Below are 72,089 nucleotides of genomic sequence, written 5' to 3'. Positions count from 1 at the left end.
TAAAATACAGTGTGACGAACACAAGGATAGATGGTTATGAGCTTGCAGACAGGACATAGATAGAACCACCTGCTAGGAGGATGGTCAGGGAAGGCTTCCTGGAAAAGGTGACATGGGAGCTGGGCCTTAAAGAATGAGTAGGAGTTAGCCAAGTAAAGGAGACAAAGAGGATTGGGAAGAAGGAGAAAAGAACAATCCAGGGACTTCCCTGGTGGTCCAGTGGCTAAGACTCCTCGGTCCCAATGCAGGGGTCCCAGGTTTGATCTCTGGTTAAAGAACTAGATCCCGCATGCTGCAACTAAGAGCTTGCATGCTGCAACTTAAAAAAAAAAAAAAATCCCATGTGCCACAACTAACAGCTGGCACAGCCAAATGAACAAATAAATATTTTTTAAAAAGAGAGAGAACAATCCAGACAGAGGAAGCGGCAGAAGCAAGACCCCAGAGATGTGAATCAGCAGGGTGGGGCGGGTGGGGGCTGGACAGAGGTACAAACAGCCTGGTGGTGTTGACTTGGAAAGCCTGAGTGTAAACGGGATGCCACAGGGATTAAGTGGGATGACGGGTGAAGGCATGACGTGAGCATAAGGCTGCATTATGGGTCTGTGTGTCCCCCAGACCAGTGCTGGGTCAGGAGATGGTCTGTAACATACAATTCCCTTGACCTGGCTTGAAATGATCCCTTCTGCTTGTCTCATCCTCACATTTCCCCCAGACGGGTGCCAAAGGCCTGGCAGCTTCCCCAGTCTGCTGGGGGGGAGGGGTGGGATGGTGCCGTGCAAAATTACAGCCACTGCGGAGAGGCCGGTGTGACCTTAGGAGCTGGGTTTCATCACTCTGAAATCATGCTCCTGGCCTTAGCCAGAGCCAGAGAGGAGGGGAAGGGAGGGTGGGAAAGCAGAGTGGGTGGCAGCAGGTTTGGGCAAGGTGCCGGGGCTGGAGGAGAAAGCAGCTGGGACCAGCGGGGGTGAGACTCCCACTTGGGTGCCATCCATCATGCTGTGTGACCTCAGGCCACATCCTTGCCCATTCTGGGTCTCTCTGGGTAGTACAGGTCCTGAGTACCTTCCCAAGGCCCCTGCCCCCTGGAGCCTCCTTGCAAAGGGCAAGAGGCTTGGACTCTCCTGGTCATTTCTGTAGAAGTGGCTCTTTGTGGGTGAGCAGGAGCCCAAGCTGGGCCCATTAGGCTGCAGGGCAGGGCTGTCCTGAAGCTTCCACACGTGCAGGAGAGCCATGCCTCTGTGAACCTGTGGGAAGTTAATTGGCTCCTGTCGGGGTCAGACCTGGGGCGATATCTCTAAGCTTTAGGTTACCTAATGCACACTGCCCAGTCGTCCTCCCTGCTTGCATTCTGCGTCTTTGGTTAGTTCTTTTAAGTGCTAGTTCCTGGAAGAGCTTGGGTGTATTAGTTTGCTATGGCCGTCATTACTAAGTACCACATTATTAAGTACAACTCAAACAACAGAAATTCATTTCTGGAGGCTAGAATTCCAAGATCAAAGTGCGAGCAGGGTTGGTTCCTTCTCCTTGGCCTCTCTCCTCAGATTGTGGATGGCCATCTTCTCCCTGTGTCCACATATAGTCTTTTTGCTGTGTCTACCTATGTTCTATTCTCCTCCTCTTATTAGGACACCCATCATAATAGATTAAGTCCCACCCCCAATGACCTCTTTTAAGTTAATTACTTCTTTAAAGGGCTGTCTCCAAATATAGTCACATTCTGAGGTGCTAGACTACAACATATGAATTTAGGGGGGAGGCACATTTTAGCCCATGACACTGGGCTTTTCCAGTATTTTCTGACCACCAGTGGAGCCTTTTTTTTTTTTTAATTGGAGAATGATTGCTTTACAATATTGTTTTGGTCTCTGCCATATTATCAGGTCTTCCCAGGTGGCGCTAATGGTAAAGAACCTGCCTGCCAATTCAGGAGATGTAAGAGATGCTGGTTCAATCCCTGGGTTTGAAAGATCCCCTGGAGGAGGGTACAGCAACTCCAGTATTGCCTGAAGAATCCCATGGACAGAGGAACCTGGTGGGCTACAGCCTGGTGACCATAGGGTCACCAAGACTCAGACAAGACTAAGCGACTGAGCCCGCCCTCCCATATGTCAACATGAATCAGCCATAGGTATAAGTATGGTTGAACCTCCCTCCCACCTCCCACCCCCAGTGGAGCCCTTGTGAACACAGATGTCTGGGTCCCTATCCAGAAAGTCTGAGTGTAAGCCCCTTGTGGGCAGGGACTTAGCTCGTGTCTGCATTCCTACTGCCTAGAACTGTGTCCAGTATGTGGAAAGTGCTCAGTAAATATTTGGGGAATGAAGGAATGATTAGTAAGTTTGGGATGAGGCCCACATATTTGCCAGTAGAAAGTTCCATGGTTGATTTTGATTCATCTCAGGGTGAAATCCCCTGAAATGTGATTGGGTTTCATCCTTCCTGTTGCTGGATAGGAAGCCTAAGGCTCAGTAAGGAACAGAAATGCCAGGCCTGGCATCCCAGGAAGAATATGGGCTCACTGTATCTGCTCAGTACCTCTCCAGAAGGCCTTGGTGTCTGAGGAAAGGAAAAGGGTTGGACTTGATAATTCTAGGCTCACCAGCCCCAGTCACCTTGAGTCTGGCCTTTACCCCATAATCCAGAAGGGTGTTTCTAGAATGCATGTTTGATCATTTCCCTTCCCTACTCCAAACCTTTTCTTTGGCTTCCTAGTCATTAACAGGATCAAGTTCAAACATTTACCTGCTGTGATGCTGTCATTTATCATAAGAAATATATATTTGATCTTTATCCCTATTTCTCTCACTAAAATCCATGGAATTTTCTAAGTTAAGAGAGCTGCAAGTGTGTCTTTTGTTATTTATAACAAGCACCTTTCCAGCACACCTGAGCTGTTGCCAGAGGAGCCCACCCTAGATTTCAGGGTTTGGAACTTTCAATCTTACTACCCCCCGTATCTGACCTCTGGGGAGGGGAGAGGGGTTGGGGTTTGAATCAATCACTGATGACCAATGAGTCAATTAACTGTGCCTCCATAATAAAGCCTATATACAAAGCTCTAAACTACAGGGTTTAGTGAGTTCCTGGGCTAGTGAACATGTCCACATGCTGGGAGGTGGGGATGGGACACCCCAGTTCCATGGGAACAGGAGTTCTTGTACTTGGGGCCTTTCCAGATCCTGATCTTTGTACCTCTTTATCTGGCTGTTCATTTTTTTTTTTTTTTTTTTGGCTGTTCATTTTTATCCTTTATAATACCCTGTCTAATAAACTGGCGCTGTGCTGTGCTGAGTTGCTTTCAGTCATGTTGACCCTTTGTGACCTCATGAACTGTAGCCCACCAGGCTCCTCTGTCCAAGGGATTCTCAGCTAAGAATACTGGAGTGGGTGATAAACTGGTAAACATTAGTGAATGTTTCTCTGGGTTCTGTGAGCCACTCCAGAAAATTAAGTGAACCTGAGGAGGAGGTTATACGGACCACCCACTCTCAGCTAATCCGCCAGCAGCACAGGTGGGGGTGTTCTTGTGGATTGGAGCCCTTCACCTGTGGGATCTGACGGTAGAGGATGTCAAAATTGCGTTAATTGTTTGGTGATGTTGGAAAACACACTGTGGACCTGCCAACAGCTGTCTTCTTCTCCCGTGGCCTCAGCCTCACCCCTGCTCAGCCTGTGGATCAAGGCACATGAACCCCGCACCACCCCCCTGAGCCTGTCGTCCTTCTCGCCTCATTGTGCCCTGGGGATTGTCTCCTCAAGCTCCCATTGAACTTGAGGCCTGCTCTGATGGGCTGGGCTGGGGGTGGAGGGGGCATCCCCAGGCCTCTCCCCTGTCCTTCCCTCCTTCATATACTGCTCATGCTGGCAGCAGGGCATTCTAGCATCTCCTCAACTGGATGGACTGTGCTGGTAAGTTGTGTCTGTGTCTTGGCGCATGCAGGGGGCATGGTGCTGGGTCTAAGTCCTCAGCCGGGCTTCGAGGAAGGAGGATGAACTTTGGAGGGAAGAACAGACGCTCTGGGAGGTAGCATCAGGAAGGGCAGAAGAAATTCCAGCACAGGGCCTCAATGGGAGAGTCATTCTGCAGAAGGTGGCATTCTATCTGTGCCTGTTCCTCCCCAATATTGGCAGAAGTGGAGCTGGTGACAGGGTTCCTGACCTCCACCCCTTCCCCTGTATCGCCTGCCCAGGGAGGCCTGTGCGCCGGTCAGGTAGGGAAGCTGAGGCTTAGCCTCAGCTGGTAGGACTGGTCAGGCAGCTCAGGGAGGTGAAAGAGCAATGGTCTTGAGGGGAAAAGACTGGAAAACAATAGTAATGGGGAGAGGTAGATGGCCAGGGGTGCTGGAGTCCTAATTTCTGCTCTCTGCACCATGGTGCAGCCTCAGAGAAGCTCCCCTGATCTGACCTTCCAGTAGGTTCTTGTCTCTCCAGGCCTCAGGTTTTTCAGCTGAAAAAGGGGGCAAGTAGGCTGGACTAGGTAGAGGCTGAGGTTCTCTCTCGTGCTGGCCTTAAAGCTTTGCAGAGTGTGGCTGCCTCAGAGGTGCTGTTTGCGGGGACTGTCTCCAGGCTGGCACATAAATTGCTGGGGCTCACATCTAGCCAGGCACTGGGGAGACGTGTCTCTGGGCCTGGAAAGAACTGGAAGCAGCTTCCTCAAGCCTCCTGCACTGGACTTTGTCCCGCAGTGCTGGCAGGCCCAGGGCAGCCCTGGGCTCTAATGAGGCTGGCCACCTGGAGAGTCATAGGAGCCCAGCTTGGCCTATTTCGTGGTGAAGCCATGGTCATCTCTCTACCTAACCCTGAAGTGGTGCTCCTGAATGTGGCCTCGGGGATGGTGGCTTCACAGGCCACCTGGGACTCTAAGGAGGACATCTGGCTGGGCAGGGCCTGCAGGAAGCTCCAAGCCACAGGGTCCCAGGGTCCAGGTCTCTGGCCATGTGGACAACCTCCATTGGCCCCACACTCCCTGGGTCCTGCCTGGCCAGGAGAGGGCCTGCTGTCCTGGGCCCGTGCCTGCAGCCATTCCTTGGGCCATGATTTCAGATTCAATTGGTGAAGACAGGCCTCCTGGGATGAGCCAGTTGGCCCCTGTCTCTTATTTGCTTCTCAAAGTTGGAAAAACTACGCTTTGCACCTGGCAGTACTTGCTGCTGCTGGTTTTTCTTTCTTCCCTTCTTTTTTTTAAGAAACAGAAAGTAACCCCTGTGCTTACTGCAACCAAATCCATTTTATTGGCCTTCTGCATCTCCCACTGCAATAATAATAATCCCTTACATTTGGTGAGTCTTTTACAGTTTACAAAGCACTTTCTTATGCTTTCTCCCTTTTTAGTCCAGGCAACAGTTTGGGGAGGGAGGGAGAGCTGGCATTATTGTCCCTGATTACAGGTGAGGAAACTGAGCTTCAAACAATAAGATCAGCTGCCCAAGGTCATGTAGCAAGATAGGTCCTCAGACCCTAGTCCTGGATTCTGTCCCCTGCACCACACACCCCTCTTGTCACTTGAATACCCAGGGTCTCAGACAACTTCTTCCAAAAAAAAAGAAAGGGCAGAAGGCCCAGGTGCACCCCTGCCCCTGGCTCTTTTTATTTCTGAACTTTTTGCCTTGGTAAACTTAACCATCGTATAACTAAGACTATCACCTCTAAGTCAATGACTCCAATCTGTGCTTCCCTCTGAGACCCGAGATCTTCAGAACCTACCAGGTCTCTCCAGGTATCTTTCATGCTTCCACCTGCTCCTCATTCACCCAGCTTAGAAAACTCAGCATTAACTTAGTTTTTTTCTCTTTCAACTTCTAAATCCAGTTGGCCAGGTCCTGGGCATTTAACTTAATTCCTTTATTCATTCAGCAGATACTGATTATATCCTGTACCTTTTGAGTCTACTCTGCATCCCATTGTTACATAATACACAGTCCTGTGTTCCTGTCTTCTTTTGCTTAGTATAAGGTTTATAAGGTTCATTCATGGTATGGCTTGTATTAATACTTCACCCCTTTTTATGGCTGAATAATACTTTATTGTATGGATATACCACATTTTACTTATCTGTTCATCAATTGATAGACATTTAGGTTGTTTCTACTTTTTGGCTATTATGAATACACTGCTATGAACATTTGTGTACAAGTTTTTGTTTTGATATAAGCTTTATTTCTTCTGGATATATATCACTACCTAGGAGTAGAATTTCTGGGTCATATGGTAACAACTATATGTTTAACTTCTTGAGGAGCTACCAAATGGTTTTCAAAAAGGGCTGCACCATTTTACATTTCCACTGGGAAGGCATGAGGGTTCCAAGTTATCCATATCCTCAACAACACTTGTTACTGTATTTTTTATTAAAGTTATTCTGGTGGGTATAAAGTGTTTTCTTATTGTAATTCTCATTTGCATTTCTCTAATGACTAATGATGCTAAGCATTTTTTTTTTTCATGTGTTTATTTGCTGTTTGTGTATCTTCTTTGGAGAAATTCTATTCCGATTCTTTGCCCATTATTCAGGTAGGTTATTTGTTTATTGTTGAATTGTAACAGTTCTTTATATATTCTGAATGCAGTTCCCTTATTAGATAAATCATTTACAAATATTTTCTTCCATTCTGTGGGTGATCTTTTTTTATTTTTGAAAGCATCCTTTGAAGTCCAGTTTAACTATCTTTTCTTTCATCATTTATGCCTTTGGTGTTTTAAGAAGGCTTTATTTAACCTAAGTTTATAAAATTTTAAGAGTTTTATAGTTTTAACCCTCATATTTAAGTCTATAATCCACCTTGAGTTAAATATTCTTTATTAAAAACTTTTAAATTGTGGTAAAATATCCATAACATAAAATTTACTATCTTAACTATTTTAAAGTACACAGTTCAGTAGTGTTAAGTACATTCATACTGCTGTGCAATCAATCTTCAGAACTTTTCATCTTGTGAAGCAAACTCTTATTAAGGAATTCCCCATTCACCCCTACCTCCAGCCACTCACTATTCAGTTTGCTTTTACATATAATGCAAGAAAGGGACCCAAGTTTATTTCTTAGCATGTGAATATCCAGTTATTGAAAAGACTATTCTTTTCTCATGAAGTGTCTTGGCACCCATGTCAAACATCAGTCAACCATAAATATAAGCATTTAATTCTGGACTATAAATTCTGATCCATTGAGCCTTATGCCAGCATCAGGCTGTCTTGATTGCTATGTCTTTGTAGTAAGTTTTGAAATCAAGAAATTTGAGACTCCAACTTTCATCTTCCATTTTGAGATGGTTTTGACAATTTATGACCCCTTATATGTGCATATAAATTTCAGGATTGGCTTGTCAATTTTAGCACCAAAAAAAAGCCATCTTTTGCTAAAAGATTTTGATAGAGACTGCATTGAATCTGCAGATCAATGTAGAGAGCATTCCCATCTTAACAATATTAATTTTTTTTATTTATGAGAGTGGGGTATCTTTCCACTTAGTTGGGTCTTCTTTAATTTCTGTTGACAGTGTGTTGCGGTTTTCAGAATACAAATGTTATATTTCTTTGTTAAATGTATTTCTGTTCTTTTTGATACTATTCTAAATGGAACTGTTTTCTAATTTCATTTTTAGATTGTTCATCTCTAGTTTGTAGAAATACAAAAATTGACTTTTGTGTATTGATTTTGTATTCTGAAATCTTGCTGAACTAGTTTATTTGGTTTAGTTTTTTAGTGGATTCCTTAGGATTTTCTACTAGACGTTTATGTCTTCTGAATATAGAGATAGTTTTACTTCTTTCTTTCCAATATGGGTCCCTTTTATTGCTTTTTCTTGCTTAATTGCTCTGGCTAGATCTTCCAGTACAACATTAAATAGAAGTGGTAAGAGACATCCTTGTCTTGTTCTTGATCATAAGGGAAAGCTTTCAGATTTTCACCATTAAATATGATGTTAGCCATGCATTTTCATCAGTGCCTTTTATCAGGTTGAGGACGTTCCCTTTTATTTATTTATTTTTTTAGAGTTTTTTATTTTTAAATCATGAAACCATGTTAGATTTTGTCAAATACTTTATTTGACTATTGAGATAATCATGTAGTTTTTAACTTTATTGATAAGATGTTATAGTAACTGATTTTCAGATGTTTAACCAATCTTACATTCTTAGCATAAATATCACGCGGTCATGGTGTGTAATTTTTTTTATATGTTGCTGATTCAGTTTGGTAGTATTTTGTTGAGGGTTTTTGCATATTTACTCATAAGAGGTACTAGTATGTAGTTTGCTTGTGATGTCTTTGGTTTCTGGTAGTAGGGTAACAGTGATCTCATAGAATGAATTGAGAAGTGTCTTCTCTTTGAATTTTTGGAAGAGTTTGGCAAAACTGGTGTGAAGTCTTCTTTAAATGTTTGGTAGAGTTCATTCCTTTCTATTGCTGAGTTGTATTCTGTTATATGAATATAGCATAATTTGTTTATCCATTCACCTGTTGATAGATATTTGGGTTGTTTCCAGTTTTGGAATAAAGCTGCTATGAACACTAGTGTAAAAATCTTTATATGGACATATGTTTTCATTTTCTTGGGTAAATATTTACAAGTGGAATTGCTGAGTCATTTGGTAGGTACGTGTTAGCTTTATGAGAAAGTTCCAGACTAATTTTCAAAGTGATTGCATCACTACACTTTACACTCCCACCAGCAATGTATTTTGCTTACTCCACATCCTCACCACATTAGGTGTTGCCAGCCTTTTAAATTTTAGCCATTCTAGTGGGCATGTTGTGATATCTCAATGATGTTTTCATTTGTTTCATTGATAAATAATGACATTAAGCACTTATTCATGTGTTTATTGGCCATTTATCTCCTTTTGTTTAGAATCTGTTTATCTTTTGCCCACTTTTTAAAAATTGGATTTTAACTTGGTGTTCTTAATGTTGAGTTGTAGAAGTTGTTTATATATTCTGAATAAAATTCCTTTGTCAATATAGATATGGCTATAGATAAATGTATAGTGACTATTTACTCTGTCTATGGCTTTCCTAATCATTTTCTTAATGGTGTCTTTTGATAAGCAGAGTGAAGTTGCTCAGTCGTGTCCAACTCTTTGCTACCCCATGGACTGTAACCTACCAGGCTCCTCCATCCATAAGCAGAAGCTTTAAATTAAACCTTTAAATTTTGATGAATACTATTTTATTGACTTCTCTTGTATGGTTATTTCTTTCTGGGACCTGTCTAGGAAATCTGTGCCTAGCCAAAGATCATTAAAATAATCTATGTTTTCTTCTAGAAAACATTTTCATAGCCAATTGTTTCAGTACGGTTTGTTGAACAGACTTTTCTTTCTACATTGAATTGCCTTTGCTCTTTGGATGAAAATCAGTTGTGCGTGCTACGTCTCTTCAGTCATGTCTGACTCTTTGTGAGCCTCTGGATTGTAGCCTGCCAGGCTCCTCCATCCATGGGATTCTCCAGGCAAGAATACAAGAGTGGGTTGCCATGCCCTCCTCCAGGGGGTCTTCCCCACACAGGGATTGAACCTGCATCTCCTGCTTTGCAGGCAGATTCTTTACTGCTGAGCTACTGGGTAGGCCCGAAAATCAATTAACTACTCATTATTTCTGGACTAAGTATTCTGCCCCATTGATCTATTTTTTTCATCTTTATACCAGTACCACACTGTCTTGATTACTGTGGCATTACTGGTAAGATTAGAGATCAAGTAATGTAAATGCTTCAACTATGTCTTATTTCAAGATTGCCATTTGTGACAACATGATGGACCACAGATTATTCTAGATCTTTTATATTTCCATATAAAAATGTTTCCCAATTTTATTGAGAAATAATTGGCATATATCACTGTATAAATTTAAAATATATAGCATGACAGTTTGATTTACATATATTATAAAATGATTATTGGAGAAGGAAATGGCAACCCAATCCAGTATTCTTGTCTGGAGAGTCCTGTGGACAGAGGAGCCTGGTGGGCTGCTGTCCATGGGGTCGCGTGGAGTTGGACACGACTGAAGCGACTTAGCATGCATGCATGCATTGGAGAAGGAAATGACAACCCACTCCGGTATTCTTGCCTGGAGAATCCCAGGGCTGGAGGGGCCTGGTGGACTGCCATCTATGTGGTTGCACAGAGTTGGGCATGACTGAAGAGACTTAGCAGCAGCAGCAGCAGCAAAATGAGTATACCACATTTCATTAACATCTATCATCTCATATATGTACAGTAAAAAGAAAAGAAAAAAGTAATTTTTAAATTTATAAATGTTGTAAGAGTAAGACTTAATTACTCCACCTCTCCTTCCTCATCCTCTACTCCAAATTTTATCATAATTTTAATTATATTGATAATTAGCATTTGCATCATTATAACAATGTAAATATTATTTACTGCAGAACATCTTAGAAAACAGTGGCTACATGTCCTTTTTTGTTGTTGCTAATTGAAGTGTAATTGATCTACAACACTATGTGAATTCCAGGTACACATTATATGATTTGATATTTCTATAATTACAAAATAATCACAGTCTAGTTACCATCTGTCACCATATAAAGTTACTGTAATATTATTGACTATATTTCCTATGCTCTACACCTATGACTCCTTTATTTTGTAACTGGAAGTTTGTACCTTTTAATTTCTCTTGCTTATTTCATTTATCCCATTACCTCCTTTCTGGCAACCATCTTTTTGTTCTCTGTATCTGTGAGTCGGTTTCTATTTTGTTCTATAAAACATTATACATACACACACCCCACATATTTATCCATATATCCATGTATCTAATAATGGACACTTAGATTCTTTCCAAATCTTGGCTTTTATAAACAATGCTGCAATGAACAGTGCTACGCCTATATCTTTTTGAATTAATGTTTTTATTTTCTTTGGGAAAATATCCAGAAGTGAAATTGCTGGATTGTATTGTAGTTTTATTTTTAATTTTTTGAGAAACTACCATATTGTTTACCATGGTGGCTACACCAATTTGCAATAGCACCAACAGTGCACAAACATTCCTATTTTTCCACATCCTCACTGTTATTTTTTATTTGTTGTCTTTTTAAGGATAGCCATTCTGACAGTGTGAGGTGGTATCTCATTGGTGTCTCATTTCCCTGATGATTGGTGATGCTGAGCATCTTTTCATGTGTCTGTTGGCCATCCATCTGTCTTTGGGAAAATGTTTAGTCAGGTCCTCTGCTCCTTTTTTAAATTGGTTGGTTGTTTTTCTGATGCTGAGTTGTATGAGTTCTTCATGTATTCTGGATATGAATCCCTTGTCAGATATATCATTTGCAAATATATTTTTCCATTCGGTAGGCTGTCTTTTCATTTTGTTGGTAGTTTCCTTTGCTGTGCAAAAACTATTTCATTTGATTATTCTCATCTGTAATGGTAAATTCTTTACCTCTGTTCTATTTCACGATGGCTATATTCTAGATCTTCTATATTTCCCTATAAATTTTAGAACCAACTTGTCAATTTCTTAAAAGAGGATTGCTAGAAATTTGATATTGCTTTGAACCTCTTTATCAATTTGGGGGGAACTGACAAATTAACATACTGGGTTCTTCCAATCCATGAACATGATATTTCTCCATTAATTTTGAATTTAATTTCTCTTTTCAGTGTTTATGGTTTTTTATGTAGAGGTCTTGCACATATTTTGTTATATTTGTTCCTAAATATTTTGTTTCAGTGCTATTATGGATAGTATTTAAATTTTTAAAAATTTTCAGTTGCTTATTACTAATGTATGTTGATACAATTGATTCTTGTATGTTGACTTGGTATCTCATCACTTTACTAAATGTACTTAGCTCAATAGTTTTTTTTTGTTTTTCTTGTTTGTTTAGATTTCCTTAGGTTTTTCAATGTTCATGATCATGTTCTTTGAGAATATAGACAATTTTACTTCTTTGTTTTGAAACCATACTTTCCTTTTTTATGTCTCTTATTTAGTTGTCTTATTCTATTGGCCAGAACCTCCAATGATATAATATTGAATGACTTAATAATGGCCAATATCACTGCCTTGTTCCCAAACTTAATTGGAAAGTGTTCAGCATTTCACCATTAAGTATATAATTAACCACAGGTTTTACATACATTTTGCTTTACATATTTAGAATGCTTTGTTCTTTTTCTAGTTTTTGGAAAATTGCGGGGTTTTTTCCCTTTTTATCAAGAATAGGTGTTGAATTTTGTAAAAAGATGCATGGCTTATTTTCCATGCACAGTTGAAAAGAACAGATATTCTGCAGTTATTGAGTGCAGTGTTCTATAAATGTCAATCAGGTAAAATTGGTTGATAAGGTTTTCAAATCTGTGTATTGTTGTATTGACTGCTTTTCCCCCGTGAAAATGGATCACACTTTCCCATTTCTTTGCATATCTCATTTCTTGTGTTTGTTAGATAATATATTCTAGCAATTCTGAAATCTGTTCTTTCTTCGTTTAGGGGTTGTGTTGTTTTTGGTGGTTTAGTAATTTGCCTGGAATAAATCTGTGGAGCCTATAGTGTGCAGCCATTGGTATCTGACTTATTTTTGTTTTGTTTCTTGAATTCTTGACTTTATTTTTAAGCCTTGCTTCCTAGGGATTGCCTCTGTGTCAACATTGCAAAGTAGTCAACCAGTGACTGGTTAGAGGTTGTATTCCAACACCCTAAGCCCATAAGATTTTTGTTTTCTTCACTGGTTCTATGATGAATCTAATGTGTGGGTTAGAAAGTACATTCAAAATCGTAGCAGTTTACAAATCTGCCCCAGCTCTTACTTTCTGTTGAGTGCGCTCATGTCCCCTCTACCTGTTTACATGGCCTTACGTTCTACCAGGAATATGTGGATAGCCAGGGCACTCTCTGGTCTCTCCTGTGTACAGTGTACACTTTTGTACACAGATCTCTCCTGTGTACACTCTTTGGTCTTTCATGTGTTTTGCTGGAGCTGTTTGGGAGTTTATCAAGGCCCACTATATTGGCCTGGTATATCTCTATTAAAATTTCTGGTCCTTTGCTTGCCCCAACCAACACTGCAAACTCAGGCCACTTGAGTTGTTGGTTTTCCCTGTTTGTGTGTGTGTGTTCAGCCACTAGTGTCTTATTTTTTGTTTTGTTTCTTCCTCTGCATGACCTGACCTCCTTTTAAACATTTTCAGCCTTGAATCTTGCCACTCTGAGCTTTCTTGACTTTGCTTCCGCCATATTGGACTATTTTCTTAATGTATCCAGGGCTTTACACTGCCTTCTTCTCTGTATGAAACTTTATTATTATTTTTTTAATTTATTTTTTTGTTGAAGGATAATTGCTTTATAGAATTTTGTTGTTTTCTGTCAAACCTCAACATGAATCAACCACAGGGATACATATATCCCCTCCCTTTTGACCCTCCCTCCCATCTCCCTCCCCATCCCACCCCTCTAGGTTGATACAGAGCCCCTGTTTGAGTTTCCTGAGCCAGACAGCAAATTCCCACTGGCTGTCTATTTTACATATGGTAATGTAAGTTTCCATGTTACTCTTTCCACACATCTCACCCTCTCCTCCCCTCTTCCCATGTCCATAGGTCTATTCTCTATGTCTGTTTCTCCACTGCTGCCCTATAGATAAATTCTTCAGAACCAATTTTCTAGATTCCATATATGTGCGTTAGAATACGATATTTATCTTTCTCTTTCTGACTCACTTCACTCTGTATAACAGGTTCTAGGTTCATCTACCTCATCAGAACTGACTCAAATGTGTTCCTTTTTATGGCTGAGTAATATTCCATTGTGTATATGTACCACCACTTCTTTATCCATTCATCTGTCGATGGGCATCTAGGTTGCTTCCATGTTCTAGCTATTGTAAATAGTGCTGCAACGAACAATGGGATACATGTGTCTTTTTCAACTCTGGTTTCCTCAGGGTATATGCCTAGGAGTGGGATTGCTGGGTCATATGGGGTTTTATTCCTAGTTTTTTAAAGTAATCTCCAAAAAAAAAAAAAAAAAAAAAAAAAAAAAAAAAAAAAAGTAATCTCCATAATATAAAACTCTTAGAGGAAAACATAGGCAGAACACTCAATGACATAAATCAAAGCAAGATCCTCTATGACCCACCTCCTTGAGTAACAGAAATAAGAACAAAAGCAAACAAGTGGGACCTTATTAAACTTAAAAGCTGTTGCACAGCAAAGGAAACTATAAGCAAAGTGAAAAGACAACCCTTGGAATGGGAGAAAATAATAGCAAATGAAACAACTGACAATGGATTAATTTTCAAAATATACAAGCAGCTCATACAACTCAATACCAGAAAAACAAACAACCCAATCAAAAAGTGGGAAAAAGACCTAAACAGGCATTTCTCCAAAGACATTCAGATGGCTAACAAACACATGAAAAGATGCTCAACATCACTCATTATTAGAGAAAAGCAAATCAAAACCACAATGAGATATCACCTTACACCGGTCAGAATGGCCAAAAAGTCTACAAACAATAAATGCTGGATAGGGTGTGGAGAAAAAGGGATGCACTTGCACTGTTGGTGGGAATGTAAATTGATACAGCCACTATGGAACTTTATTTATATCCTCAACTTGGCTTACCGATTTAGAAATCAGCATCACTTTATTCACTCATCAAGTGTTTATGGAGCCCATCATGTAGCCCCCTTGGAGGAGGGCATGGCAACCCACTCCAGTATTTTTGCCTGGAGAATCCCATGGACAAGAGGAGCCTGGCAGGCTATCGTCCACAGGGTCACAAAGAGTCGGACACGACTGAACAACTAAGCAAAGCGCAGCATCATGTAACAGGTGCTATGATCTAGCAGTGAAAAAGGTATTTATACATAGTCCTTGTCCTCACTGAAATTTACCCTGCATCCTTACCATATCCACCAAGTCTCGACGAGGCCCCTTCTAATCAAGAAGTTTCATGGTGTCCTGTACTTCTCTCTCATAGCCCTTCTCTTAAATATTGTAATTATTATACTTCTTACCAACAGTTAACCCTCACTAGATTGTAAACTCTGTGGCAGCATGAACCACGTCATCCTGATCTTCAGTTTATTTCCCCTCCCTAGCACCACATTAAACATTTGTTCAATCAACAGTAAATTGCTGAAAAGTCAGCTTGGCTCTGAAACATACCCAGAGCATAGTCTGTGCAGGGACCTGTAGGAGACAAAAATACAGGCCTCTCCCACCAGCCAAGTGTGGGTAGTGAGCACCAAGATCTCTGACTCTTGGGCCCACTTGGGGAGCTAACAAGCCCATTATGATACTCTCTCGAGTCTGCTGGCAGTGGTCACTCATGCTGATCTCCCCACCGACTCAGCTTCTACTGGAGTTTTCTTCCTTCCCAGTACTTTCTTTCTTTACGACTGTGCTGGGTCTTCATTGTTGCCTGTGGGCTTTCTCTAGTTGTGGTGCAAGGGCTTTTCATTGCAGTGGCTTCTCTTGTTGCAGAGCATGGGCTGTAGGTATGGAGGCTTCAGTAGTTGCACCACGTGGGCTAAGTAGTTGCAGCTTACGGGCTCTAGAATGTGGATTCAGTAGTTATGGAGTACAGGCTTAGTTGCTCCATGGCATATGGGATCTTCCCTGACCAGGGATCATGTCCCCTGCATTGGCAGGAGGTTTCTTAACCACTGGACCACCAGGGAAGTCCCTTCTAAGTACTCTTTTTGCCCCCCATCCACAGGGTTTGATCAGCTTCACAGACCCTCTGCTTATATCTCCAGGAACCACACGACATTCTAAGAAGCAGCAGCCACGCACCTGAGTACCTCACTGTCAGCGAATGACCAGACCCCATGTGAGGTACCTTTCAGCTTCCTCCAAGGCCTCGGGGAGTTTCCTGTTTCCTATAGCTGTTGCTGTTTCCTGTCCCTATAGCTACAGAGAGAGGAGTAGACTGAAAGGTCAAAGATGAAGTTCTGTCACTGACATGCCCTTGTCTTGTAAGTCACCTAGCTTCCCTAGGCCTGGTTCCTTATCTAAAAAAATGGGGTGCTATCTGCACACCTATCCTAGGATGTAAGGATTTCCCTTTGACCTCCCTTTGACTGTACCAGGGTTGTCTCTGTAATGGCAGGTCTTGTCTTCCATGGTTTTCCTTTGTCTTTAGAATGACACAGTCCTTTCCACAGCCACAGGCTTCTCAACAGTCTGGCTCAGCCTACCTCTCTGGCCTCAGCTTGGGTACAATCTTCCTGTCGATCACTGCACCCCAGCCACATTCCCCCACCAGGGCCTTCTTCACATGTGCCTGAAATCCTTTACCCCCTTTGCCTGGCCAACTCCTACTTACCTGTAAAGTCTGAGCTTAAATGCCACTCTTGCTGGGATAGTGCCCTGGATGATCCCCAACATAGTTAGGCCCATTACATCTTGTCACAGTGGCCTCTACAGATCCTTTGTGGGGCTTGTCACAGCAGTCCTTAAATACCTGTGCATGCCATAACTTATTTGGTTGCCTCTCCCTTTCAAAACTCTATGAGGGCAGGTTCTGTTTCTGACTCATTCATGACTGTATATTTTCAGGGACTGGCAGAGTGCTCATCCCAGAAACACAAGGTAACTTTTAAAATACATATATATATATTTGGCTGCACCCGGTCTTAATAGCAATACATGGGATCTTCTGTCTTCATTGTGGCATGTTTGGGTTCTTTAGTTATGGCATGTAGGATCTTTAGTTGCAGCATATGCAAACTCTTAGCTTTGGCGTGTGGGATCTAGTACCCTGACCAGGGATGGAATCCAGGCCCCACGCTTTGGGAGTGTGGAGTCTTAGCCACCGAACCACCAAGGAAGTGTCAAAGTTAACTTTTTTAAATGAATGAACTCTTATCATCTTAGAGCATCAGGGATAGAGATCTAATGGCTTCATTTTACAGCTGACAGAATGAAGGCCCAAGGAAGATAAAATGGCTTTTCCCAGATCGCATGGCCAGTGAGTGGAAAAGGTAGTTTTAGAATTCATTCATTCAAGAAATCTTCTCTAAGAGCCTACTATGTTCCAGGCACTGTCCTAGGTGCTGGAGATGGAACTATGGCCAAAGTAGGCCCTGACCTCCTAGGACTGACTACATTGTGGTGGAGGAAGATAAGCAGATAAACAAATAGCACTTATCATCATTTCAGGTGTTATATATCTTTGAGGAAAGAGGTGCTCTGAAGACAAAATCCCATAAGCAGCGAGGACTCAAACCCATGTTTTCTGCTTCCAAGTGCAGGCTCTTTCCACTACACCACGCTGCCTGCCCTAAGTAAACAAACAAAACCATAATTTATGAGGCTCCTTCAGCTGCCTGTGTGTGTGCTTGGTGGGGTGAAACCCTCATGAAGTCCATGAAAAAGGGCCAACATCATCAGAAGCAGCAGCTGACTGGCTTGCCTGCTAAAGCAGGTGTCCCGGCGTTAGCCAGCCTGGCCTCTACTGCCTTGAAACTTCACATCTGGCGCCCAAAGAGAGAGGGAGTGTGTTTAAATAAGACCGTTATTGACCAAGTGGATTGAGGAGGTTGGAGTTGGCTCGTCTCTGGGAATGATGCAAACCACAAGGGGACAGTACTCAGGAGGCGGACAGAAAAACAGATGGGCTCAAACTGCAGGCGTGACTATGAGCACCCCAGCCCCCATCACTGGGGGAGGCAGGAGGAGGCCTCTTCGCTGCCGAAGATCTGTTTACTTTTCACTTATAAAAGAGCCCTCTGATGCTTGTTTTTGGAGAAATAGAATGTGCACTGAGACCCCTGGCTTTCCTCTAAACTGTTTCAAGTAGAAGTGTGGTTGAAACAAGAGCTCAGAACATATGCAGGACACGGCAGCCCACGGAGAGGGACAGGTATTGGTGGCTCAAGGATCAGACAGGTGATCAAAATCACAAGGCTGACCACTCAAACACTCCCTCCTCACTTCGGCAGAGCATCAGATGTGATAGGCCAGTGTGTTGTCTATAACAAAGGTTAGTTGAAAAACAAACAAATGAAGGATGACAACTCACTTTTCTCACATTAAGTAAGATTAAAGTCCAAAGCACTGCTTTGAAAATAATAATTATTTACTGACCAAACACTATGAACTGGACACTTCCTGGTCTCTCATCCTCATACTAATCTGCTCGTAGATACTGATATTCATCTTACAGATGAGCAAATCAAGGCTCAGGGAAGTTCAGTGACTTCTGAAAAGTCACACTGGTAGTGAATGGGCACTTAGCTCCAATCTGTCTCAACTCTAAAATCCAAGTACTTTTTATTAATACAAAACCAAGACGTGACATCCACTTGCTTGAAAGCAAAAAGTGACACTTTCTAGCTGCTCGGCTGCTTCTAATGTGTCATTGGCTAAGCAGTTATGCAACCCAAGCTATGAGTTACACACAATTCTAAGTAAGGGTGGGGGCTTCACGCAAAGGCTTCAGGATAGCTGGTCCCTTATTTTAGGGTAAACCTAGGAGTTTGCAGCCAAAACTCCTCACTGCTAAAGTAGAAGCCTGTCATTGTCCAGTCCCGAGCATAACGGCTGTTCAGTGAATGCCTGATGTGAACTCTCATTACAATATGCAGGATGGCTTACTGTGTTCCACCCCACTGGAAAAGAACACATGTCAGGAGAGGATGGTGATGGGACCCTCAGTCTGCCCCTCAAACCCCAGCTCAGCCAATGCTAGCCAGGTAGCCTCTCTTAATTTCTTAATCCACAAAATTGGGCTGGTATCTACACTTCACAAAATTATGAGCAAATGATAAAGTATATGAAAGCACCTGGTGTGTAATAGGTGTACAATAAATACAACCTTAGTCATATTTATTCATTATTCACAGGAGATGAGTTTAGTTGACCAGTCTGGGACTATGGGTCATTTTGGCCCAGAAAATTCCAGGGAGATACAGTCAGTTCCAGGTCTAAATCAGAGTGTGTGTTTGTGCGTCAGAGAATGGCCTACATGGTTCCTTAGTGGAACCGTGGAACCAATCCCATCTCCATGGTTTAACGAGGACCATGGCTCAGGCAAAAGCCAGAGGATTTCCAAGCATGAGATGACCCAGCAAAAGGCTACTCAGTCCACATTTGAAGTCACCCCAATCCTCTCCTGTCCTGAGTTTCCAAGGGGATCACAGAAATTTGCCTAAAACTGAACTAAATCCAACTTCATATTATGTTCACCTGCTTGTTCTCTCTCAAGATACAGGTGCAGTTTGGCTTTGATTTATGATCTATTTCAGATCAGTGATTCTCTCTCCAGGCTACAAAGGGTGATTTTTCTAATGTACAAATCTCAGATGTTACAATTTATCAATGGCTTTCTATTGCCTATAAAGTCTAGACTACTTAGCAAGCCTCTGTGATGTGGCCCCTGCCTACTTGTCTCAAAACCCACTATTCCGTCCCTCACTAAATCACTTGTGTGTGTGTTCTCAGTCATGTCTGACCCTTCGCGACTCCATTAACACTCTGCTTTCTCAGGTGTCTATGCCTCTTATGTAATATGTCCTATTCATTTCGCTGGGGGTGCCCTTCACGTTCCCATTTGACAAACTTTTATTCTTAGTTTAAGAACTTCATCCCGTGAACCCTTAATCCCTAAGGCAGTCACAGACAACCCTTCTCTGGGCCTTTACACACATACTTCCTTTACACAGAGGAGGGAGGACATGACACAGTGGAAAGAAAATAGGTTTCAAGTCAGAAAGCCTAGAGTTTAAACTCTGGCCCTCCTCCCGGGCCAGCTGGAGAGATGTAGCCTTTCAGCCTAATGTATAGTCCACTCGTGTGGTTCCCCTTATGTAAAGACAGATGCAGGGACTTGTAGCCAAAAGATTTAGTGACCTGAACCACCAGTAAGGTCATCTCTATCTGACAATTCTGAAGTTGCAATTTATTTTACTCCTTTTGTTCCAGCCTCCACATTGGCCCACACATCCATCTGACAGGGAGTCAGCTTCCTATACAGGTTTGCTAATCGCAGTCACTCAAGTATTCTAGTTCCTCCAATTTTTCATTATAAATTTATTATTGAAAACAAATGCATCTCACCTCTGCCACTTACTGGCCAAGTCATTTAAACTCTGAGCCTCTGTATCATTTGTAGATGAAAAGTGTTGTGAGGATTAAAGAAAATAGATCTAGCACAAATTCTGGCCCACAGTAAGCACTGTTTTATCATTACAGCACATATTAACTATTTGTCTATGTCTCTCCCTCCACTAATTCCTCAAGGGCAAGAAATTCATCTTTGTATCCCCATCATCTAGCACATAGTAAACTTTTGACAGAAGTCTGCGAGATGCACAAGACATACATGTTTGACCTTTACAATGACTTTCAGTTCTAAGAAGCAGAGAACTTGTCATGTGCTTTTATCTTTCATAGCAGCCACCATGACTGTTGGGCAAATCAGTAAGCATTCATTCAAGGCACATTCATGAGAAGACCAACATATTCTTCTTAGCAGTGGAAAAGTTACACATGATGTGAAGTCTGAAGACCTTGGTTCTAGCCCTAGTCCACCCCCTTACTGGGAGGGGGATTAAGCATACTTGATAAATGACCTGGGCTTGTTTTCTGCAAAATAGGGGAGAGAAATACCTTGAGGTTTATCACAAATAAGATTAAGTGAAGCAACACGAAAAGGTGGACTATAACTAACAGGGACAAGAGACACTCTATCAGGCTTCATGGTTTCAGGAAAATAGTTCTGCTTCCTGTACCTCCCATACCAGGAGAGGCTAAACCTGCCCCCCCCCCCCCCCAATACCAGATTATGCTGTTTATGTAATCATCACACATCTTTTAGGAAAACCTGGCTTGGGGAAGACTCCTTTGGTCTAATCCAGAGCCATCAGCCAGGCTAACAAGTGGCCTGAAGCCACTTTACTACCTGTGAACTCAACATGGCTTCAATAGGGCAAAAAAATGCCAAATTTCTTGATTTTCTTACAGAGGTTAAGTCAAAGGCAAGGCCAAGAATTGGACAATCTTTTCCAAGGAAAAACAGTGTTCTTGATTTAGACTAAAAGCAACTAAATGGATTACTTAGCAAACTATGCTCTATTCAGAAGAATTTCCTGATGATCTAAAAATTAATCATAAAATTTTATTCTAGCCTCTCTTTAAATTCTTCCTAACATTTATTAGTTTACTTATCTAACTATGTAATTTAGTAAGTATGGTATACTGAACATAATTGAATCTTTGTTTATAGATTCAAGACCACTTGGCAGGAATGCTGTAGAGAGGACTCAGGCAGAAGATGGGTGGTTGAGTTGGATAAACAGTAAGATCGCCTTCAAATCTGACAGCCTGGGATCTGAACAACCTAGCTGTATTTTCACTTGTAAAAATGAACATGAATCATAATCGGGCAGTATGAAAGTATGAGCTAATATAGAGTCAAAAGTGGTATAGCATAGGGTTAAGGCTGCAGGCCCTGAAGCCAAATTGTCATGACTGATAGCCTGCCTGTCACTTGCTGACTCTGTGATCTTGAACAAGTTGCATTATTTCTGTTTCAGTTTCCTCATGTGTAAAATGGGAATAAAAGAAAAAAAAAAGTACTTGTCTCTTAGGGTTGCTGTAAGGATTAAGAATTAATACATCCGGGAGGAAGAGGCAAGACAGGAATAGTGGACTAAGAGGTACAGACGACTAATATAAAATAAATAAGCCACAAGGATTTACAACACAGGGAATATAGCAAATATTTTATAATAACTATAAACTATAACTTTAAAAAATTGCAAATTACTATATTGTACACCTAATATTGTACATCAATTTAAATTTAAATATACCTCAATTTAAAAAAAAGCTAATACATTCAACCATTCTTGGAACAGTACCTGCCACACAGTAGGTGTCCTGTTTTGTGTTATCTAAAGTGGAAATGAAAGTTGCTCAGTCGTGTCTGACTCTTTGCGACCCCATGGATTACACAGTCCACATAATTCTCCAGAATACTGGAGTGGGAGCCATTCCCTTCTCCAGGGGATCTTCCCAACCTAGGGATCAAACCCAGGTCTTCATTGCAGTCAGATTCTTTACCAGCTGAGCCACTAGGGAAGCCCTTGTGTTAGCTAAATATATGTCACAACGGGTCTTCCCAGGTGGTGCCAGTGGTAAAGAACCCGCCTGCCAATGCAGGAAACATAAGAGATGCTTGTTCGATTCCTGGGTCAGGAAGGTCCCCTAGAGAAGGAAATGGCAACCCAATCCAGTATTCTTGCCTGGAGAATCCCATGGACAGAGGAGCCTGGCAGGCTACAGTCCATTACGTTGGAAAGAATCAAGACACAACTGAAGCGACTTAGCACAGTATGCATGTCAAAATACTAGGGACTAACTGCCCATGCATCATTTTACTAGAGCCTGAAAACAACCCTTTAGGGTAGATGGTGTAGCTCATTCTAAAGATGAAGAAACCAGTTCTTGGAAGATGAGTACCTCACTTGATGTCAGTGCCTGGCACAGGGTTTGAATCCAGAGCCCACTGCCTCCCAACTTGTGCTGCTTCCATCACAGCTCCCTGCTTCCCCAGTATGTCAAAATTGTTGTGTGTGTGCAAAACTGAGCTGAATTTACACTGATTCAATATATGTAGATCCTGCCTTTTGGAATAACCCTGGGTACATGCTTGCTATCTTGTCAATATTCTCATTTTTAAGGTAGGGCAGAAATAACCCCAGTAAGGATTCACTTTATCATGGTTTACTTACACCATGATTATGTAAACAGTCATGTTCAAACAGCTAGATAAAAATCCACTAAAATGGTGAACCTCCCTTAGCCTGTTTCTTGTCTTAAATCCTTTGTTATTCTTTACACAGGACTATAAACTTTGCCCATTGTGATTATCCCGGTTCTCTTCTGAATTAAGTCCCTCTTACCACTCACCTAAGCACCATCTCAGCTGCTATACAATGCTATTTAATGTGCTTGTGCTCCACAAAATGCTAACCTCTGAGCTCTTGCAATCCATCAAGTACCTTATCTAGGACTAAATATAACTAGTATTCAACAACTCCTTGACCCTTTGGATTTGAATGACCCAAAGTAGATGCTGAACAATGTGATTTTTTCCCATTCTTCAAGAGCAGTTCAGTAGAAGACATAAGAACCTTGAGAAAGCAAGCCTAAAGGACTGAAAAAAAAAGACTAGCCATGAAGAACTTTGAGTGTTAAAAAAAAGGGGGGTGGGGGGTGGGTAGGAGAAGCCAAAGTGAAGCCTCAAGAAACAAGAAGTCTGGCAAAAAGCAAATGAGAAAAAAGAAGGGCAGAGGTGGTGGAGGAGCCAGACGATAGTTAGGGGTTGAAATGAAGGGGAATTCTAGAGTTAAGGTGGGTTTGGATCAGAAGCCTTCCCAAGTTTCTCAGGCTCAAGAGCCTGGGTGGCAATCTGTGGGTGGCCCACACTTAAGAACACACGAAAAAAAACTGGACACAGATACAAGTGGTGAGAAGTGTCAAGCAGCAGGGAGTGGCAAGAGTCAATCCTAAATGCAGTCATTTGGGTACAATGTGCCCTTCAGAGAGGGCATGGTGACAACATGGGCTGATTTACAGAGCCGCCAGGGTAATAACTCAGAAAGCAATACTGCCTTTTCCCAACAAAACGAGGCAGCCCCAGAATGTTTCATGGTGGTAAAAAGCTGCATGACAGCATACTGAGGTCCCAGAACCAATGAAAGGAGACAAGTTTACCAAAACGAGTCTTGACACAGAGTACGTTTCTGGCAAATATGTTATTATGCACTCACTCTATTCAGGTCCTGGAGCAACTATTTCGTTTCCTTATATGGCCCTTCTCTTCAGCTCTCTCCTGTATAATAACTAATGTCTTCTTAGAGAAACAAAGAGAAGGAATAGAACTGTTCCACTCGTCCTCTGTTTTTTTCAGGGAAATGAGCAGAGGCACATATCACTGAGATGTCAGAGGAGAACTACCAGTTTTTTAAAATCACTTTTTAAAAACTTGAAATCACTTCTGCTAGAGAAAGCTGTGTTGATGCAGGAAGACAAGGGAAAATACTGCAACTGCCTATCCCGACTGCCAGAATTAGGCAGTCTTACTTTAACCAGGACATTTTTAATTCCATTAGAACTTTAAATACCACTAGAACTAAGATACAATGTGCGAGCATGGGTAGAAACATTCCCTATATGGCACACAAAATCAAAGAAAATGCCAGCTGTCATGCTTAAATAAAAATCAACTTCTAATGTTACTCTTCTTAAAATTCTTCAGTTGGCCCCCACAGTTTTCAAATAAGATCCAAATTCCTTAGCAAGACCCCGACTTCACTTCTCGGTGTACTTTCCTCCCTATTCCCAAATTCTAACAGTTCATTTCCCCCTAAAAGTCGTTCCTCTGCCTGGAAAATCCTTTCATCTTTGCCTGGCAGAATCCTACTCATCCTTCAGAGAAACTGCTTAGCTTTCTCTCCTTTGGGAAGAATTCCCCAACACCCACCCTCCCATGGGCACTCAGAAGACCCTGTGCTCATTTACGATTGCACTCACCATGGGATGCTACAATTTGATTTTACTTCCTTGTTTCTTCTACTAGTTCCTGAGGACAACTAGTAGAAGAAACTAGGATTTCTATAGAATTTCTAGGATTCTCTATTCTAGTGGTCACGACAGAAGCCTGACATGATGCACAATGTTTTCATGAATAGTCAAGATAGTCATTTGTGAATCTTACTTTCTCTCATTAGGAAAATATCCTCTCTAAAACCTTGCATAAAATAGGGTAACGATCTTCCTTCCCTCTTTGACTACATTTATAGCCAGAATGATGATTTTGAAAGAGTATAACATCTGGGTCATATCCTCGATAACATTTCAGGAAGCTGGTGGCTAATTGCATCATTTATGACATCAAGAAGGAAGCATCATTTGCAAAGCACCTACGTGTTCTGAATTTATTCTGTATATAAATTACTTCACCCTTGACAATCCCTGGTAACTTGTCTGAGCTCTAGTTTGATAAAGAACCTGAGGTTTAGAAATCTGCCCATGGTCATACAGCCAGCCAGTGGTGAAGCCAGACTAATACAATGTGCAGGATCAGGACAAGATTTTCTTCTGAAGGAACTAAAAAATGAGGTTGGCTGAAACTAAGATTTCCCACAGGGCTGAAAAGTGATGAAGACAGCAAATAACTTGTCCATCTCAGACTATGGGTATGCTATTTTAACATATAAACTAAAAACCAGCCTTCTTCCTGTTCAGAGTTTGAATAATTGCATACACTGTTGCTGTCCTGTCAAATAACAGACTCATCAGACATTCAGTTTGAAGCACTGTTTTAAAACAACTTCTCAAATTTATTTAACTCATGTGAATAACATGTTTTTTTTTTTTTTTTACAAAAAGAAAAAAAACAGCCAGTGCTTACTACTTACCAAGCCTCACAGATGGCTCAGAGTGTAGGCAGCATACTGGGCACAGTGATCACAGGATTTGCGTTATCCTTGCAAAGACAGAACTCCACCAGCACCAGAGTTTTCCAATTCGAAATGTGATTTTATTTGAGATCCCAATGTAATTTTTTTAAAAACGACTGGATTGTTGCTTTTTTTAATTTTCCATTACTAGTTAGAAAAATGACTAGAGGCAATGACAAAAATAACCATTTAAAAGGGATTCCTCTCCAGAAATTTTTTTGTAAAGGTTTAAGTTCAGCCTTTCCAGCCTTCTCTGTCCTTTTACGTTTTAAAAAGAAAGGGGTTTGGAATATGTCAACCTTTACTCAGCCTGCTCACAAAGCCTCTGTCTTCTCAAGTTGTAGACATATTGCCGGGACTCATCTCCCAAACCTCTGGTTTTAATCAAGAACATGGGTTGCCTGGCTGGAGGGGCCTGAGTGACAGTTGCTTAAAGAAGCTCCTATTAATTCAAGGTCAGTCACAAACCTAACCTTAAACAGTAGATGGCTGACTGCATCACTTACGACATACACCAGGCGAAGGTGGAAGGCGCAAGAGGCAAGTCAGTCATCCCTCCTCTGTTAGTCATGAGTCAGGCCAGCAGCTGAGCCTGTGTTCCTTTCCTTTCCTCGGAGCTCACAGTGCAAGGTCACTGCCATACCACCTCCATCCCCCCAGCTCACTGTCCAGCCATAGAGGAAGTTGCTTGAACGTTTTCACTGGAATAAATGATTTTCCACGAATAAAAAATGAAAATGTTTAGATGTACCAATGACTTGGCTCTCTCCATCTCTTCTTGGGGAACCTCTACTTTTAAGCACGTGGGGAGTTAAAATTACAGAGGCGCGAGACTGACAGACAAGGTGCTTTACCTCTTCCTCATCACCTTTCTGGAAAACTGCTGTTTCTAACATTCAGGTTCCTTGAAAAGGAGAAATTTTACTTAACTGTTGTACACTGTGTGTAAGAAGGGACTTCTTTTTTTAGCCTTCATTTCACTGTGTGGGTTTCCCTCTCTAGGTCTTGAGAGTGAGAAAGGGAGAGTGGAGAGGAGACAAAAATCACAAAGAGCAATACACAGCACACCCTACGTCAGCAACATGACAAGTCCTCTCACATCATCAGTGCTGCCTGTAGTTTCTGGTGGGGTGAATACAGCATTGCTTTCTGTTTGCGCTGTGCCTCAGGCTTTCCCCAACCACTAATTGCAGGTAAAGGTCTAGAGAGGAAGAGCTTTTGAGAAAGGGCGAGAGCATAAGTAACATGCTGGTCTGGGGCCAGGTGTCAGTGTACTTTATAATGGAGGAAAAGAGGACGACAGGCAGATTTCTGTCTCAGCCTTAGTCCAAGATTTAAAAGACTTACAGAAAATACTTCACACAGAAGGGTGGCAGTAGGGAAGGGAGGGTGGGGGAATGACAGACACACCCAGTAAAATTCAGGGATAAAAGAACACCTGCACAAGTCCATGGAATACAAAGAACAAGGAGGGTCACTTCCTGAGCCATACATGGATGGATAAGGGCAGAGGACGCGTAGGACGCAGTGGATTAGCCATTAATGGCTTCAGTGATAAATCAGAAACCTGTTCCAATTTATTTTTGGAGTGAAATCTTCTCCTGGACAGGTCAAAATTGTGCTTTAAAAAATGTCATTAGAAGGTAACAGCTTTTCAAATATTCTTTTGCCTCTTGCATCCAGGTGATTTCCTTTTTGTTGAAAACGAGAAGCCATATAAACCTTACAGGGTGGACAAACAGTCTTTTGACACAGGTGAGGCGAGGCGCTGGATGAACTTACACAGTAAGTGAGAGTCTGTACGTCCCGGGCTTGTCCCTTGACCACACCACATCTCTGACCTAACAGAGATGGCAGTTCACTTTCTCAGGAAGAAGCCAGTAATGGCCACTTGTCTATTGGCTTTGCCCATAGCAGCAGTTCCCTTCTTTGGGCCTTTTCGTTCCTCTTTGGGTTCCTTTTTCACAGCCATGGCAGGAGGCCTATGGATAGAGGAAGTCTTCATCTTAAGCTCTTCTTCACTATCTGTGCAGGATTCACTCTCAAAGACTTTCTCAGTCACTGGTAGAACAAGGGGAAAAACAGGATATGAATGGGTTGAGTTATTTAGAACACTGCTCTCGAGAGAGAATAAGCTGTCTGGTTCACTCCAATCCCCTCAGTCCCACTGACCGAGGGAGGTGTGCTCACCGATCACTGCAGCTTAATACTGCTGGGAGATCAGATCCCACCTCAGGTAGGAGGCAGTATCTTGAGCTCACAGCCTTGAGCTGTGGCTCATAATCAACATTACCCCTTATTCTGTCACTGCTGTGTCCCATGACTAAGTGGGCCTGTGTCATTTGACTGCCCAAATCCTGCATTTGGGCCTTTGTCTGTGCTAGCTAACTGCCTGAACTCTGGATCAGAACTGTCTGCTGATCTCAAACACCTGCTTCTATCTCCATGCTTTCACTGACTTCTTCAGTCTCATCTTCCTGACCCACAGTGCTGCCATTTCCATCTTTGGTTTTCCTGCTCTTAATCCTGGTTCGACCTGCTAGTCCCTGTCCCGTCTAGCTAGGCTCACTGCCACAGTACCTCCTGGCTAGCCCTGCCCTGATGTTACGGAGGGTCTGCATGTCCTAAGTACAGAGAACTGGAGATCAGTTAGTTCCTCCCTTGTTCAGTTCTTAGTTCTCAGTGACCCAAGATTTAGTAGTGGTCTACATCATGAAGATACTATCTCAGGCAAACTCAATCAGATGACAAACTTGATGGTTTTAAGGAAAGACGATGATAAAATGAGAAAGTTACCAGTGCTTTTACTCCTTGTCAGCCAAGGGCATATTTTGCCTTTTCTCCTACCAAAAAATTCACTGAATTTTTCCCACAGGAAACTTGAAAAAAATTTACATGAGTGAGGAGTCACTATAAGAAAGCCCCACAGGGCACAGGCACAGACAATGGCTTCCAACAATGATGTTCCAGAACCGACAATTTTCTTCAGTACTACTGCAGTGTACACGGCAACCACAAGAAACAGTACAATGCCACCCTCCTGTGACTTTAGAGAGATGCAGCAGCTGTACAACCAACATCATCTAAACCCTTTCTCAGCAAATGAAAAACAGAGAACATCTTTTCATAGCGGAACAGAGTAACCTAATATGCATAACAAATATTCAAATGAGCAAAGTAAAAGGTATTTTTTTCCCATTAAAGAACTGTTCCTTAATAGTTTTAAGCTGTCAACTATTGATCATTTCTTTCAAATAAAATATGTCAGTCAAACTGTTCTAAAGGCACTGACTTTGGAATCAAATACACCTATGTTCTAATACCTAGTCAGTCACTTACCTAACCTCAAATTTTAATGTGTATCAGAATTACTTGAAGCCTTGTTTAAACATGGATGGCTAGGCTTTATTTCCAGAGTTTTAGATTCAGTAGGTCTGGGGCGGACCTGAGAATTTGCTTTTCTAACATGTTCCCAGGTGATGCTGATACGCTGCTGGTCTGGGGACCACACCTTGAGAATCACTGTTTGTTGCTACCCTGTAAAAGGTCATTTGCTGCCTCAGAGAAAGTACAAATACATCCAGTAATCTCTGGCAAGCTCTCTTTAATGCTATATTTTCCCCTCACAATTGGCATGCTGGAGATCAACTGGCTCTAGCAGTGGAGTATTCCTTCACCTTATCCATCTATTCTTACTAAGGCTGCATAATTAACAGTCGTCCTCCCACCCCCACCCCGCAAGAGTTCCTAGGATTTATCATTACTTTCAAGAGCCTAGAATTCACTTTGGCTGACTCCTGCCAACTTGGAGGCTAAATAAACACTAAAAAGTTTTAAATATATATTGAGCATTCTTGGAGGCCTTAAGGCTTCCCAGACCAGAGGCATTAGCATCTCCCATGAGCTTGTTAGAAACACAGAATCTCAAGTCCTACCCCCAGGGCCTACTGAATCACAATTCGAAATGTGGCAAGATCTTCAAGTAATGTATATACTCAGCAAAACGTAAGAAATGTTGTTCTCAGATATTTAGAGAACTTCCATGGTAGGCTTATAGTGCAACAATTATGATCGCAGAACATCATCCCCATTCTGATGCCAAAGTACTACATATGGATTTTGGAACAAAATTATGACCTGTTACTTACTCAATATCTCAAATCAGGTAAGTCTGAAGAGCCATCTACACATACAGAAGAGACAGGACTTACTACAAAACTTGCTCCTCTATAAGCTATATTCTGTATTAAATTGGTGGCGTGTCTATAATATTAAACTTCAGCATCAATTAGCTCATTATTTCATGACTAACCATTGGCTGTCTCACTGCCAATTCTGTGCAATCCATTTCTTAAAGGAGTTAAAGTCAGTCAGGGCAGCACCAACAGAAATTCTTAAGCAGAACACTCGGTATAGCCCTTAAGAGCTAAAAGGAGCACTTCTATATTCAAAGCTGTAGCTACTTCAAACTACAGAACAAAGGAGATTTCAACTTAAAAATACAGGACCTTTATTTTAGCTAAACAACATGCCACTTTTCTGGGCTGCCATAAAAAAAAAAAAGGCCCAGTTTGTGGGGGTAACAGAATTCTTTTCCACTCAACTGTTTTGCTCTTATAAATCTACCCTGTCCAGAAGTCTACCCCACACATATCTCAGGGGCCCAACTCCCCAGTCCCTGCTGTGAACTTACAGAAAGGGAAAGATCAGCTTTTTAAATCCGCAGAATAACTGCTATCCAGCACAGGACAGGACAAGCCCCCTGAGTTGGTATGTTTGGAACAGTCTGAGCAGAGAGGAAAGCAGAACTCTTTTGTTGGTTACAGGAGCCAAGATTCATTAAGTTGAGCTTGGAATAAAAACTTTTCAAAAAAAATGTGCTATGTGAGCACAGTTTTCATTGTTGCATCCAAGGCTCTTAATAGTCCTGTCTGGAGACAGGAGTACAAAAAAGTTCACATCCCATACCTGGCCAAAACTTGAGAACTGTGTTTTGAACAAAGCAATATGTAATTAGCCACAAATTCCCAATGAACTCTTATAAAGGTATTTTTGATGCTTTTCTTTTGGGGTAGCAGGAGGAAAAAACTAGCACTAATGCTTCTGTCCTCTTAAAATGAAAATGAATTAAAAAATTCAACAGTAAATACATAAATTACCATTAACAGTCAAACCAAGAGACTTGAAATTCATGACTAGAAGACTGAAAGCAAAAACAAATAAAACAAGACCAAAGTCCAGAATTCATAGGCTCACAAGAAAGTTGGCACTGCAAAGACAAAAATCGCCTGTGTAAGGAATTTTACTCCCCAAGCGTATGCTACAATGAAAATGGCAGAGGCCTTTTCAGACGAGTAAGGTAGGGAACCAGAGAGGCTCAAGATCGATGAGATGTCTTCACTAGTTTTAATCACCACACTGTTTGGAAAAGTTGGTTCTTCATAGTCAATTAAACCTTTTTAAGACAAAAATGTGAACCAGAAAAGGAAAATCAAGAAAGGGAAAAAATACTTCTCTACAAGAGCTGAGGTGTGGCAAGAGCCACAGGAAAAGAGAAATGACACTTCAGGGCCATCTCACTAACAAGAGGTTGAAGAGCCTAAACCTACAACTCTTCACAAACACAAAAGATAGTACCAGGATTTGAACATTTCATCAGGACTCAAGTGATGACTCAAAGCCTGAATTCTATTTTTCCTCTAGATCTCTGTAAAAGGAACATGCTTTTATCTAACATGATTTATAAAACAGGAAACACACAGGAAGTGATATGGAAGTCATACCCCTCTACAGAACAAATTGGACAAAATACGAAGACGACTCCTGACACTCTCTTCAGAGTTTAATCATCTGCAGGAGCCTCTTTTCCACAGTTCAAATGTATAAAATAAACATTCAAAACAGCCCCACTTGTTTCTCAGTGTCTTTGATAATACTTAAAGTTGGTATTGTGGTTTCCATCTTGAAAGTGTTTTTTTAAATCTATTTCTTCATGTGAATTTTCACAACAATCTCACATGTAGGCAAAAAGGCTATTTTTCCCTCCACGCCACAGATCAAGAAACTCCCCAACCAGAGATGCTGCAACTTTTATCCGAGATCTCAAGTGTATGAGCCAAAGAGGAAGCAGGTCCTCTGTAGTTGCAGTGTTCCCCATACTCAGCTAGCTACTCAGTGTGGGCCACAGCCAAGCAGCACAGCATCACATGGGGATGAGGCGCCCTGCTCTGTGAGGGATTAAGGTGCTCTCTACGGTCATAATTCTATCCCTGGAGCCAAAATTTTTTCTTACCCATGCAGCCGTCCTCATCCATAAAGGTTTTAGATTTTAGCACACGTTTTCGTTTTCTTTTGTTTTCTCCATTGGAGCCCTAAAAGGTCACAGGAAGATCAGAGGATACATTAAACTAACCAGTCAAGCTATAGAAAAGAATAACAAAAATTTTTTTATCTTTCAACAATCACCCTCCAATATTTTATGAGCATAAACAGTTAAACAAGGTATATACAAATTTCCCTTTAGGGGACCAGCCCAACCACAGACAAGTTATGCTCATTGATGCCACATTGTGAGACGAAAAGCAGCATGTTGAGCAAAGAATTGTGTTCATTCAGTCAACAAACTTTTGTTGGAGACAGTAGGCACCATGGTTAAAAATAGCAATAGGACAATGGCCTTAGTTGGAGGAGAGAGACAAGGAAAACAGACCACTGCAGTCCACTGTGGTAAGGGCTTTAATGGAAGGCCACAGCAGATACTGGAAGTGCCCAGGGAAGGCCCCTAGACTGCAGGTCTCCAAGGCATCCACCCTTGCTGTGGATACCTGCTAGTTCAGCCTTGACACTATAACATTATAACTGTCTAATTTAGTATCAAAAAGGTTTTACTTATACCAACTTCTTTTTCTCCCCACTGGTCTTTCACTCCATTTTCTTTTAAGCTAATGATGAATTTAGTGCAAAATTTAAGTGACAGTCAATGAATTAAGGAAAACTAATAATCATAAAGGAAAAAAAAAACCCATCTTCTCAATCCTTCATTACTTACAATCAAAGATGCAGACAAGACCCAGCTGAAGATTACTGAAAACTATATTTCCCCATTTGCAGCCCTTTTCTAGAAGAGCAACAAACACACGTAAGTTGTTTGTTCTACTCGCAAATATAGTTTGTCTTTCACAAACTCTGCTACACTTAACTGTGCACAATGCCAAAAGAAGTTGGATGGCACAGCTGCTCTGAAACTGGAAGCCATGAAAAACTAAAGAGCCCCTAGGATTGACCTCGGCTACATTCCTGAGATGATGCCCTATGGCTAAACTTGCCCTTCCTGTGAGAAGAGAGGGAATGCCCATTCTGTACCACCTACAGGAAAGCAGCATGAGACAGGAGCCAGCTACTGCCACATGTGAAGTGTAGAGCAGAGAACTAACACAGCAGAGTGGCTTCATCCTTGGGCAATAAAGGACACTTCCCAGTAAAGTTTTACCTTGACAGGAGGAGGCTCCGGCTCAGTCTTCAGCACTGGTTCAGGAGAAGGAGAAGGAGGAGGTGGGGATGGTGACTCAGCTTCATAAGCTCCAGGAGAGTCTGGTATGACTGAAATAAGGGAACAAGCTTAGATAAGAGAACTACGGCAGTGTCTGATACAATGCGGTCTCTACTGGTTCTCTACACTTCCATGTCCAGCAAAGGGTATTTTGCAAGCAGTAATTCATGACAATCCAGGACTCTGCAGTTATATATCTATCTATTAATATATAGATAACTAGACAGATATCTTTAAAATACACATTTTATCAATTTTCATACAAAGAGAATCAAAGAATCGAAAATTATTAGAGCTGACATCATAAAACAATTATAATCCAATTAAAAAAATTATTAGAGCTGGAATGTACCTTAGAGATCATCTTAGGTAGCTTCTAATTTTATAAATAAGTCAGGGTATGCAGTTGTTTTAAAAATATCCACTGATTATCTACCATGTGTCATCTATTTCACTGACATTACTTCACTTTCTCCTCACAACAAACCTAAGAGACAAATACTATCATTCATACATTATAGAGTTGGGTAAACAGAGGTTCAGAGAGGTTGATTAGCTTGCCAGGGGCACAGAGCTTGCAACTGAGGCAGGACGTTTTAAACCCCAGTCAGTCTGATTCCACAGCCTGACTATTTCAACTATCCCATGCTGCCTACCACTCAGGGACGGATATTTTCTTAAGATCAAGTAAGTGGAGAGAGTCCTCAGATTATACTAAGTGTGAGCACCTTTCAACTGAAGAGCTACAACTCCATTACAACTACATTTGAAACACACCAACACATCCATCATTCCTTACGCTTATGTCACTAAAAGCATACTGAAGGAGAACACTTGGGTTAATCAAGACTAAGGCAGACCAATATGGATCCTAACATATGAATGTGGGCAAGTTTTTAAAAAATCTCTTTGAACTTCAGTTGTATGCAGTAATAGTAACAATGATTTTGTGACTGTGACTTAAGGATTATTTGCAATCACCTGAGATGTCTGTTAGACTTAAATTTTCCAGCTGACATTAAACAGCATAAACCATGGGGTTGTGGAATCATCTTTGAAACGATGATCACAATTATAGCTCTAACAACTAAGACTTGCTCATTAATATGATCAGCAGGAAAAGAATACTTTAAGGAGGGAAATACCACTATGAAAGTGGTACCACCTGAAAAGAGAGCACCACCAGAGGGATCCCATCAGTTTTGAAGAGTTTCAGAAACAGTGGTCTTAGTTTAAGGCCCATGAGAAGGGAAGTGAAAATCCTCAGCTGACCCATTGCTTAATCACCGCAAAGAAACTGCTGGTCAAGGGACTGGGGCGCTGCTTAGCCTCACCTGCTCCCTGAATCTCCTGGCTGTATTCAAATTCTTAGCACAAGTCTTGGATTGAAATTCTCCCAACTCATTAGGTCAGTGTTAAAAATTATGACAGTGGAGAGTTGAAGGCCAAATGACCTAAAGAGGTGAAGCAAAACAACAGCCAGAAAGAAACAATAAATTACACACTTCAAGTATGAGATGGGCCCCCAAACTTTATAAACTCTAGGAAATAGAAACATGAAAGCAAAGTGGTCCAGCTATTAACCAGCACTGGGAGGCTAGAACATGATGGGAGCTTGAGTAAGAAAAAGTCCAGTCAAACCACCAGAACCAAGCACCCATTTTCCTGAAGGTATAGCTATTAAGAAAGCTCTGAAGCAATGAGTTACAGTGGCAGGAGAGAAGTTTATGCAGTGAGGACGCCAAAGAAAAGGAATTTTGAGTACTCAGTCATAAATTTATGAGTTCTTATTCTGTTTCCAGTTCTGCAACCACTTGACTTAACCAAGGAAAACACATAATCCCAGTGGCACTGTCTAAGACCCCTCTCACTGCACGTATGCAGCTGTTTAGAGGCCCCCTTCAGACTCTAAGCTCCATACAGGCAGAGGCACCACCATTTCCCTAGTGCTGAATATACAGTAACATTTTTAATAAAAGAATCATTTTCTGAACTATATTTGGGATGAGGAGCTTCTAAGTCAAGGAAGATTCAGCATATGCCTCCCTCTCCCTTCCACACATCCTCACTGAGAAACATTATAACAATCATAAAGGAAAGAAATGTTGTAAACCCCTCATAACATGGAAAAGAACATCACAGAAGCCAAGAGCTCTTAAGGAATAAGAAATTTCAACAAACCCTTGGAAGATGGAAGGTGGATGGGAAAAAGCTGACAATAGAAGCATCAGTCAATTAGGTTGAGTATGATAGGAGAGGTTCCTATTAATATGTAACACTTGTACTTTATCTGATTTTTGACATTGTATACATGTATTACTTAGTTTAAATTTTTTAAAAAATTATAATATTTTAAGAAAGGATAGGGAAAACAACTAGAATTTTCTGGGCTTACAAACATTAATCATTTATTTTTATAATAACCCCACAAAAATCACTACTACTATTTGTTTTATACAACCAAGGTTCAAAGAGATTAAAAAAAAACAAAACTTGCCCACATTCATAGACTAGAATCCATGTCTGTCTACCTTAGTCTTTATTACCAAGATGACCATACTCCTTCAACATATTTTTAGTGATATAAGCTATGGAATGATGGATACATTGGTGTGTTTTAAATATATTTGTAACTGATTTTGCAGCTCTTCAGATGAAAGGTACTCAAGTAGTGAAACATCACTTATCCCAGGAAAGCACCCTTCACTGGGGCAGAATAAGAACTGTGGTAAAGATAATTGCAGGGATCTAGCAATGTAACCACTGTTTATCAGTTTTCTGGAAGAGATGGGTAATTAGAATTCCTGGAAACCATTCATAGCTTCCTAGGAAATTTTTTAAACTACTTATCTTAACCTTCAAAAAAGGGGTGGGGGTAGGTCATTTGCTTACCATTCTCTATAAACAATTTGCAAGGACTGAAAATGGTAGCAAAGACTGAAACATACCAGTTAAAACTACTTTTTCCTAGCAATATAGATATTACTCTTAATGTTATTTCTTTCTGGGTCTGGCCTGTCTTTACTTTACAAAGAGAGTATACAGAACTGCTAACGGTGCTTACGATCCTGCCAGGGAGAAGGAGAAAGGAATACTTTCTCAGGTATACGGTTAAGAATATGAAGTTGAAGGGAATTTTCAGAGAGAAGGTACTTTCAAGTATATTATTACCATTAAATGCTTACTGAATTTCAACAGGAAAAGTGGGGTGAACATTAAGAAAACTGATTATATGTTAAGTATTGTCCTGGCACTTTTGAAACAACATTTTATTTGATGTTCATAAAAGGCCTATCTTATGTGATAACATCCTATCTTAGAGAAGAGAAAACAAGGAACTGAAGAAGTTAAGTAACCTGCCTAAAGTCACACAGTCAGTGGAGGTAAGATTTTAAACCCAGGTCTGTCTGACTCCAAAGTCTCTGCCATTTGCTCCGCTCTTGCTGCTAACTTCTAGCTGAAGATAGCATACTGAACTAACAGCACATGTTCAGCATAGCAGAAATAAAGCAACAGTAGGTTAGAGACTGTATGAAGGTTTAAAGTAAAATCCCATTGGCTCTGAGACAAAGAAGAAATTTAGGAATAAAATGGCAATAGTTTATAAATTTAGTCAGATGCCAAAAATTATCTTTCCCAGAAAAAAAAAAATCTGAGAGCCTCTGCTCTATATCATGTTATTATAGGCTGTCCACCTCCTCTTTCACATTTCTTCTCCCTTCCAGGCTAAATAACCCCACTCTTATTTCTAGTCACTTAAGAGTATCATTTTTGTGAGCTAAGGATCAGAACTATAGAGAGTATTTCAGAAGTATGTAAAGAGTGTTCAATCACTCACAGTATTACAGCTGACTCCTTCACTAATACTAGAGTATCTAGTTTATTTTTTTAATGTATATTAAGGCTAATGGTTTCAAAGACTTATCTAGAATCTTCCTCAAGTTCTTTTCCTGGTTGGAATTAGGGATGACTGCTCCAGTTAGCACACATTCCTAAGTTACCTCCTAAGTTATTTTCCTGTGTGTCTGCAGAGTTGCCTCTATTTCCTCAACTCTTAACCAATCAGAATGTTCCTTGATGGTTGTTTCATCTATACACTTTAAAATCTTCCTTTCTGTGGTCTTGGTTAAAGCATTTTGATAAATGACATGCAATGAGGATTCAGCATCCTCCCTATCTGTTTCACAGTCAACAAAAACCCTAAGTCCAGGGAGGAGTCAAAGGTGCAGCTCTGCCACAGACACAGTCAACTTGCCTGTACAGTTTCTTAGGTCTGTTCACTTCCTTTGTGTGACTGTCATCTATATATATAATTTGTTTCTCAACTCCCTTGAGTTAAATACCACCCCCCCCTCCTCCCCCGCCCAGTTTGGATTGCCTCTGTTACCACTTTTAGTGCTTCTTACAGTAGTTTCTGGTAAGACTGGAGTTTAACAAGTTTAGCTTTGCCCTTCAACAGCACAACAGGTTTCTTTTTTTGCATTCATTTTTCTTTAATCTCTTAAAGAATCTTTCAGTTTGTTTGCCTTTGTCTACCTTTATACGATGCTGAATCCCTTTGGATGAGAGTTCTGGCCATTTCCTAAAATGCTTTTTATACCATGAATTCATGGAGAATCAATCCTAGCAGCTCAAGCTTTTCACCACCCGTTCTCAGAGCAGGCTTTTCAGAGTTGAAGTCATATGGCATATCAGTCCAACCCAGGAATCTTTCTCTTTGGTCTTTTTTTAAAAAAAATTTACTTGGCTGTACTGGGTCTTAGTTGTGGCACTAAGGGATCTTCATTGACATGTGCATGAAGAATCTCAGTTGCATGTAGGATCTAGTTCCTTGACCAGGGATTGAACCTGGGCCCCATGCACTGGGAATGCAGTCTTAACCACTGGACCATCAGAGAAGTCCCTCTTTTTTCTATATATTTTCTTTTACCCAATTTGGGACGAATACTTGAATTGGCTCTTAGACTACTTGATATTCTCTTAAAAGGCACATTAATTTTCCAGGCGAGATTCTTGCCCTTACTCTGTTAACTTATTTTACAACAGTGTCTACAACTTAAAACTAGGAGGGTCCACAGTGTCATTCCTTTTCAACAATAATGCAGATTGATCTTAGTGTGGTTTTACTTACGTGATACAAAACAGCACCATTATCCTTGATGCCTACAATCTCATCCATTTTATAAGACACACATGAAGGTACCCAAAGGAAGTTCAGTTCAGTTGCTCAGTTGTGTCCGACTCTTTGTGACCCCATGAATCGCAGCATGCCAGGCCTCCCTGTCCATCACCAACTCCCGGAGTTTACTCAAACTCATGCCCATTGAGTTGGTGATGCCATTCAGCCATCTCATCCTCTGTCGTCCCCTTCTCCTCCTGCCCCCAATGCCTCCCAGCATCAGTCTTTTCCAATGAGTCAACTCTTCGCACGAGGTGGCTAAAGTATTGCAGTTTCAGCTTCAGCATCAGTCCTTCCAATGAACACCCAGGACTGATCTCCTTTAGGATGGACTGGCTGGATCTCCTTGCAGTCCAAGGGACTTGCAAGAGTCTTCAACACCACAGTTCAAAAGCACCAACCCTTCAGCACTCAGCTTTCTTCACAGTCCCAACTCTCACATCCACACATGACCACTGGAAAAACCACAGCCTTGACCAGACAGACCTTTGTTGGCAAAGTAATGTTTCTGCTTTTTAATATGCTATCGAGGTTGGTCATAACTTTCCTTCCAAGGAGTAAGCGTCTTTTAATTTCATGGCTGTAGTCACCATCCGCAGTGATTTTGGAGCCCAAAAAAAATAAAGTCTGACACTGTTTCCACTGTCTCCCCATCTATTTCCCATGAAGTGATGGGACCAGATGCCATGATCTTAGTTTTCTGAATGTTAAGCTTTAAGCTAACTTTTTCACTCTCCACTTTCATCAAGAGGCTTTTTAGTTCCTCTTCACTTTCTGCCGTAAGGGTGGTGTCATCTGCATATCTGAGGTTATTGGTATTTCTCCTGGCAATCTTGATTCCAGCTTGTGCTTCTTCTAGCCCAGTGTTTCTCATGATGTACTCTGCATATAAGTTAAATAAGCAGGGTGACAATATACAGCCTTGACATCCTCCTTTTCCTATTTGGAACCAGTCTGTTGTTCCATGTCCAGTTCTAACTGTTGCTTCCTGACCTGCATACAGGTTTCTCAAGAGGCAGGTCAGGTGGTCTGGTATTCCCATCTCTTTCAGAATTTTCCACAATTTATTGTGATCCACACAGTCAAAGGCTTTGGCGTAGTCAATAAAGCAGAAACAGATGTTTTTCTGGAACTCTCTTGCTTTTTCAATGATCCAACAGATGTTGGCAATTTGATCTCTGGTTCCTCTGCCTTTTCTAATACCGGCTTGAACATCTGGAAGTTCTTGGTTCATGTACTGCTGAAGCCTGGCTTGGAGAATTTTGAGCATTACTTTACTAGCGTGAGAGATGAGTGCAATTGTGTGGTAGATGAGCATTCTTTGGCACTGCCTTTCTTAGGGATTGGAATGAAAACTGACCTTTTCCAGTCCTGTGGCCACTGCTGAGTTTTCCAAATTTGCTAGCATATTGAGTGCAGCACTTTCACTGTATCATCTTTCAGGATTTGAAATAGCTCAACTGGAATTCCATCACATCCACTAGCTTTGTTTGTAGTGATGCTTTCTAAGGCCCACTTGACTTCACATTCCAGGATGTCTGGCTCTAGGTGAGTGATCACACCATTGTAATTATCTTTTTTGTACAGTTCTTCTGTGTATTCTTGCCACCTCTTCTTAATATCTTCTGCTTCTGTTAGGTCCATACCAAACACCCAAAGGAAGAGCTCCATTTTATTTTTTAAAAAAGAAAATGTCCTTGATAATAAATATAATAATAATCCTTATTCTCCTTCTTTTTGTGTTTGCTACTTTCACAAATTACCAGAAGATTATGCTTCTTGTTAAAAGGTTAAAGTTGGTTTTGAACAGAAATAGGTACATTGTGTCTCTCAGTGCTAGGATTACTATTGTCACTGCAACCCATAATAAGCAACTTTTTAGCTTCTTGAGCTAAAGTCATCATAAGAAGAACTGATCCTTCTGTGGACCGAATATTTGTGTTCCCTCAAAATTTGTATGTTGAAGCCCAAATCCTCAATTGTAGCAGGAAGAGAACCTTTGGGGGATAAAACGAGGACAGGATCGTAATGAATAGGATTAGAGACACAAAGATGATTTCTTTCTCTACCATGGAGAACACAGCAAGGAGGTATTCTTCTACAAATGAGGAAAAGAGCCTCTCCCAGGAACTGAATCAGCTTGTACCTTGATTTTGAACTTCTTAGCCTTCAAAACTGTAAGGAATAAAGTCCTGTGGTTTACACCTCCCAGTCTATGGTATTCTTATAATAGCAGCCCAATTTGACTGAGACAATCCCACTAGCCAAAAATTAAAACTTTAAAGTAAAATTTAAAATAAAAAAGTTAGCAGTGCCCACCTTCATCTTCACTGCTATCAGACTCAGGAAGTTTGATTCTTCTCCTCTTTTTCTTCATGTTTTCAGTTTCTTTTGTCTCATCATCAGATAACTCCGCTTGCTTCCTCCTGTTGTCATTCAGGAATAATTTAAGCATGTTACACAAAATAAAAATATAAGTATTCATATGCTACTATCAGCCTTGCTTCATAATTCATGAATTTAATTCCAGAGGGTAGAAAATAAAAGTCATAAAAGACCCAAAGGATACTCTGCTAACTGACCACACACAACTAAGTCACTTCAGAATAAAAACTTCCTCTAGCTCTCTAAAGACCACTGTAAGCTACTTACCAGGTTATTGAAAATTTCTCTAAATTCCTTACTTCCCCTACTTTTGATTCAGTCATTCAACAAGCATTATGAATGCATTCATAATTCATTCCTTACTTCAACAAGCATTATGAATGCAACAGTTGAATGACTGTTGATTCAGTCATTCAACAAGCATTAAATAAGCAGCTACTACTTACATAAAGAATTTTTGCTAAATACCCAGATGCAAAGATCAAAAAAGTACCATTGTTCTCAAAAAGCTCTGGCAGGAAAAACAGATACAAATACCACTGACTATAAAATACAGTATGATAAGTTTTTCTGAACAAATAAATGTTAAGTGATATGAGTCTTATTTTAAAACTTCAAAATCTAAACAGTTTATCAGATAGAAAAGGGAGACATAATTTTAAAAAGAAAGAACAATAGGAACAAAGGCACAGGCAGAAAACATTAAGGTGATTCTAACTCTAAAATCACTGTGGATAGTGACTGCAGCCATGAAATTAAAAGACGCTTGCTCCTTGGAAGAAAAGCTATGACCAACCTAGACAGCATATTAAAAAGCAGAGACATCACTTGGCTGACAAAGGTCCATATAGTCAAAGCTATGGTTTTTCCTGCAGTCATGTACAAATATAAGAGCTGGACAGTAGAAAAGACTGAGTGCCGAAGAATTGATGCTTTTGTATTGTAGTGTTGGAGAAAACTCTTGAGAGTCCCTCAAGGAGATCAAACCAGTCAATCCTAAAGGAAATCAATCCTGAATAGTCATTGGAAGGACTGATGCTGAAAGCTCCAATACTTTGGCCACCTGATGCAAAGAGCCAACTCACTGGAAAAGACTGATACTGTGAAAGAGTGAAGGCAGGAGGAAAAGGGGACGACAGAGGATGAGATGGTTGGATGGCATCACCGACTCAATGGACATGAGTCTGAGCAAACTCCAGGAGACAGTGAAGGACAGGGAAGCCTGGTGTGCTGCAGTCCAGGAGGCTGCAGAGTCAGACACGACTTAGCAACTGAACAGCAACAATGACATAATAAAAAAACCGAAATCCATCTTGACATTATTTAGCTCTTCTATCTGGATACTCTACCACACTATTCATTCAATCAACAATAATTTATCAAGGGCCTACTGTGTGTTACAGACACAAATAAGGACAAGACATAGTTTTTACCTTCAACCATATTTCTTACATAACAAATATCAATACTTTTTTTTTTACCTTAAGCTAGAAAAAGAATAAACCCAAAGTAGAAGGAAATAATAAAGAGCAGAAATCAATGAAATAGAAAATTTAAAACAGTAAAAATTATTTTTCAAGAAAACTAATAAAATTAGTAAGACTTTTACAAGATTGATTAAAAGTATATATTACCAGTACTAGGAATGAAAGAAGAAATCTGTACCAATACCTACAGATTCTATAGATATTCAAAGAATAAGGTTATATATATTAAGAATAATTTTAACTTAGATGAAATAAATTCTTTTAAAAACACATTCAAGTGCTCGTTTCGGCAGCACATATACTAAAATTGGAACGACACAGAGAAGATTAGAATGGCCCCTGTGCAAGGATGACATGCAAATTCGTGAAGCGTTCCATATTTTAAACAAAAATAAATAAATAAATAAATAAAAACACATTAAAAACTGACCACAAAAGAATAAAGATATACTTGAATAGTTCTATTTGAAGAAATCAAATTCATAATAAATATTTTCCCACAAAGAAAACTCCAAGCCTAGATCCACTGGTGAATTTTATCAAATTTTTAAGAGAAAATAATACATATCTTACATAAACTCTTTTGGAAAACAGAGGAAGAAGAAAACTCCTCTTAACTAATCACATGAAATAAGCATAATTTTGATACTGAAATCTGGTAAAGACTACCAGCAAAGATAATATAACTGATTATACCCCCATAAACATAGATGCAAAAAATTCTTAACATTAACAAATCAAATCTAGCAATATATAAAAAGGATAATACATCATGACCAAGTGGGGTTTATCTCAAGAATGCAAGGTTGGTTTAAAATTTGAGAACCAGTCAGTGTAATTCACCAAATTAACAGAAACACCATACATTTACCTCAATAAATGTAGGAAAAGTATCTGTCAAAATTCAACACTCATTTATAAACACCATACATTCACCTCAATAAATGTAGAAGAATCTGTCAAAATTCAACACTCATTTTATAAAACATCAAACTAGGAACAGAAAAGAACTTCCTGAATCTGGTAAAGTTCATGTATTAAAATGCCAACTCTGCAATACCATGGACTGTATAGTCCATGAAATTCTCCAGGCCAGAATACTGGAGTGGGTAGCCTTTCCCTTCTCCAGGGGATCTTCCCAACTCAGGGATCGAACCCAGGTCTCTTGCGTTGTAGGCGGATTCTTTACCAGCTGAACCACAAGGGAAGACCATGTGTTAAAAACACACGGTTAACATCCCACTTGGTGGTGAAATGCTGAATGTGATCCTGGCAATAACCATCAATGAGTGTTGTCCTCATGGTAGGAGACATTTTAATCCATCCATATCACACGTTCTGAGGAGGTGAGGCTCGCTGGACAGAGCTCTGACCCTCTGCAACTTCAGCATTTTGTTTATGTTTTCTAATAGAGTAGCCATAACCTTGCCACCAAAGTCAAGTATTTCTGGGCCTATCAGTGCTGACAGTGTCCTTTAGAATTTCTTTCAACAGACTAGTTCCTACCAACTATGAGGTAGTGTCTCAAATTCCTGGATTCATTTTTAACAGCTTGTGTGCTTTTTATTTTCTTTTCTAATTACATTTTACCACTTGAAAAATAAACTCATTGATATAAAAAGAAAACAAAGAACTTTTTCTCTTAAATTTCACTGGAAACAGTAACCCCTCATTTGGCAATCTAAGGTGAAAAACAGACACAGAGACATATATATACTCAGGCACACTTGTGCCATGTCCACGAATATAAAATGAAGTAAAGGGGAAAAGACAATCAATTTAGATCAATGGAGCCCCAAAAAACTGGCTTTGGGCTCTACATCACCCGAACTGGTTGATTCAAGTTCTGCTTCACTAGATAAGCTATGAAGCGTCTCTCTTCATTTTGGTTATACAGCTGTATCCCTAAGGCATTAAGTAGGATTTAGTACTCAACTGAAAACTGCCTGCCTGTCAATATGCCCAAACAGACCTTTTCACCCCCAGCAGAGACACTCTTCCCTCACAAGCAACAAAATTTTCCTACCTCTTTTTTTCTTTCTGTTGCATCTTAACAGGCTCTGCTTTTTTGCTAGATTTCTTCAGGCCCACAGGGGCTGCCAGCTTTGGTTCTGTGACAGACAGTGGAGGTTGCTCCACTTTTTTTTCTTCTTTCACTTCTTGTTCTGAGTCCAAATTGACTTTAAGTTTATCTATAAATAAAGTATAGCAGATGATATATAACCCCGTCGTGCAATATTAATTTATCATTCCTTTGACAGTTTACTAAGTGCCAGGTAATATATTAGGAACATGGGCTAAAGGGATGAAAAACAGTCCTCGTCCTAACAGAGCTCATGGTCTAGTCAAGAGAACATTTCTCGTTTCCAACTACCACTCGAGTTGAAACTGTTTTCATTTCTGCCTCCTGCTAATCCCTCATTATATCATAGCCCCCAGGCCAAATGATAGTAAAAGTAGGTCTTAAGAAAAAAAATGAATACAAATTTATGAAGTACCAACATTCTCATTTGTTAGATGAGGAAATTAAGAGTCAGAGGGATTAAAGATGTTTCCCAAGAGTACGCAGCTTATGAATTATGACAGCAGAAAAGCATCTCCTTTTTATACTCAAAAAAATATGAAACACCTTTTTAAGCAAAGAAAGATAACAGATGACGACTTTCTAATTTGTCACCAATGCTGCAATTTTTAAAAATATATAAAACATTAAGGTGTTTGTTACCGAGACAGAATTCATATATCATGAAATTTACCCTTATAAACTGTACAATTCAGTGCTTCTTAATTCCAACACCACTATCCAATTTTAGAACATTTCATCACCTCTAAAAGAAATCCTGTACTCCACAAACCATCCCTTAACAACCACTAATAGACTTTCTGTCTCTATAGGTTTGCCTATTCTGAACCTTTTGTATAAATGGAATCATATAACATGCGGCCTTTTGTGTTCAGCTTCTTTTATTTTGCCATTTTCAAGGTTCATCTATTTTGTAGCATGTATCAGTACTTCATTGCTTTTTATGGCTGAAAAACATACATCTATCACATATTGTTTATGCATTCATAAGATGATAGACCTTAGCATGATATGTTTTCACAGAAGGAGAGAGCCCTCCTCATGTACTGTGTGTACATGTGCTCAGTCATGTCTGACTCTGTGCAACCCCATGGACTGTAGCCTGCCATGCACCTCTGTCCATGGGATTTTCCAGGCAAGAATAATGGAATGGGTTTCCATTTCCTCCTCCAAGGAATCTTCCTGACCCAGGATCAAACCCACATCTCTTGTATCTCCTGCACTGGCCTTGTGCTTTGGGCCTGAAATAATACAATCATGCTTTCCCAGTAACCTAAAAGTAGCAAATTTTCATCATTTTTTTCAGAATATAAAATGTTTTCTGATGGCTTTTATGGAAAATAAAAAAATTATCACCCCAATCTATCCCCTAACTACCATTATGACCATCACAGAAAAGCAGATTTCTGACTAATTTTGCTTGCATAGGCATGTAACAAAAATGCTTCCCACAAAATCTTTGTAAAGCATTATGCTCCAAGAAGTGTGCCATAATTACCCTGCAACTCCTGCATTCTTCCTGGTATTCTGGCCACATACCCTCAGGGGATGTGTATTTGATATGAGAAGTACGGAAATATGTGATTATTGGTTCTTTTTATTTGAAAGAAGTCTCATCCAAATATATATTTTTAAATAAAGGAGATTTGCTTTCTCAAAATGTAAATATTTATAAATGGCCATTACTACCTGGGCCCTCCTAATTCAAACCGAGGTCTAGTTCATTACTGTAAGTAATCTGCAAAAATAAGAAAGGCAAAAAATTTGTTTTTGTAGCCCCTTGGAAAACAGAGGTAAAAATGATCATACCAGGCAAACTGACAAAGCATCCAAGATATTAACACTGCACTGTTTAACCAAGCAACTTCCCTTTTACTTTAATCACTCATTTTCAAGAACCCTATGAAACAAATATTTAATTCTCTTTCCAAGTCAGGAAGTAAAATCAGAAATAAGTAAACTATCCTTCAGGAGATCTCAACCAAACCCAGCTCACCCGTAAAATCCACTGTTCCAGTTGGTTATGTTCATCAATACATAGGTTTGTAGACTGCAAATTTATGTCAGGATGTAGGAAAACCACATAGTAGTGTGTTAGACGGGTAAAAACTGGACAGGTGGTCTTCATCTCAGATAAAAGGTTATTATATTAACATTCACATATTAGTCAAAGGAACGTAAGAACATGCTTACTCATAGCAGCTTTTCCAAAAAAATTGCTTATGACATTCCCTTTCCCTGCTGCCTTGGGGCCTACCGAAGATGCCTGAAAGCAAAGCAAAAGAAAACACACATGATTTTTTTTTTTCTGTGTTTAGGCTGTTCTTCAAGAAACAGTCCAAAATGTCAATAGTAGAACACACTGTCGTGATCATAGAGTCTCTATATTATCATGCCAAAATGTGTACAGATACTAGGTATAAGAATAAAGCCAGACCATACAGTGTTTGGTATTCATCTCCAAAGCTTAGTTTCTCATAGTTTTTATAAAATTATTATCCATGAATGTGTCTAAACATTTTTTTTATTATATTTAAAAACTACTTACTTTGACAGAATTAGACCAGAGGCAGTATGGTACAAAACAGGGAAAAACCCCCAGAACATTACATTTGTAATCATCATAAGTGGAACTGAATTCTGGTTCCACCACTTAACAGCAATATGACATCCAAAGTACTGAACAAGATGATCTCTCCCTCACAGAACGCAAAATGAGGATTTAAACAAAGATCAAACTATCGGCCCAAGAATTAAATGATTTACACCAAGGTAGAAAAAACTAGAACTGAATATCAGAACCTTATATAATTAAACTACAACCACCGGAATTATTAAATGCTTTTCTAGTTACCCATTCTGAACTGTAAAAGCACATTTTTTATAGAAGACTTACATTTGTTACTTCTTTAGCCTCTGTTTTGGTTTCCTTATTGGCATCTTGGGCTTTAGAAGCAGCTTTAGAAGCAAACATGCCCATGATTCCTTTGGGCTGCTGGGAACTCTGTTTGGGGATAGGTGGGCCATGACCATTGGTGGTCAACTCATTACTGGCTTGTGTCTCAGGTGATACCGGAAGATCTGACTGCTCAAACGCTTCAGAAGATGAGGATTCAGCAGGGGCTCTAGGGACTGCAGCTGCACACTGGATGGCACTAAACCTGAGAAATGTTACATTAAATTAATTGTCAATATCAAACCTTATTTTCAAACTCTTGCTTCTTCTACACAATACTTTCTAACCATATTACTATAAAATTAGGAAATTTTAGAACTAAAATGGATTTTTTTTTTTTTTTTTAATTTTTTTATTAGTTGGAGGTAAAATGGATTTTAGAAATGAGTTTGTGCGACAAGTACTGCAGAGAGGAGAGTGAAGTCCTAGATTATACATCTTGTTGGTAATAAAACTAAGACTGAAAAAAAAAAACAAAAAAAACCACTAAGACTGAAAATAGGTATCTTCTACCAAACTATGGGTATTTTTGCTTTTTTGAAAAAAGCATCCTAATTCAAAATAGTAAGAATATACCAAATAATAAGAAAATATTAGTAATTTCACCAACTTTGGTAAACCAAATGGTTATCTCTTAAAGACCTCCACCTTACAGGGCTAGATATACCATAAATATTGACTGAATCAAAATTAAAGCTTTAAATATTAACAAATTTCCTGGCAACTCTCCTGACCAGAATGGATCATGCTTTAGAACACGGAATAAACTGGGAACAGAGCCACTAGCTCCTATAATCTGTGGTCCTTTATAGTCATTTGTTAGTAATTTATACTAATCTCAACTAACAGCACCAGAGAAGTATGATAATAGCCAAGTGAAAAATTTGGCACAATTTGCATGCCATATTAAAGGGAACATTCATCTCTTCCTCTGTAATCATCGTAGATGTGCCTGTTTCACAAAAATCCATAATAAAGTGTTTTATGTTGTAAATGGGTAACTGATCCATCCTTCTCAAATAGTTGTACTTAAAGCAAAGTTTTCCAACATTTCCTGGCAAAGAACAACATTTTATTTCCCTCAGTCTTTTGCTTCTTGAGGATAGGTAAGAGCTCCTTGAAGGTAAGTGTATTATTCATCTTTTGTATTTCAGGTACCTAGGACAAGACCTGGCACATACAAATACAGATTCAAAGAGAGATTATTTAAGACACTGGAAGTGAGTCCTCTGGCTTCTCTCCCTTCTTTAGCGTATCATCTCAACTTGGGATGGGAGAAGATGGAGGTTAAGAAACAACGTGATGATAGCAATTACCTTAGAAATCAACCAGGCACAACTTTGAGATTAACTGGCCTAAGGGAAAAAACCTGGATAAAATCATTTAATTTCTGAAGTAACTTTAGGCTGAACAGCCCCAAGCAAGAGTTCACAGCTCCAAAAACCTTCCACTGATTTATTACCGTCTACATAGAAAAACCTCATATTAACACAAATATTTTGTGCATCAGACTTAAGAACAGACGGAAATCATTTCCTTTCACCCACCATTCTTCCTCTCTGGCCCTGCAATGCTTCCATGTACAAGGAAATAGAGCAATGTTTTATTTCATTGTCAGCGTCTAAAGTTGGCCCCAAGACAACTCTTTCTCCATTTGGTCTACATTTCCACACCTTAGGGTCAGGACCAGGAACTGGCAATGAGGAAGAGACCAAGTTAGACTGGGAACATGTCTGAAGAGAGAAGAATCTGCTCAATCTAAAATTTCAACTTTCTTCCTGTCATAGCACTTTTTAAAACACATGAAACAATGAGTCAGATCTCAGTTGACCCATAATTCTCAGGACCAGATACAAACTTCTTTATTGGAAATAAATTCTTCACATTTCTTTTTTATTTATTTACTTATTTTCTTCACATTTCTACTGAGGATATTTTAAGTATTTAAGTAAAGGTTCACTGAAGTGCTTCCTACTATCACATTTCTACTTGCCATGTTTATTTTAGTGGTCTCTATGCAAATTTGATTTGGGACTTTTGTGTCACTTTTTATACTAGTTTCCTTACTTGCTAGATACAATAGAATTGATTTTTAGAGCTTGACATGCCAAAACTAGATTTTAATACAGATTATTTTTGAAATCTAACAGATTACATAAACATATCAGGGTGTTTATGTTTTCTTATAATCCTTCTCTAAAAGACACCAGACATAAATTACTCTTTAGCAGTATAATTGTATATATTTATCTAATAAATATTTGTATGCCTATTACATTCAAGGTTTTAAGCAGAAGAAAAAAAAGAGTCAATGTCTACCATTAATTCACTCAACAATTACTTATTTAATAGTTACCAGGCACCGTTTTAGGTATACAGTGGTTAACAAAATAGACAATCCCTATTCTCATGGAACTTACAGAAATTATTTTTGGCAATTCTATATCTACCTGGATATAGACCCAACTGTATCAGTTAATCCATCTCTGCCAGTATCTTCAACCACTTCCTCTTTTTATGGCTCTTTACTAATAATACAAGTTCAAGGCATTCTCAATTTTAAAAATGGATACATTTCCCCCACCCCCAAGTCTCAATTCCTCTGTAGCAGGTTACCTCTCTTTTTCCTGTTTTACCATCAAATTTCCTAGAAAGTTGTCCCTATTTGCTCTCTCGCTTCCTTATATCCCCATCTACCCAGGTGACCAGAATCTGGCTGCACCACTGAAACTGCTCTTACTGAGGCCATCACTTTTCAGTTCCTATTACATCCCCCTCCTCAACAAGGTCTGATACTATTAGCTAGTCCCTCCTTCTTGAAACTGTCTTCTTAAGTTTTTAGAACTCCATACACTTGTGACTTTCCTCTTATCTCTGGCTGTTCCCACTTAGGTCCCTCTTTTTCTGTCCACCCCTTGCTGCTGCTGCTGCTCCTAAGTCGCTTTCAGTCGTGTCCGACTCTGTGCGACCCCACAGACAGCAGCCCACCAGGCTCCCCCTGGGATTCTCAAGGCAAGACCGCTTAAAAAATAGCTATTACTTAAATAGCGCTTACTGTGTGCTAAGCACTGTTCTAAGTGCTTTACATGTATTTATTCACTTAATCCTTTACAACCCTGTTAGTCACTCAGTCCTGTCTGACTCTTTTTGACCCCAGGACTGTAGCCCACCAGGCTCCTCTGTCCATGAATTTCCCAGGCAAGAATACTGGAGAGGGTTGCCATTTCTTTCTCCAGGGGATCTTCCCAACCCAGGGATCAAACCCAGGTCTCCTGCATTGCAGGTAGATTATTTCCTGTCTGAGCCACCAGGGAAGCCCCTACAACCCTGAGGTTGATACTATTATTAGTTTCATTTCAGGAAAATGAAGCAGAAAGGTTAAATAATTTGCCCAAGGTTACAGAGATACTAACTGTGGCTGGAGTTTAACTTTCTGTTCTTCTTTCATCCTATATATTCTCTCTGCATGACTGTATCTACTGCTGTAGCCCAATTAATTACCTATTTTCTCTGATTCCAAAATGTCTATCTTTACCTCCTATTTCTCTCCTTAGCTCTAGACCCCCGTATCTACTGCACTGGACATCTCCACTTGGACTCCCCATCCGGTACTCAAACTCAACATATCCAAACCCAATTCATCACTTTTCCCTTCTCCCAAAGCTTACTCCTCCTCATATATTCCCATTCTTAGTGATGGTATCATCACCCATCCAGCAATTCAAACCAGAAACATGGCCATCATCCTTAATGTCATGAACCGACCCCCGCCATCTCCACCATAACACACTCTCTTGGTCTCTAACCACTACCATACCATCCAGGTTTTGATGGTATGACTCTTTAACCCATGTACCTCTCCACTCCCAATACCAACTCTATACTTCAGATACTATCATTTCTACCCTGAATCACTGCAACATTTCTCCTTCATAATGGCCTTGTGTGCAGATTATTTCTGTCAGATCCACTTTCACCATCACAGCCAGAGTGATTTTTCTGTAATACAATTCTGATCATCTCAATCATCTGTTTCAAAATCTTCAGTGGCTCCCCTGTGCAATAAAGCCTAAACTTATCCTAGTAGTCAAAGCATAGAGTCTGACTCCTTGTATCATTATTTCCTGCCCCTCACTCTAGTTTTCATGTATAGAAAACTACAGTGGTTCTGCATAAGCATCATGTTTCCTCTCGGCCCTGTCTTTCCTCTCCCACTTCCCTCTGACTGGCTACTTCTACTAGGCCTTTAAGCCTCAACTTAGATGCCATATCCTTCTACAAGCCATCTCTGTCTTGACTCCCCAACAAAAAAGGCGGGGACAAGTGGCCCCTCAACATCCTCCTACACTCTCATTCCTATTGTAGCACGGTCACACTATACCATAACTGCCTCCCATTAAGACCATCGGTTCCATAAGCAGGTACCAGGCTACAATCACTCTACAGTATGTGGCATGTCACACGTACTCATCAGATCTTTGCTGAATTAAGTCAAATTATCTTGCTTAGTGCATGTCAAAGTAGTAGGTGTTCAATATATGTCTGAGAATCTGCTCCGAACCCTCCATACCACCTCACAAAGTAGGCATTATTATATCCAATTATATCCAATTTTAAAATGAGGAAACGAAAGCCCAAAAGAGTTTAAGTAACTTGTCCAAAGCCACTGGGCCATTAGCAATGAAGTCAAAACTCCAGCCCATGACCACTAATTTCCAGAACCACGTACATTATAGTCCACCTCCTTCCCTTCTGTGAAGGATACAAAAGATGAATAAGATCTGATACTGGCTGTGGAAGATCAACTGATTTTGGATGGAAGGTAGAGGGATGTCAAATTAGGAATAGTTTTTTGAAGGACAACATGGCAATTGGTTCTTGAAGGGTGGATAGAAATTAGACAAGCAGAGACTCGGGTAAAGGAGTAATGAGGGGGCACGACAAACAACATTTCTGGTGGCAGTGACAGGATAAATACATGAGAAGTAGATTTATGGGGAGTCTACTGGGGTTTTCAATATGGGTTGTGGCTATTTTTCACCTTATGATGTACTAATAAAACCAGGCATGTGTCTTACTGCAAGATAAATGAGGTTTTACTAGACTTGGCGTTTACTCTTAAGAGGCAGCCACTGTGTAAACATCTTACAAAATCAATTCGTAAAGAAGCCCACAAGGAACATTAAGGAGCTCACTTGCTGCAGTTCTGCAAGTTGCTTTTAAGGATGTCATAGTCGGTATTGAACAGAGGCCCACTGTCCTTTAGCATGGCTTTCTGGATGCTGTACACATGTACGCTGGCAGTCACCGCTAGCTTGGACTTCACTGCTACAAGTCAACAGGAAAAGCAGTCTGTTAATACACAAACTTCATAGCATGTGGGGATTTTAACAAGAAACCCTTCTGCATTAACACCATTTGTAATCGGTGGTGGTCCAAAAAAGCTCTTAAAGGCCAAACAGTCACATATACAGTATAGTATCAACTCTTCTGTCTGTGACAAGGACATTATGATAGGTAGGTGATGGTGAGTCAGTTCTCAGTACAGTACTGTGAGGGTATCACTCATCCAGTGGACACTCAGTAAATATTAAGGAATAACTGATGATACTATGATGTGTTTTGTTTTTTTTTTCAGTCAGGGTAGAATTATACTCTAGCATATATACATACCAACTGAGCAATAAGTAATTTCTACCCGAGAAGTCTTCAATTTTAGTTTATAAAAAGAAACTCTATATAACAATACTACTACTAATCAAATAAGTCTTCAGAGGAAAATCACAAGAACAAATTATAGGTTCCATGAAAGAAGGGACCATGCCTCACTTGTTCCAAGTCCCTAGTGCCTAGCAAAGAGCTTGACATAAAGTAGATACTTACTATGTATCTATTGAATGAATAAATCTACCACTGTGGGAATTCATAAAGAAAATATTGGACATCTTCACTATCTTGAATAATTCAGTTAATGTATAAGAAAACACTCCAGTGGTAGGCATCTTTATATACAAAGTATGACAGTGGGTTTTGTCTTGAGACATCCAAGATCATGTGGATATTTCAAAATTCCTTTGACTTGGGTATTAAAAAAATAGAACAGTAGCATTAACAGTCTTGAAATGGGTAGACAAATTTAACTTCAAGTTATACTATGCCTTTCTGACTTTATAAAATCATTCTTTAATTTTCTTCCTAAAAATATTGCTATGGAATACAACACAATATTTAGAGATCATTGTTTTTTTATAGTTAATGAGGTGTTCCATATGATATTCGTAAGTGTTTTACCTATCTATCACAAGTTTTGAAATTCTGTGATAAAAGTGCTTTATAAATGTTAGCAGCTATTGGCCTTAAAAATGGGAAGTTAGTGAAGTATCATATTTTAACATGTTTCAGAAACTACTAATAAAAGAATATATGGGTCTCCAGTAAAACAGCTAAATATATATGCAATGTTAATGACACTGATGCCCTAAGAGGAAAAACTTGCTAAATCGCTAAAATACTTACCTTCCAATTTATCTTCTCTCACTACTGCAACCTTGTGGCACTGTAAGGAAATAACACTTCATTAGTATTTAAAGTATTAATAGTGCAACTTGCAGTTTTAAAGGTTCCTTACCAATAATTCAACTGCACTGGGATGTAAAATTAGAAACATTAGGTTCCTCTGAAAATATATGTTCCAGACTCATTTTTAACTTGCTTTCTTTAAAATTTCTCAATCAGGTTAAGGAAAGTGAGAGAGTATATATATATATATATATATCAATATCAATAACAAAAACAAAAAACCCCCCAAAACCCAAATTAAAAAAATACAGCACCTCAAACTTGCACTTTGCCTATTGCAAGGAAAAGAGGAATTTTCAGTAAGTAACATAATGAGAATTACTGTATAATCATATGGAACCAGTTAAAAACTGGATCTGTCTCATACCATACAAAAAAATAAATTCTAAATTGGATCAGAGATCTAAAAGTAAAGAATTAAACCATATATGCACAAGAAGAAAATATGGGTGAATTCTTCTACAAACTAATATAACCTGAGAATAAAGAAAAGTTTCTTGACTGCAATTTAAAACCCAGAAGTAACTGAAATAATCCATAAAAACTAACAAATCATTTTTGGATAACAAAAAACCAACAATTTTAAGTAAAAAGACAAATGGTCAAGTGGGAAAAATATCTACAACTTACATCACAAAGGGCTAACATATAGCTTCTAAAATAGAGAAAACAAAGACTAACAATCCTTTAGAAAATAAGCAAGAAGTATGAAGACACAGTTCATAAAAGAGAAATGAAGATGATTCTGAACAGGACATGTGCTGTGTAGGAACAGATGCTCTCATACATTGCTGGTAGGAATGGAAAATGGAGAGTATTTGGCAATATTCAGCAAAGTTCATATATAGCCTTACCTCTAGGAACATAATCCTAAAACACTCTGGCAAAAACATACAAAACACATACACATTGAGCTATTTACTGTGGCACTATATGTAATAATCAGATTGTAAATAACTCAACTATCAATAAGGGACTGATGAATAAACTAAGGTATATCCATCAATGTAGGATCATGTGGCTATAATGAGGAATGAGAAATATTTCTATAACTGCCATATCAATAAAGGAGCTGAATAAACTAAGATATATCCATCAATGTAGGATCATGTGGCTGTAATGAGGAATGAGAAATATTACTATAACTGCCAGAGTAGTGCTTGGGATCACTTACAAACCTTAAACTGCCTTTAGTCATCATATTGTTAGTAAAATTATCGGTTTTGCTTTTCTAAATCTCATGTATCTGGCTAAAGCAAATACATATTCATTTTAATGTTAGGACAACCAAAGTTTACAACATAAGAAAAGAGTAATATAAAATTGAGTAAGTTTTTTTTTTTTTTTTTGAGTAAGTTTTTTAAAAATGTAATTGTAAATTTGTACTGAGAATATTGGTATGTCTTCATAATGCATTTTCTCTTAAAAAAAACAAGCATTATTAAAAACGTCATGTGCTGCAAAAATGTACAATAAAAACTGCAGAGCTTATGAGAAAAAGAGCATTAGGAACTAATCACTCAAACCTATGTAACAGGAGCCCTATAAACAATAATTGGTACCCTCCGGAGAAAACATGGCAGCTGAGACAGTTTAGTATCTCTAAAGGATGCCTTAGAGGATATTAGAAATGCATAAAAACAACACAGTGGAAATGCCAGTGCTAAAACAATGTAAACGAGAGTAGAGCTCTGATTCAGTGGGTTCCTGTTAAGGGCAACACATGAGTAAGTTCAGCATCCATAAACCCAGAGCCTGGCTTGGGGCAGGCCCCTTGAGCTGTTCATCAAAAGAAAAAAAAAATTGGGGAAAATATGGCTAGTTGGTGAGAGACAGTTCTTCTTTATAGAAACATTCCAGCCAGTAAATCCAGAAGGAATGACAGAATTAGAACATCACCATTTTGTAACTCCTAGAAAAATAATGATCAAGGTAATGATAAAAATCAATCTCAGCTAAAATCATTATATGAAAAGCTAATGGGGAACCTAATTAAAAATGGATCAGGCCAACAACCTCTAACATCACAAAAAGAATCAACCAATCATTTCCTTGAAACATTCAAATAATCCTTTGGCAGACTCTGCAGGATGAGATTAGAAGGAGATTTCTACTTTCTATGTATTATTAAGCAATTTTTACAATAATAATCATCACTGGAAAAATAAAAATTACTTACCTGTTTAAAAAGCCACAGAAAACCTACGCATCTTTGAATCAGGTCTGCTTAATCTTGTTTCTGATATATAATGACATCTGATTTCATCTACACTTGCAAATATCTAATTAACATCTGGCTTGCCAAACAGTTTACCAACAAGGAAAGAATATGCTAGTCATAGAATATAAGTATCTGATAGCCCTTCAGTTCAGTTCAGTCGCTCAATCATGTCCAACTCTTTGCGACCCCATGAGCTGCAGCACGCCAGGCCTCTCTGTCCATCACCAACCCCCAGAGCCTACCCAAACCCATGTCCACTGAGTCAGTGATACCATCCAACCATCTCATCCTCTGTCGTTCCCTTTTCCTCCTGCCCTCAATTTTTCCCATCATCAGGGTCTTTTCAAATGAGTCAGCTCTTCACATTAGGTGGCCAAAGTATTAGAGTTTCAGCTTCAACATCAGTCCTTCCAATGAACACCCAGGACTGATTTCCTTTAGGATGGACTGGTTGGATCTCCTTGCAGTCCAAGGGACTCTCAAGAGTCTTCTCCAACACCACAGTTCAAAAGCACTCAGCTTTTCTTCGGCACTCAGCTTTCTTTATAGTCCAACTCTCACATCCACACATGACCACTGGAAAAACCACAGCCTTGACCAGACAGACCTTTGTTGGCAAAGTAATGTTTCTGCTTTTTAATATGCTATCGAGGTTGGTCATAACTTTCCTTCCAAGGAGTAAGCATCTTTTAATTACACGGCTGCAGTCACCATCTGCAGTGATTTTGGAGCCTCCAAAAATAAAGTCTGTCACTGTTTCCATTGTCTCCCCATCTATTTCCCATGAAGTGATGGGACCAGATGCCATGATCTTAGTTTTCTGAATGTTGAGCTTTAAGCTAACTTTTTCACTCTCTTCTTTCACTTTCATCAAGAGGCTCTTTAGTTCTTCTTCACTTTCTGCCATTAGGGTGGTGTCATCTGCATATCTGAGGTTATTGATATTTCTCCTGGCAATCTTGATTCCAGCTTGTGCTTCCTCCAGCCCAGCATTTCTCATGATGTACTCTGCATATAAGTTAAAAAGCAGGGTGACAATATACAGCCTTGACGTCCTCCTTTTCCTATTTGGAACCAGTCTGTTGTTCCATGTCCAGTTCTAACTGTTGCTTCCTGACCTGCATACAGGTTTCTCAAGAGGCAGGTCAGGTGGTCTGGTATTCCCATCTCTTTCAGAATTTTCCACAATTTATTGTGATCCACACAGTCAAAGGCTTTGGCATAGTCAATAAAGCAGAAATAGATGTTTTTCTGGAACTCTCTTGCTTTTTTGATAATACAGTGGATGTTGGTAATTGGATCTCTGGTTCCTCTGCCTTTTCTAAAGCCAGCTTGAACATCTGGAAGTTCATGGTTCACGTATTGCTGAAGCCTGGCTTGGAGAATTTTGAGCATTACTTTACTAGCATGTGAGATGAGTGCAATTGTGTGGTAGCTTAAGCATTCTTTGGGATTGCCTTTCTTAGGGATTGGAATGAAAACTGACCTTTTCCAGTCCTGTGGCCACTGCTGAGTTTTCCAAATTTGCTAGCATATTGAGTGCAGCACTTTCACAGCATCTTCTTTTAGGATTTGAAATAGCTCAACTGGGATTCCATCACCTCCACTCGCTTTGTTTGTAGTAATACTTCCTAAGGCCCACTTGACTTCACATTCCAGGATGTCTGGCTCTAGGTGAGTGATCACACCATCGTGATTAACTGGGGCGTTAAGATCTTTTTTGTATAGTTCTTCTGTGTATTCTTGCCACCTCTTCTTAATATCTTCTGCTCTGTCAGGTCCATACATACCATTTCTGTCCTTTATTGAGCCCATCTTCGCATGAAATGTTCCTTGGTATTTCTAATTTTCTTGAAGAGATCTCTAGTCTTCCCCATTCTATTGTTTTCCTCTATTTCTTTGCATTGATCATAGTTCTGTTTCTCCTTATAAATTACTAAAATTGCCATCCCAGTCTAGAATCTCACACTCTTAAGACTCTATTGACACAAGACAAATCCATTAAGTATTTTGATAAATCTGGCTTCTGAACTTACGAGTCACAGGGAAAGTCAAAAGAGAAGAGGAAAACATGCATCAGTGATTCTCTGAGGATCTTGATCCTTGGGCTAATTCTCTAGGGCTGGTGGTATGGGATCAAAAGAGTCTTCAGGTGAGGTTTAGGAAGTGAGAACTGAAGAGGTATTCCTCAGTTTGGGAAGGAAGCGAGAAAGAAGGAAATTAAGTTCCCAAGAATCAGTCCGGTACAGGAGAAGGAATGGAGTTATTTCAGCAGAGCTTCTGGGGTGAAAGCTCAAATTAAAATCAAGTTCACTTAAAAAAAAATTGTACTTGCGGAACACCTGTGTGGCTTGACATCTGAACAGGCTGGAAATTAACCACCATTGTCCCCAGTATAGCTTCAAAAGGAAGAAAGTGGAACAGAAGCAGTCTGGAATGTCTTATTGCCTAGGGAAATTGTACAATGATGATAGTAGTCTCTGTATTGATATTACCCAAACTTCCCAAGAGTTTTAGGTTTAGTCTAAAAATTCAAAATAATCACTGTCTTCAAGTAGCTTTCTAAAATTTCCATAATACTGGGATCTTGTTGTTTTTGCTCTGTGTTATGTTACATAACACTATTAACAGCTCAAACACATTTAAACTCATTATAAGATTCTGAGAACTTACAGAATGTCCATTCTGAATGAGACTGCCAGACACCAAATAGGTGACATGCAGTTGGGCTCCCGAATTTTCCTTTCGCTTCCTTTCAACGTAATCATAGAGCATCCTGTTACAAACAAAATGCACAAGTAAGTCATTAGTAAAAGTTTATCTCACCAATTCTTAATTCATGACTTAAAAGTTAGGTATAGTAAATCTGATAGTCCATCAAACATTATACAGAATATTTTTGCTCTGTTCATGGACAAAAAATTTTAAAAAGATGAATGGAACATAGAGGGTGGGGTCAACTTGTATACAGCCAGCACAGTGAACAAACAACTGAAATAAATCTAATAATCGGTCAAGTGAGACTGAGCCTGCATTAAAAGAAGGCATGTAATGGCTAGAATAATCAATCAAGAATACGTTCAGTTACTATCTAGACATGTGACCCCGGATAAAATAGTTTTTCTAGGCCTCTTTATATCCTGAGGTATAATTACAGAGGGCTGTATGAGATTGGCAGTTCTTTTACCCTGGGATCCATAACCCTTCACCCCTCAATATTGTAAGCAAAATGTGTGTTTTGCAAGGGAAGGAGGCGGGGAGAAGGTGGAGATGGTTCAAGGTTTTCAACAGATTTGCAGAAGGATTACTCCAAAACATTTAAGAACCATCTTACAGATGATCACAATGGTCCGGCTCTGAAATTCCAATTTTAGGATGATTCAGAATCAATGTTGTTTCAAAACCACAAAGTAACAGGTTAACAAATACTGGGCAGTGTGAGTAAACTAAGACTGCCAAATATTCAATATAGAAATAATGTTGCTTTTAGTAACATTCCCTAAATCCTTTTTTATCCTTGCGATCTGATTAGCATCAGAAGCTGACTCCCCTCAATAACTTACAGTTTAACATCAAGGAAAGAGACATCATTTGTGTTGTTTATTTCAAGAAACTTTTACCAAGCCTCTATAACATGTCATACTTCTGCCAAGGATGGCTAGAAACAAAAGTTCCAAGGAAAACTCAACCTATACTGTGGACAACTCTCTTAGCTTCCTTGATCCAATGCCTCACTCATCTCCTGCCACTCTTGAACTGGCTCCGCTCTACTTCCCGCAGACTTGACTTCCTCCTCCCCTTCTGTACTGCTGGGGTTGTCTTCAGCTACCTTTTCACTCTGCATTAGAGTGACCAATCATCTGGGTTTGCCTGGATCTGAGGTATTTCCTCACATGGATTTTAGTGCTAAAACCAACAGCCTTGGGCACACCAAGGATGACTGGTCACCTTACAACATACTCTCTTTGACCCACTTCATTCACCCTCCTGGCTTCATTTATTCCCAACAACAACATCATCTGCTCAAACCATCCAAGCCAAAAATCTGGGAGTCATTATCGCTCACTTCTCCCAGTCTGGTGATGTGCCAAATCTTGTCAGTTTTACCTCCCAAGTAATTCTTGACTCCCTGCCCTCCAAATCTCTTGACTGGACTATTTCAATTCCAAGGGTCAATGTCTTCCTCACACCCCCTTCCCACTCACTATTCACAAGGCTGCCAAGGTGAAGTTTTAGAAATGCAAATCAAGTCATCTGTCAACAAAACTTAACTGGGTGGCTACCTCATGCTCTATGCCTTGGGGATAGAATAGTGAACAAAGCAGTCAGAGTTCTTAACCATTTAGAATTTGTACTGCAGAAAAGAGAGACAAATAATAAACAAATAAGAAGTCAGATGGTAGTAAATCTATGGGGAGAAAAAAAGACTAGAAGAATAGAGTGTCTAAGAAGTTTTGCTATTCATATAAGATTAAGGAAGGCCTCATGAACAGAGCCCACCAATGTGGGTATCTCAGCAAAGAATGTTCTAGGCAGAAAAAACAACAAATCTGAAGGTTCTGAGGCAAGGAACAGAAAAGGTGAGTGTGCTGAATAAGGAAGAAGGAAAGAAGAGCCAAGTGCGAGACATGTAGGGCTTTGTGGCCCATTAGGAAGGAAGTTATTAGAAGGATTAGAGCACAAATAACATGATCTCACCTTTTAGGAGGATTTCTGACTGCTGTGTGGAGAATATACTATTAAGGAGCAAGGAAGGAAGCAGAAGACTAGTTACAAGGCTACTGCAATAATTGAGGCTAGAGATGATGGTGGCTCAGACTAGGGTGGTACTAATTAGTGGATGAGTTCTGGGTACATCTTAAAGGAAGAAACAATAGGATTTGATGATGGACTGATTGTGAGGTATGAGAGAAAGAGAAATCAAGGATGACTGGACTAAGCAACTCAAAGAATGAAGTTGTCATTCACTGAGATGGAGAAAAGCAGAAGGAGGTGATGGTGGGGGGTGGGTGGAGAATAATTAGGAATTAAGTTTTGGGGCATGTTAAATCTGAGATACCCATTAGCCATTAACTACTGTTGAAAAGGTAGCTGGTTATTCTTATCTGAAGTATTACTCTTTGTTCAAAAGTTTTCAGTAGCGCCCTATCCCCTAAGGAGCCACAGTTCCATCAGTGACATGTAAGACTTTTCTTCTTCTGGCCCCTGTATTTCTCACCATTCTCCCATACTTACACTATTTTCAGCCTTATGAAACATTCTGCAGTTCTCCTAGCTCTTTTGTATGCCCTTCCTTCTGCCTAGAATGTTCTTCTCAGACCTCATCTACCTAATTCCTCATCAAGACAACAGCTCAGTTATTATCTCCTATGTGAAGCCTTCCCTAACACCGCTAAGCGAGCAGGGCAGCCTTGCCTTCTAAGTTCTAACAGGAACTATCCCACATCTGTTATTATAGCACTTAGCACACTGTATTCTAATTGTTTATGTATCTGCCATCCCCACTAGACTATAAACACCCTGAGGAGGAAAAAAATCAGCATTTTTGCTGATTCCTCTCTCCTGTTCTCTTTAGTATTTCCTTCCATGCAGCAGTTGTGTTAGAAAAGACGAGGGACACAGAGTCATGAACATTTTGGTTTAATTATGCTAGTTAGGACCATACTAGCAGAAGAAATGGTAGGCAGGGACTATACCAAGATACTCTCAGCTTGCTGGTGAAACAACTCGTAGTCTTGCTTGCATTATTACAGTCATTGTCCTCTGTGCACCCATCTCACCAGATCAACCAGTTCTGTTTTATATTAACAAGATGGTCAACACTGCACAAACTCTTTAAAATTTTCTAAATGTCTTCTGAATCTCTAAAACATGTTCATCTAATTTGATTATGTCAAACATCTCAGCAACAAAACATGCAAAATATTCTTAAACATGAATGACAATAAATATGACTTCCTACAAGATGCACTTCCTACCCACATGATTAACTATACACCTCCTCATCCCTCCTGATCAATTCCACCCAAAATTTTCCCTAAGATATATAAGGTGTATAGTCTCTATTATCTTCCCTAATCTAATTCCTTCACAGCATTTTTATAGCCTGAAATTATCTTAAGTCAATGATGGGAAAGACCTTGTCTGTCAAGTTTGCTGTTTTATAACAGAGCCTAGTATAACGCTAAAAATGTAGTAAAACCTGAAAAAATATTTCTTTATTGAATCCAGGCAAACAGTAACAACCATGCCCAGTCACTGCCCTCAGTGCCAACAATAATTTAAATGCTTTCACTACAGATAAGAGAAAAAAGGATGACAGGACACTTTAAGTCTCTGTTTTCTCATGTGTTAAAAGAGATTGATAACACCCATTATATTGGATTGTTATAAAGATTACATGAGATAAACATATGTGAAAATATCTACCATAGTGCCCAGAACTCACTCAACAAATATTCACTGGCACCTATTATGAGCTGGGAAAGATGGAAGGCAAAAGGAGAAGGGTGTGGCAGATGATGAGATGGTTAGATAGCATCACTGACCCAACAGACATGATCTGAGCAAATTCTGGGAGATGGAGGAGGACAGAGGAGCCTGGTGTGCTGCTATCCATGGAGATGCAAAGAGTTGGACATGACTTAGTGACTGAACAACAGTATTATGAGCCAGGTGTGAAGATACAATGATTGTGGCAGACTGTATTTTCCAAAGATGGCTGCCACAACATCTCCCATCCTGCATGCTCTTCTTCATCTTCCCATAGACAGGTGGAGTCATCCTCGCCCCTTGAATCTGGGAAGGCTAGAGATTCATTGTAACCAAAAAAATGAAGCAGACAGGACACTGCTTGACTTCTGAGGCCAGTAAGAAAAGGCAATCAACTGCTGCCTTCCACTGGAGCGTGAGTTTTTAGAGCTGTGAATTGCTGGGTAAGAAGCCTCACTACCTGAAAACATGCTCTTAAGAAGCCCAGGCCATATAAACAGGTCACACACAACGACTGGTCAACAACCCCTGCTGACGTCCCAGCTGACAGCCAGCAACAACTGCCAGACATGAAAATAAAGATGCCTACACATGATCAGGCTTCAGTCACTGACGCCTCTCAGCTGAGGCACCAGACATCATGGAACAGAGACAACCATTCTCGTTGCGCCATGCCCAAGTTCTAAATGAGAAGAATCTACGAACATAATAAAACGGTTGTTTCAAGTTGCTAAACCTGGGGCAATTTGTCACAAAGCAACAGTAACTGGAACAGTGATGAATCTGATAAACATGCTCCCTGCCTTCACAGAGTTTATATTCTAGTGGGAGGAGGGCATACAATAAGCGAGAAAATGTCAGCTGGAAGTAAGAATTATGAAATGCCAGAACACTGGATATCCACATCAAAAGAATGAAGTTGGGCCCTTTCCTTACACCATATGCAAAATGATGCCTGAAAAAATAGTTATTATTTATAGGTATACCCCAGAGATACTGTAGGTTCACTTCCAGACCACTGCAATAAAGTGAATATCAAAATAAAGCAAATAAATTTTTGGTTTCCCAGTGAATGTAACAGCTATGTTTACATTATACTGTAGTCTATTAAGGATGTAACACCATTATGTCTACAAAACAATGTATACACCTTAATTAAAAAATAATTTATTGTGGACTTCCCTGGTGGTACAGTGGTTAAAAATCTGTCTTGCAATGCAGGAGACACATGTTCGATCCCTGGTAAGGTAAGTAAGATTCCACATGCTGCAGGGCAACTAAGCCTGCGCATCACGACTGGAGAGTCCGAGCAGCACAACAAAAAAGCCCGTATGCCACAAGTTAAGACCCGATGAGGCCAAGTAACTAATTTTTTTTTAATTTATTGCTAAAAATGCTAGCCATCCTCTGAGCCTATAGCAAGTCATAATCTGCTTGCTGATTGAGGGTTTGAAACATAATGAGAATTACCAAAATGTGACCCAGAGACAAGAAATAGGCAAACGCTACTGCAAAAATGGCACTCACAGACTTGCTCAATGCAGGGTTACTGCAAACCTCCAATTTGTAAAAAAAAAAAAAAAAAAAAAAAAAAGAAAGAAAAGAAAGAAAAAAATGTAGTATCTGCAAAATGCAATAAAGAGGAGTACAATAATATAAGGTATGCCTATACACATTTTAGGGCTTCATTTATAAGTTACCTTGAACCAACATCTAATATGAAAACTATAGTGTACTCTTACTGTGAGGAAGTATAATAAGAACAAAGTATGTAGAAATGTTAAAGTGATAATTACTGATTTAAGAGCTAAGACTATAGAACTCTCAGAAGAAAACACAGAATTAAATCTTCATGATTTACTTGGATTAGACTAAGCCTCCTTAGATACAATATGAAAAGCACAAGCAACAGAAGAAAAAAAAATTAGACACTCTCAATAATAATAACTTCTGTGCTTCACAGGACACCATCAACAAAGTGCAAAGACAACCCACAGAATGGGTGAAATCATTATCTGATCAGGACAGTGTATCTAGAATATGTAGAGGGGCTTCCCTGGTGGTCCAGTGTCTAACACTCAGCACTCCCAGTGCAGGAGGCCAGGGTTCAATCTCATACGCAGCAACTAAGAGCTTGCATACCGCGACTAGGAGATCGCATGCTGCAACTAAAAACATCCCACATGACACAACCAAAAAGGATCCCTCACACTACAACTAAGACCCAGCACAGTCAAATAAACAAATCCAGACTTGAATACATAAAGAACTCACTCTTACAATTCAATAATAGTAAAGACAAAAAAAAAAAAAAAAAAAACCCATGGAAAAAAATGAGCAAAGGATCTGGACATGTATTTCTCCAAAGAAGATACACGAATGGTCAATGAGCACAGGAAAACATGATCAATATCATTAGCCATTATAGAAATGCAAATCAAAAACATAATGATAAAACTTCATACTCACTAGGATGGCTAAAATTAAAAGACAGATGGTAGAAAGAGTTGAAAAGAATGTTGAGGAAGCAAAACCTCATACCTTGTTGGTGGGATTGTAAAACAGTGTAGTCATTCTGAAAAACAGTTAATCACCTCAGCTCCTCAAAATGTTACATATGACCCAGAAATTCCAATCTTAGGTGTATATTAAGAGAACCGAAAACATATGTCTACACAAAAACTTGTACACAAATATTCACGGTAGCATTATTCACTAAAGCCCCAAATGTGGAAACTACCCAAATGTCCATCAGTTGGTGAATGGACAAATAAAATGTTGTATATCCATATGTTATGGGTTGATCTGTGTCCCCCCAAAAAGATATGCTGAAGTCCTAACTACAAGTACCTCAAAGTATGACACGATTTGGACACAGGGCCTTTGCAGACATAATTAGTTAAGACAGGTCATACTGGGGTAGGGTGGGCTCCTAATCTATGACTGTATCCTTATAAGATAGCTATGTGAAGAGACAGACACACAGGAAGCATGCCAAGTGACTAGGAAGGCAGACAGTGGGGTTACACAGCTACAAACCAGGGAATGCCAAAGACTGCTAGTAAACCACCAGAAGCTAGGAAGAAGCAAGAAAGGATTTTTCTGTACAAGTTTCAGAAGGAACACAGCCTGGCCAACATCTTAATTTTGGACTTTAAGCCTCCAGAACTGAGACAATAAATTTCTGTTGTTTCAAGCCACCTGTTTGTAGTATTCTGTTATGGCAGCCCTAGAGAACTTACACCATATAATGGAATATTATTCAACCACAGAAAGGAATGAAGTACTGACACATGCTTTAACATAGACAAACCTTGGAGATATGCTAAGTGGAGGGAATCAGACACCCAAGATTGCTTATTACATGATCCCATTTATATGAAATGTCCGGCCTAGGCAAATCTATAGAGAGAAAGTGTACTAGTGGTTGCCTGATGCTGGGGGGCAGGAATGATGAAGGACTGCTAATGGATACAGGGTTTCTTTTCTGGGGTGATGAATATCTTCTCAGATTAACTATAGTGCTGACTGCACAACTCTGTAAATATATTAAAAATCACTGAGTTGTATAGTCTAAATAGGTGAACTGTACGATATATGAAATATATATTTCATATATATAATATATATAAACATATATTTTTATATATTTCATATTTTTCATATATTTCATTATTTATATAAAAATATATAAAAAGCTTTAAAAGAAAGCTTTTAAAAATAATTATTAAAAAAATTAACAGACAGAGAGAGAGAGAGAGGAGTAGAGCATTAGGAAAGAGCTGTTACATGAAGTAATGTGTGAAATTTGAGCTGAACTGTGTACAGTGAGGAAAGCTGTGAGAAGAGCATTCCAGGCAGAGAGAATGGTACAAATTTCCTTGTGTGAGAACAGGCTTGGCATATCTAAGGAACAGAAAGGTAAATATGGCTAGAGTATAAACGAGGTAGAAAGTGCTATGGGATAAAGTTGGTACACAGGCAAGGGCTAGAATGTGTGTATTAACTCCATAAAAGTTATAGGAAATAAGGGTAGCTACAGTAAAATTCCAGGCAACTTTATTTCATCTTCAGTCCTCAATATGCACCTTTAATCTCAATAGGCTTATATATTAGTAGTAATAGTTACCTCATTTTATATTTAAACATTCATAACCATAAAAAACAATTACTCTTATGGGTATCCAGTCCTAAAGTTACCTGAACCTGCTAGGTTTGGGCCTGGACTAGTCTTAGACAGAGCAATCTCAAATAGTCAAAATCAGTATAAACCTTGCCCTGAGCCAAGAGTTTTAAATCTTGAAGGTATAAACATCTCAGTCAAAACTAGGGGACTTCCTTGGTGGTCTAGCGATTAAGAATCCATCTGCCAATGCAGGGGATGCAGGTTTGATCTCTGGTTTGGGAAGATCCCACATGCTATGGAGCAATTTAGCCTGTATGTCACAGCTACTGAAGCCCTCATGCTCTAGAGCCTTGGCTCCACAACAAGAGAAGCCACAGCAGTGAGAAGCCTGTGCACGGCAACCAGAGAGTAGCTCCCACCTGCAGCAACTAGAGAAAGCCCCCGCGCCAGCAACGAGGACCCAACACAGCCAAAAATAAATAAATAAAATTCCTAGAAGCTCTGTAAATACTTAACTGTTGTGCTGAGGAGCTGAGGAGGGACGCGAACCTCAAACACCTGCTGGGACTGGAGTGGGGGAGTGGGGCATGGATCTAGAAATCAAGTTTCTACCTATACCTTATGTAAGGCAGACCCTCCTCTCAGCTAGTTTACCTCAGTTCCCCAGGCAGGAGAACTGGCCCAGGAGCCCCCTGAAGCGCGTGTTCTCGTGTGGCCTAAGTGCAAGCACCTGAGAGCAGGTGGACACATGTATGTACACGAGACAGGGACACGAGGCTGGGGCTTTCCATTACAAATAAAGACTGAATTCCTCGTTGCAATGTTTATCATGAATGTGAAATTTTTCTCCCTGCCTCTGGCATTAAGAATAAAAAATTGCGATTTATCATAAAATAAACTTCTGTATCTGTCAAACAGCAAGCCAAATCAACCCATTCTAGAGATCAAGGATTTTTCTAAGACTCACAGAATGTTCCTATGATTCAAGGAATAGGGAAAAATCAGACCACCATCAGGAATAAAGCAAATGAAATGAGTATTTAACTCAATATATGTGCTCTCAGTCTATTCACCAATTCCTACCCACTGGACATTTGCAGGTGAAGAAATTTTGAAGTTAATCCAAAAGCCTGCCTTTTCCATTTTGGTTCCAAGTTGGACTACAAGTTTCAGTAAGGAAGGTAATAGGGCAAAATTCAAGAAGGGTAATACTCGGTGTCATCCTAAACCCTCCCTTTTTAGTTTCTCTTAAGTGTTCTCCCCTGTCTTATACTGTTATACAGCCTGCGTCAAACACCTGTTGACCTCATTATGGAAGTATTTCAATAACACCCAGAGACCTAAGAAGCACATGTGAAAATGCAAAGAAGACGTTTGAGATAACAGACATAGAAATCTGAGATGTAAACAGAACTGGCTAGCCCATTTAATAAATTTTTTGAAATAACAAAGTGATTAACCAGAAGGCAAGGCTACAAATAAATCCAATAAACATATCACCACACACTTGTATACAAATCCACCCATCTCTTAACTAATAGACAAAAGCAGTAAAAGGCAATAGAAACACTATACTTTCCCATTTCCCTGGGTGGGGGATGGGGGGGGTGGGAGGGGAGTTCTAATCAAGAGACTCTCTGTAAAGCTAACAACAAAGTAAAAGAAAACAAACAAGCAAAACAAAAAGTTCCAATCTGATTAAAGTTAGTAATAAATTGTACTTACTGTTTGGCCTGATTAACATGAACTCCTAGTGTATAGCTCAGCCATTTGTATGTCACCTGCAAGAAGGAGTTTTTAAAAAAATTTTATTAGATGACTGCAGAGCGCAGGTCAGCCCAAAGGACTCCTAAAGATTCTGAGGCAATTACGCCTTATAAATTACATTAAATGCCACCCCAGTTTTGCCAAGAACCATCCATCTGGGCAGGTAGGACTCAGACATTTATTTCACAAACAAGTCTGAATCACAGATTAATGCAAGAATCGAAAAAGGTTGAATATACACAGAAAAAGCTCTCAATTTCCTTACACTCCCTGTTTCACACTGGTCCTTCTTTCCACATTTCTCTCCTCTTATGGGGCCATCACCAAAAACTATCCTCAAACTCACTCAGAAACTTAAGTTACTTTGGAGCATACAACTCAGAAACTTCTGAAGAAAGTTGCAGCCACATAAATATTAAAGGGCACAGATGGTGCAGGGGTCAGGGAATGAGTGAAGTGGATAAATACTCTATCAGAGGTTAGACTGGGAATTACTGGCATCAAGCTTTGCTCTTCCTCCCATCCTTCCTTGAACTGTCATTTGCCACTTCCTTGTAACCTGTCACCCTCCCCTCAAAGTCTTACAATTCTAAACGCTGAGTTTCCAGTAACTAGAAGACTGAGCACAGGCTGGGCAAAGGCAGTGTGATGTAGAGGAAAGCACTAGCAGAACACAGACTGGAAAATTGATTATCCCTTGTGTGTGTGTTAGTCACTCAGTCGTGTCCTACTCTCTGTGACCCCATGGACTATATATATAGCCCAGCAGGCTCCTCTGTCCAGGGAATTCTCCAGGCAAAATTACTGGAGTGGGTTGCTGTTCCCTTCTCCCAGGAGATCTTCCCAACCCAAGGATCAAACCTAGGTCTCCTGCAGACGGATTATCCCTTACTAACCACAAGTTATTTGGCCTCTCTGCTTCAACTACCTTTTCTAAGGCTACTTCCACCGACCTCTATGCGTCACTGTAAAAAAGTACACGCAATAACGTGTACCCAAAGTTCACAGTAGGCCCTCAATCATCACGATTTGAGAAACGCTCTCACATCCATCGTCTAACTTGATCTTTACTTCAACCCTGTGAGGGAGGTCAAGCCTGAATCAATAACAAACTTCTAGGAAAACGAAACCAACTGACGATCAGATTAAACAACTTGTTACTTAACCCGGTCAAAACACAATTTCCTCAACTGTAAACTTGAGACTTCAAACACCAACCACCTTGCAGGAAACGTGTGAAAACAGCTTAGAAACAACATCAATCAAGGCTCCTCCCTCCCCGCCCGACCTCCGTGGCCCTTGGTCTGCGCAGAGCCCAGCACGCCCACCCGAGGAACCTGGATCTGCCGGCGGGGCAGAAGTCCTCCCCGGCGAGTCCTCGCTCTGCCTGGGGCACCAGGAATGGGGACCGTCTCCACTGGACCAGCCCCATGCAGCCACACGCAGAGGGATCAAGGCCCCTGCCGCCCTCACTGGGCCCAAAACCCCAGTCGCACGCCCGCATTCCCCAGTCCTAGCTCCTCACGATCTTGTTCTGGTCCGTGACGAACTCGTCTATATTTTCCAGATAAATCTGGTCCGCCATGGTGCCGCGGCGCTGTGCCCCGCCGCAGCTGAGCTCCCCTAGCCGCCACAACCGCAGCTCCCGCCGGCGGGAAACGTCGTTTCTCCCTCCCAGGTCCCGGGTCGTTTCCCACGGCAACGAAGGCGACGCGCTACGGCGGCCGCTCGAGGGTCAAACTAGTCTCGGAGACGGCGCAGGTTGAAGTAGGTGGAGCTAATAGGAACTGACGGAAGTGAGGAACGAGGAGCGCAGGCGTGGTCTGGAACGGCTGCTTGTAGAACCCTAGTGTCGAATCTAGGCTCTGCCATTTCGTGGCTGACGCACCGCAAAATAGCTCACCTCTCTAGGGACCGTGGTCTTTCCACCCGTAAACTGATAAAATAATCCTTGCCCTGTCACACATTTAGTCAATGGATATTAATTAGGTACCTCGTCTGTTTCCAGCCACTTCCTAGGCACTGGGACACAGCAGTAAACAATAAAGACAGAAGTAAATATTTTAGTTAAGTCCTGCCAGCTGGGATAAAGTACTGCCTGTTATAATCTCTCAGAATTGAGAAATTAGGGGAAGTTTTTCCAGAATGGATGAGAGAGGGGGTGTTTGCTGGAAAGAGAAGTTTTCATTATAGTTGAAATGTTGGGAGAAAAGGACACGAGGAGAGATGAGACGAAGGAAGAAGCCAAACTATGCTGTGCCTAAAAGGTTGCGTGAAGGGGCACGTGAACTTTATTCTCAAGAATTGGGGAATTTCAAATAAAATTTCTCCTAACATCAGCTAAAAAAAAAAAAAAATCCTTCCATATAACCTGTGTATTTCAGTAGGGCAGCACCGTGAATAATAGAGCTGGCACTAGAGTTAGACCGTGGATTTGAATCCTGGTTTTGATATTTGCTGTGTGAACTTAGGCAAATTGCTTAACCACTGCAAGCCTGTTTCCCCATCTATAAGATGGATATAGTAATAGCACCACTTCAAATGTTTGTTGCAACATGCATTCATTCAGGATATGGTTAGCAAAAGCCTAGTAGGGGCCAAGCATTGTTCTACAGATACAGCTGTGATCAATAACACAGGGAGCCTGCCCAAATGTAGCTTACATTTTCTTGGACACTTTCGAGTGAGGGATGATAGCAGCTTAAAATAGTATCATTTGTACTAGAAATTGAGAAGCCAGTAACGTGGTTCCCTTTTGTTTCTGAGTCAGGAAAACCCGCTAATGAGTTAGATGAGTGGAGAATGAGAAAGACAGTAATAAAAATTGCCTAGACTTGGAACCTAAATCAATATGTTAATAGTGATGTCTTTGACTGTGAGATATGAAGACTGAGAGAAAGTGCAGATGAGAAAATTAAAGAATTTTATTTGGCCAGAGTTATAAACCAGATAATATATACATAACCCTTGTGCCATGCCTGCATACAATGAAATCAACAGTTAGTATCTGTACTTGGGATTGGCAGGCTTCCCTGGTGGCTCAGATGGTAAAGAATCCACCTTCAATGTGGGAGACCTGGGTTCGATCCCTGGGTCAGGAAGATCCCCTGGAGAATGGAATGTCTACCCACTCTAGTACCCTTGTCTGGAGAATTCCATGGACAGAGGAGCCTGCTGGGCAGTCCATGGGGTCACAAAGAGTCAGACACAACTGAGCAACTAACACCACACTTACACTGGTGACACTGCTTTTGCTGGTAGCTCAGATGGTACAGAATCTGTCTGCAGTGACAGAGACCCAGGTTCAATCCCTGCGTCAGGAAGATCCCCTGGAGAAGGAAATGGCAACCCACTCCAGTATTCTTATCTGGGAAATCCCATGGACAGAGGATCCTGGAACTGACTAACACACTCCCTGGTGACATTGGGCAGAGGAGTGAAAGAGGCACCAAAGCCAGATTTCAGTGATTCAAGAAGTGAGGAAGAATGAGAAAAGGAGCTGAAGATAGAGCGTAGAGACAACTCTGGCTAATTAACTCTGTGAAATAGGAGAATGGGGTGAGAATCATGACTTTCACAACAAGTCTGCCTTAGCAACAGGGGTGGGAGATGGTGGTGGGTGTTTGTCTGGGAAGGAAGGACGATAGGCCTTCTGGAGTTTTTTCTGTGTAGAAGATCCTCAGTCAGGATTCCCTCAGAAACTGCAGGCCTGAATCTGTAGGAGGAGAGCATGTGATACATCCTCAATTCCCATTGAATGGAAATTTTTCCAAAGGCCTTTTTCCCCCTGGATTCCCAGCACGGCCATAGC

At 40.1% G+C, this 72,089-nt stretch overlaps 1 protein-coding gene and 1 non-coding gene across 3 annotated transcripts; one reads left to right on the top strand and one right to left on the bottom strand.

Annotated features, from left to right (window-relative positions):
- Positions 1 to 25,301: 25,301 nt before the first annotated feature.
- POLD3 (DNA polymerase delta 3, accessory subunit) lies at positions 25,302 to 69,988 on the bottom strand. Of its 2 annotated transcripts, none has more exons than XM_043907024.1 (12): positions 69,804 to 69,988; positions 68,237 to 68,292; positions 58,567 to 58,669; positions 53,610 to 53,649; positions 52,289 to 52,421; positions 47,034 to 47,298; positions 46,331 to 46,403; positions 44,081 to 44,246; positions 40,502 to 40,608; positions 32,944 to 33,053; positions 31,747 to 31,825; positions 25,302 to 27,515 (listed from the first exon to the last, which is right to left on the bottom strand). In XM_043907024.1, exons 1-12 carry the CDS (start codon positions 69,861 to 69,863, stop codon positions 27,313 to 27,315), a joined length of 1,395 nt encoding a protein of 464 aa, XP_043762959.1. In that variant the 5' UTR covers positions 69,864 to 69,988; the 3' UTR covers positions 25,302 to 27,312. The 2 variants fall into 2 exon arrangements, with proteins under 2 accessions (XP_043762959.1, XP_043762970.1); XM_043907035.1 differs by lacking the exon at positions 69,804 to 69,988 and adding an exon at positions 69,616 to 69,777.
- Positions 42,332 to 42,438, top strand: LOC122703546. The gene has a single exon (XR_006343518.1). It is a non-coding gene; the product is annotated as a U6 spliceosomal RNA (small nuclear RNA).
- Positions 69,989 to 72,089: the final 2,101 nt, after the last annotated feature.

The sequence above is a fragment of the Cervus elaphus genome, chromosome 1 (assembly GCF_910594005.1).
Source record: "Cervus elaphus chromosome 1, mCerEla1.1, whole genome shotgun sequence".
Classification (NCBI taxonomy): domain Eukaryota; kingdom Metazoa; phylum Chordata; class Mammalia; order Artiodactyla; family Cervidae; genus Cervus; species Cervus elaphus.
This window is presented reverse-complemented; position numbering and strand designations above follow the sequence as displayed.

Excerpts from the sequence above, each read along its gene's own strand:
- POLD3 (XM_043907024.1), bottom strand. The coding sequence starts at position 69,863 with ATGGCGGACCAGATTTATCTGGAAAATATAGACGAGTTCGTCACGGAC. Across the intron at positions 68,293-69,803 it reads TCACGGACCAGAACAAGATC|GTGACATACAAATGGCTGAG; the intron begins GTGAGGAGCTAG and ends TCCTTCTTGCAG. Across the intron at positions 47,299-52,288 it reads AACTTGCAGAACTGCAGCAA|GTTTAGTGCCATCCAGTGTG; the intron begins GTGAGCTCCTTA and ends AACATTTCTCAG.